Source organism: Dipodomys spectabilis, unplaced genomic scaffold, assembly GCF_019054845.1.
Source record: "Dipodomys spectabilis isolate Male_0828 unplaced genomic scaffold, ASM1905484v1 ptg000002l, whole genome shotgun sequence".
Lineage (NCBI taxonomy): Eukaryota > Metazoa > Chordata > Mammalia > Rodentia > Heteromyidae > Dipodomys > Dipodomys spectabilis.
The window spans coordinates 19,040,420-19,111,394 of NW_024870679.1; the positions used below are offsets into that span (position 1 = coordinate 19,040,420).

Below are 70,975 nucleotides of genomic sequence, written 5' to 3' on the forward strand. Positions count from 1 at the left end.
TCTGACCTACTGTCTTATTGGTTATCATGAAGAAGTGGAAGGGGCTGGGTACCAATTCCTTTGATGTCAAGAAACCAAGAGACCAAAGAAAGGTGATTTGCCTTAAGACATTTAAAAGGCAGATTGGAAATGACAGCTAGACTCAAATTTGGTTCAGCCCGGGGAATACTGTCACTTTACCCGCTGATGCCAAAATATTCGCCTGCATCTACAACAATCATTTTTCCCCCTTAGTTCAGCCTCAGAGATAACACTAACTGTTAGTGGTGATGGAAGTGAGAGCCAAGCTTAATCACCATAATTGACAATTAAGTTGGGTAACAACACAGAGACAGGTGATTTCACACAAGGCTAATGAAAATGGGCTATTAAAATCCACACACGTTTGGCAGTTATGAGCTCCTGGAGCCATTTGCTTTGAAATGTGCACATTTCACAGGCGGCTGCCTGCCAACAAGACAACTCTAAGCAGGACCAAGAAAGAAAGAAGAGAGTTGCCTGCAAATGTCATTTCTTTTCAGTGGCTTTCTGGGTCCTCATCTGCGTGACTGATAGCTTAAAGCCAAAGAAAGATGCAGCTCTAGTGAACTACATCCTGTTTTCCTCCAGAACCATGGGATGACTGAGGTCAAGGAAACAGGTACAAATACACAAATGCAAAAGAGGGAGGGAACCCCAGGACCCAGCGCTAGGCTGCACGACAGAGGGCTGGACTTCCTGTACACTTGAAGGCACTTGACAAGCTGCACAAAATATGAAATGAAAGTAGCAATGAATCCCTGCTCTCTAAGGAAGGCAGACTGGTTAAATGAGCTCAGGAGTTTTAGTGTTTGCCCTGAAGTGCTGGTGGCTCATGCATGCAAACCCAGCCACTAGGAGGCTGAGATCTGAGGATCACGGATCTTTGGAGTAGGAAAATATGTGAGACTCTATCTCCTACTGACTACCAAAAAAGCCTGAAGTGGCCCTGTGGCTCAAGGGGTAGAGTGCTAGCCTTGAACAAAAAAGCTCAGGGGCAGTACCTAGTCTACCCCCCACCTCCCAATTAGGGAAAAAAAACGAATCAAGAATTTGAAGTGTAAGAGATCTTCATTCAGCACAGATGCTAAACTGTTGAAAGGTGGGGTACCACCTTCCGTTGGGAGTCCAGCAGAACCACAAAAGCCAAGTGCTAAGGGGATCCTCTTCCCCATCAAGTCTCCTGGCCCCGGGGCAAGGCTGCTAAAGAGGCTTAGACACACTCAGAATACCGAGGACCTCCCGCACAGCTCAAGTTAGCCGAGCAGAGGGGAGTTGTTCAACTTTTGAGATTTCACATACCAAAGCGTGCACAGCTACCACTTCCCTGATTCTCCTTAAAGGCTCCAGTGGTTCTTGGCTCTTGGTCTCCTCTAGTCTCTTGTCAAAAGTTCCTTGTATGCAAGCTGAACTGGATTTGGCCAGTGGGGGGAAAAAAATCTTGCAGTTTTTCTGATGTCATACTGACCGTCCATAAGGCTCAGAGACTAGGCCTTGAAGCTAGCAGTAGGCTACTTTATCATTATTTTTAGGTGCCAATACTGGGCTTGAACTCAGGCAGACACTCTGTGTCTGGATCAAGAATCTCATTTTGGCTGGGCCCTGGTGGCTCGTACTTGTAATCCTAGCTACTCAGGAGACTGAGATGTGAAGATCATATTTGAAGCTAAGCAAGAGCAAGAAAATCATGAGACTCTGATCTCCAAAAAACAAGAAATAGATCTGTGGCTCAAGGGGTAGAGTGCCAGCCTTGAGCAAAAAAGCCAAGCAAGAGTGCCAGAACCCAAGTTCAGACCCAACTACCAGCACAAAAATAAAATAATCTTACTTTGGAAGGCATGAGTCAACTGATAGAGATCCTTCTCTGTTCCACTGCTTCTCCCCTCTCCTTAATCCATGCCACCTCTCACTGAAGAAATCAGTTCCAAACCAGGTGCTGATGGGTCACGTCTGTTTCTAACTACTCAAGGAAGCTGAGATCTGAATCATGGTTCAAAACCAGCCTCCAGGAAAGTCCGTGGGATTCTTAGTGCCAACTGACTAGAAAAAAGCTGGAAGTAGAGATGTGGCTCAAGAGGTAGAGTGCCAGCCTTGAGCAAAAAAAGCTAAAGAACAACACACAGCTCCTGAGTTCAAGTTGCTGGCACTTGAGTTCAGTTCTGGCACATCCATACACATAAAAAATTAGCCTGCTCAAGGGTAAGAAAACCAGATACAGACAGAAACTATTTGATATAGGAAATTTATTATTACACCAAGTTATGTAAACTAAGGCCAAAATAGTGCATTCCTGTATTACAGGTATAGATCAGAGTCAGCGGCCTCCCCTCCCCCCGCCTACCCCTCCCCCCAGGAGGACAAACGTCAACCCAGGAAATGGACAGTCCCAGAGGCCAACTCCATCCTTGTTCTCTCTTGGGGTCCTCCATGACAGTCACTCTGTGCGGGAGTCTCAGTGTGGAGCACCAAGTTGGCTGTTAGGGCAGTGGCTGGGTGGAGGAGGAAGTGAAGGACGGGGAATGGATGCCAGCAGCCCTACTTCTAGGAAAGTAGTATCTGATAAGGGCGGTCAAGGAAGCATGGTCTCCACTTTAAACCGCTGTTTTTGCTTTTTGACTATGCAAATAATGGCTAAAGCTATAGACAACCTCTGGATTCCCTTCCTGTGCACCATAAACACTTCCATGCTCTTAAGACTCATTGCTATTTCTGTTGTCTGCTATCCCAGAACTCTTCAGCTTCTGCCTCCATTGTATAAGCATACAAGACATGACGACATGACTGCTCTACTAAGTTCTGCAGTAATTCAAGGGTTTGTTGGGTTTACTAAGTTCTGCAGTAATTCAAGGGTTTGTTGGGTTTTTGTGTGTGTGTGTGTGTGGTCCTGAGGTTTGCACTGTGTCTCACATTTGCTAAACAGGTCCTCTACAGTTGTGCCATGCCTTCATTGTTTTCTTTAGTTTCTTTCAGATGTGGTCTCAAGTTTTTGCATTCTTGTTAAGCTTTATTTGCTCAACACTGGTGCTCTATCACTTAGCCACAACTCTACTTCTGGCTTTTTGTTAGTTCATTGGAGATAAGAGTCTCATGAACTTTCCGGCCTAGGCTGGATTTGAACCATGATCCACAGGTCTCAACTTTCTGAGGAGCTAGGATTACAGGTGTTAGGCACCAGTGCTGGCTGCATCTTAGTTTGTATATAGCAACACAGAAGGAAGGGACCAGGCCTTAGATGGAACAGCAGTCTCAGGAGACAAAGCCCACTTTCCCTCTTGGGCTGGGTGAAGAAACTATGAAGATCACTAAAGGATACATGTACGTTGGAATGCCTCTGGCAGCCAAATACTTCCGAATAAGGCGCTCGGTCCCGTACCAATTGAAACCCTTGGTGGCATGTCCGATGCGTGGAAGATGAACACTTGCTATACAAAAAAGGAGAAGAGATCATGGTGTCTTCACCCCTCAAAAGAGGATGGATGGAAAAAATAATATACATAGGAGCCGGGTGCTGGAGCTCACACCTGCAATCCTAGCTACTCAGAAAGCTGAGATCTGAGGATCACAGTTCAAAGCCAGCCCAGGCAGGAAAGTCCATGAGATCCTTATCTTCAATGACCACTCAAAAACCCAGAAGTGGAGCTGTGGCTCAATTGGTAGGGCATTAACCTTGAGCAAAAAAAGCAAAAAACAAAAAACAAAAAAACTTTGACCAGTAGGCCCTGAATTCAAGCCCAGTACTGGCACCTAAGAATAAAATCATGGTAAAATCCCCAGTGGATGGACGTGCTCCCAATATTCGTGGTACAAAGGATTCCCAAAGAACCAAGTAGACAGCAACGCACTATGGTTCTGACCTTCACACAAGTCAGGGGGTCATGGACTTGCGCCACTCCCACGAGAGGTACCGAAACACCGGAAGAGCTCACCTTTCTTTTTCTTTGCTGCTACATAGATCTTCTTCAGGCCCTCTTCTAGGGCTGCCATCCGAATGCCAGAGAGGGTGTTGGCGCGATCTCGGTGCTGAGCTACAACCAAGGCCAACTGGGAAGAACAACCATATGAGCAGCCATGGATAGGAGGCAGCCATGTTAACCTAGTGACCTGCCTATGGTGGAGAGACAGTTCTGTGGGGCCCTTGGAGTGTGAGTGTGAGTGTGTGTGTATACACACTTCTAGCCAGGTGCTAGAGGCTCATGCCCATAATCATAGCTACTCAGGAGGCTGATATCTGAATGATTACAGTTCAAAGCCAATCAAGGAAGGAAAAGAAAGCCTGCCTCACTCCATCTCCAACTAATCCCCAAAGAGCCAGGCTGAAGTCACAGCTCAAGTTGACTGAGTCAACTGTGAGCAAAAATGCCAAGTGAGAATGTGAGGCCTTGAGCTCAAGCCCTGGTAGCAGCAAGTGTGCGCGCGTGCGCACACACACACACACACACACACACACACACACACACACACACACACACACACACACACAGTATATCTAAATACTCTTAAAGGTAAGAATTCAAATATGAGCCAGGCACTGGTGGCCCATACCTATAATCCTAGCTACTCGGAGGCTAATGTCTAGAGGATCACAGTTTTAAGCTAGCCCAGGCAGAAAAGTCCTTAAGACTCCATCTCCAATTAATGAACAAAAAGCCAGGCTGGAGGTATGGCTTAAGTGGAAGTGCCAGACATGAGCAAGCAGGATAAATACAAGAGGCTCTAACTTGAAGCCCCAGTATGAGGAAAAAAAAAGAAGTAGGCATGGCAAATAAAACTTACTATAGTTATTCCAAATGACAAGTAAGCAGGAGATACTTGGGGTGCAAAAGATTTCTGATATGAGCAAAGAAAGGAGAGAAGAATGGATTGTTTCCCTCTTTCTCTGCTTAAGGCCAAACAGAAAACTCTCTTTTTCTCTCTCTCTTTCTTTGGGGAGGTTGCAATACTGAGTCTTGAACTCAGGATCTGATCCTCTTGTGCAGTTGTTGTTGTTTTTCTATTCAAGGCTGACACTCTACCACTTAAGCCACAGCTTCACTTATACCTTTTTGCTAGTTAACTGGAGATAAGTCTTGTGGACTTTCCTGTCCGGGCTGGCTCTGAACTGTGATCCTGAGTAGCTAGAATTCAGGCATGAACCTTTAAGAAGAGGAAACCTGTTCACACAGGAAGAAGCAGGGATGCTCATGTGCAGAGATGGTGTGAGCACACTGGAGGCAGCCATCCATGAGCACGGAGAGGCCGCAGGGAAGGCTGCCCGTGATCTTGTGGCCTCTAGCACTGTGGGAAACACATTCGCAAGCCCACACCACTGCAGCACGGTGACTCTGCCGCATGTCAGAGGCCAGACAGGTTTCAGAGCAAGTTGCTCTGAAAGCCTTGACTTTCCTGTGAGTGTAGTTTTTGTTTTTCTTGGTATTGGGGCCTAAACTCTGGGCCTGGGTGCTGTCCCTCAGCTCTTCAGCTCAAGGCTCTACCACTTGAGCCACAACGCCACTTCCAGCTTTTTCTGCTTATGTGGTGCTGAGGAATCAAATCCAGGGCTTCATGCATGCAAGGCAAGTGCTCTACCACTGAGCCACCCTCCCAGCCCCTAGTTTTGTTTTTTACTTACCAAATCGTGCCCCTTGTCTCTTGATACTTTATCATCAATGGGAAATAAAAGGACACCCCCCATACTCAAATCTGAGAAAGAAAACCAGAAGCAACAACAACAAAAACATTAAATCCACTAAGTTGTATGAAGCAGGGTCTATTCTGGATCTTTCTGTGCTTCCCCACTGTGTCCACTCCCCTGGACCCTACTGCAGAAAAGAGGGCCTGCTCCACCCTCCACTACGTCTACATAGCCAGCCTCTTTTTTTTTTTTTTTAATTGTAAAGATACTATACAGAGGGTTACAGTTACATGAGTGAGGTAATGAGTACACTTCCTATTGAACATTGTTACCCCCTCCATTGTTTTCCCCCTACCATCCCTTCCCTCCCTACCTTCCCCGAAGTTCTTTTTTTTTTTTTTGATTGTGATTAAGTGATTACATAATTTCTCGAATTTCACAGTATTGTGGAATAATGATGCTCATTTAAAGTCACAAGTTCATTCTAACTTTCCTGGAGCAAATTGTCTATCACTGTCTATAACATATAACGGTGTTCACATGTTATACACCGTACATGTGATCAGCAGTATGGGGATATTTAGTAGTGGTTCGACCAGATGAGTGGGAGTTCTTTGTTTCTTAAGTCCTGTTAGTTTTGTCGTATCACCTAACATTTTGGATTTAGCATCCACTTATCAGGGAGACCATGTACCATTTGTCTCTTTGCTCTTAGCTTACCTCGCTCAACATGATTCCTTCTAGCTCCATCCATTTCCCTGCAAATGCCATTATTTTGTCATTTCTAATGGCTGCATAATATTCCATTGTGTACAGATACCACAATTTTTGGATCCATTCATCTGTGGTGGGGCATCTGGGTTGTTTCCATATCCTAGCTATTGCGAACAGTGCTGCAATAAACATGGAGGTGCACGTGTCCTTGTATATTGGTTCCTGTTGTTCAGGGTAGATGCCTAGAAGTGGTATGACTGGGTCATAAGGGAGGTCAATCTTTAGCTTTCTCAGGATCCTCCAGACTGCTTTCCAAAGTGGTTGTATAAGTGTACATTCCCACCAGCAGTGTAATAGGGTTCCTCTTTCTCCACATCCCCTCCAGCATTTGTCGTTGGCTGATATTTAGATGTGGGACATTCTGACTGGGGTAAGGTGGTATCTCAGGGTTGTCTTTATTTGCATTTCCTTCACAACCAGGGATGGTGAACATTTCCTCATGTATTTCTTTGCCATTTTTATCTCTTCTTCTGAGAAGTCTCTCTTTAGTTCCCTTGACCATTTAGTAATTGGTTTGTTAGGTTTGGGAGGGATTAGTTTCTTGAGTTCCCTGTATATACAGGATGTTAACCCCTTGTCTGATATATTGCTGGTAAATATTTTTTCCCAATTAGTTGGTTGTCTTTCTAGCTTGGTTGCGATAGATTTAGCTGTGCAGAAACTTTTTATTTTAAGGTAGTCCCATTTGTTGAGTCTCTCTCCAACTTGTTGTGACCCTGGGACTCTGTTCAGGAAGTTCCTTCCTGTGCCTATTAGTTCAAGTGTCTCTCCTACTCTGTCCTGCAGTAGTTTCAGAGATTCAAGTTTAATGTTAAGGTCTTTAATCCATTTTGAGTTGATGTTGGTGCATGGTGATAGGCTGGGGTCCACTTTTAGTTTTCTGCCTGTGGCCGCCCAGTTTTCCCAGCACCAGCAGTTGAAGAAACCAGCCTCTTCTTACCTCACAGCCAACGTCTCCCAAAGTCCTGTGGCTGACCTTGGGTCAGATCCTGTTCTTACCCCCACTTCAGCATCTCCCACTAAGGACTATTTTGCTGTAATCTGTGTGTGTGTGTGTGTATACACTTGTCCTAGGGCTTGAAAGGGCCTGGAGCTGTCCCTTAGCTTTTTTACTCAAGGCTATGCTCTACCACTTAAGCCACAACTCCACTTCTGGTTCTCTCTCTCTCTCTCTCTCTCTCTCTCTCTCTCTCTGTGGATCTTGGGGCTTGAACTCAGGGCCTGGGCACTGTCCGAGCCTCTTTGTGCTCAAGGCTAGTACTCTTGAGCCACAGCGCCACTTCCAGCTTTTTCTGAGTAGTTTATTGGAGAAAAGTCTCATGGACTTTCCTGCTTGAGCTGGCTTTGAACTGCAATCCTCAGATCTCAGCTTCCTGAGTAGCTAGGATTACAGGCATGAGCCACCAGTGCCCAAGTCATTAGTGACTTTTGCATTTAAACTTGGATCTCATCTCTACACATACATCTCATTATATATGTGCAAATATTTCAACAGCCTTCTTCCTTCCAATTTGATATAGTTCTGGTCCCATGAATTTTGGAAAAAGGCTACTCAACCCTTACTTCAAACACTGTATCTTCAAGGTCATCTAGCAGCTCATTGTTGCCTTTTTTCCTTTGAGGAAGTGTTTTCTACCTTGTTCTCTGCCCTCTTGTTTCGGATGCAACTCTGGGTTAGATCTCTCTCCTGTTCTCTGCTTTTCCAGCTGCCAAATCAGCATCCAGTTCTGGGCTGACTGTCCACCTTGCTAAGCCCTGAGCATTGAGTGTTTTCCTTTCCATTTTAGACAGAAGAACCAGGAGAAAGGAGATGCAAATCAAAACAGCACTAAAACCTAATAGGAAAAATCTAGAGGGTACCATATAATCACGATGATAATGTTACCTCTTTCTATACTGCGATTTCTACATGCCAAAATGGGTAACTTTCCATTGTTCTGTGCCAAGGGATGCTATCTATTCAGTGTTACAACTTCCCCTGGCCCTAAGCAGCCTGACTTCTGTCCCAGGCTGTGGTTTTCCCATTAATACACCTTCCTGCCCCCAGGCCCCGTCTACCAATCTACCCTTAGCACTTAAATAGCGTGTGTTGTTTCTCTACATAGATTTGAGGCCTCCATGAGACTCTCTCTTAGGAAAATGGGCTGAGCTGGAAGCAATGGGGTAATCTTTGTTCTAAGACTTAAAAGCAGATGTGATGATGGACATTTTTCAGAACTCATACACATTCATGAGCCTCACTACTGTTCCATCAAGGTAGGTGGGACAAATACCACTCGCCAAACATAGACGAGGAAAGAGTCACAGAGAAGCAGGGGACCATCTCTACGTTACATCACTAATGGATGACAGAACTCAGGCCTCAAGCGGCTCTTCTGATTCCTTACCCGTCTAATAGGATGTGGTATGTCCCTTCCTGCCTTATTCCAGCCCTGACCCATGGACCCACTGTCCTGCTTTGCCTCTTTACCTTGCATTTTCCCAGCCAACTCATATCTTTTTCTTGGCTCAGCAGACCGTGCCTCCAGAGCTGTGAATAAACCACCTCGGCCCCAGCGGCCAGAGTCATCTGACAGAAGAGAAGAGAATAGTCTCATCTACACAAAGTCCAGTTGACAATTCAGATGCCCAAAAGCACACAAAATAGGCTATAGAAAAGAGAGCTGATCTACAAATGTCGTATTTGGACTTCCCAATATGTAGAAGTTTTTCTGGGAGATACAACTAGCCATCCCACTGGGAGTGTGTCAAAAATTAGTGAGCAGAATCTCTAATATGTCTGTGACTTCTGGGAGGCAAGTGAAGAAGGGCAAGAGGTGGAACCTCCCCTTTCAGTCCCTTTCTGACAATTCATACTGTAAGGATTTGTGGAGTGGATTACACATGAGGCATTACTGCATAAGCAGCAGAGATAGCAGTGGACAAAGGACATCCCGTCTCTGCCCCATGCAGCTTCTTTTCTAATGTAATGTCATAGGCAACTAAAAACGCATGTTAATATGACAGGTGGTGATCTGCAGCAACAAAGGAAGAGGAGAAAGAGGAGAAAGAACAGCACAGAGGTACAGATAGAGACTGTTTTGTAAAAGTTGATCAGAAAGATGAGAGCTGGTAGCTCAGACCTAGTAATCCTGGCTCCTCAGTAGGCTGAGATCTGAGGATTGTAATTTGAAGCCAGCCTAGGCAGGAAAGTCTATGAGACTTATCTCCAATGAGCCAGCAAAAAGCTGGAAGTGGAGGTGTGGTTCAAACTGTAGAGTACCAACCTTGGGCAAAAAATGCCAAAGAGAATGCAAGGTCCTGAGTTCAAGCCCCAGTAGCAGCATGCGCGCACGCACGCATGCGCGCGCACACACACACACACACACACGCGCGCACACACACACACACACACACACACACACACACACACACACACACACACACACTGTGCAGAAGATGAAGCAGATGTTATCTCATTATATGGCTGAGGAAATTGAGGCTCAGAGAGGTTGGGTGGAAGGAAAAAGCCAAGAGTCAAATCTGTGTCTTGATTCTGAACTCTGCTTTTCTGATTGAACAATACGACCCTGGATCACCACCATTGTCACTATGTTGCCTGTTGTCCCTGTTTCTGGGCACCGGCAGGTTCTGGGCCCTGTCACCTACCCACGCAGTGCACGATGAGGGCATCTTCTGCCCCCGCCTGAGGGTGGGTGACATCTCCACTGATGTACTTGATGGAGGTCGAGTCTGGGTCTCCATAATCCAGGTCAGAAGAATCCTCTTCCACCTCATCCTCAAGCTCCTCTGGCTCACTGTCCTCCGAGGGCAGGCAGAAGGACTGGTAACCACTGGACTCCCACCAGGTCATCCTTCAGAGACCGGAGAGAAAAAGTGAATCAGCCAGCGCCCTTAGAACATTCTGCACCGCTATTTACAAACCATAACAGCCAAGTGGAGAGGCAATTAGAAACTTGCCTGAAGTTTTTGGCTCATTTGTAAATATGTAAGTCACTGATGAGCCTAACAGCCTCCTGACTGCACTTCAATAATGAGCAGCTACCAAATGTCTCTGATTCTAAGAAAAATGACTGTTCAAATATATGACGTCTTGTTCAGCTACAATAAAACCTTTCAATATTTTTTATTTGCTGGGTGCCTGTAATCCTAGCTACTCAAGAGGCTGAGATCTGAGGGTCGCAGTTCAAAGTCATCCCAGGCAGAAAAGTCCCGGTGAAACTCTTATCTCCTATTAACTACCAGAAAACTAGAAGTAGAGCTTGGATTAAAGTGGTAGAGTGCTAGGCCTTGAGAGGAAAAGCTCAGGGACAGAGCCCAGACTCCGAGTTCAAGTCCCATGACTGATAAAAACAGAGCAAACAACAAAAATATTATTTCAACAGAATACATCATCTCTGTACTCGGGACATCGCTCTAAAGTAGAAAAAATGTTCATCTTAGGCTGAGAATGTAGCTCAGTGGTAAAGTGCTTGCCTAGAATGTATGAAGCCCTGGGTTCAATTCCTTAGTACCACATAAACAGAAAAAAGCCAGAAGTGGCATTGTGGCTCAAGTGGTAGAGTGCTAGCCTTGAGCAAAAGAAGCTTAGGGACAGTGCCCAGGCCCTGAGTTCAAGCCCCAGGACCAGCAAAAAAAAAAGTTCATCTTTTCACACATATGCTGATACGAATAGTTACAGCCAGTTCTGATGAACATTTTCTGTGGGGTGTATATATGAGTGTGCCAGTATGAAGGCTTGAACCCAGAGTTTTGAATTCTCTCTTGGCTTTTTTACTCAGAGCTGGTGCTCTACCATTTGAATCACACCTCCATTTTCCACTCTTTGTTGGTTAATTGGAGGTAAGAGTCTCATGGACCTTTCTGCCCAGGCTAGCTTCAAACCATGATTCTCAGATCTCAGCTTCATGAGCAGCTAGGATGACAAGCATGAGCCACCAACAAACGCCCTGAATTTTCTAGGTTTTTAATGTGACATTCAGCTATAGAGTTGAACTATATAATAGTGACCCCTTAACACACCGTGGTCGTCAGCTTGGCATAGGATGCAGACGTACTTTTTCTTATGCTCAGCTTCTTTCTTTGCCTTCCTCCTCTCCTCTACTTGTCTCTTTCTCTTGGCTGCTGCTTCTTCTCTTTTCTTCCGTCTCTCCTCCAGTTCTTCTGGGCTCAGAACTCGCTTCCTCTTGGAGGTCCCCTCCACAAGACCAGGGATCAGAACCTGAGGAAGAGCAAGGACCGCAGGCAGGAAGGTCAGGTGCTGTGAGTGTCACTCACCTCTGCGGCGCCCTGCACGGAGCAACATGCTGGGTGCTGTCCCTATGCCATGCCGTGTGGCAGGAATTACTGGTCCATTTCACACGCATGGTGACCACAAGGTGCCAGACAGCCAGTGCCATGGCTAGCGCAATCATTTTCACTGATTTCATTAGGAATGAGGCACTTCTAAACAGTACTGTTTTGGGGGGCCTTTTTCCTAGATGGAAAGCATATTCTGCATTGTGGTATTTTCAAATTTAGTCAAGTTTCATTCCAATCTTTTCTACAAATGTATTGTGCAATTCCTTTTAAAACAAAGAGTTCTGTTGGGCGCTAGTGGCTCGTGCCTGTAATCTGGTTTCTCAGGAGGCTCAGATCTGAGGATCACAATTCCAAAGACAGCCTCAGCAGGAAAAGTCTGAGACTCTTATCTTCAGTTAAGCAGCAAAAGGCCAGAAATACAGGTGTGACCCAACTGGTGGAGCACCAGCCTTGAAAGAAAAAGCCTGAGTAGCCCCCCAAAACACACAAAAAATGGAATAGTTCATAACCTTGATTATCTTAATGATAGGTAGAATCTAGAATATTACATGTCATTTATGAAGTAAGGTCACAATTTCCAACAGTGGGGTGTCATAAGACTTTATAGCTTAGAGGAAGGACCATGGGAGCTTTTATCAGCATTAAGTATACAATACACTCAATTTGTTGATTTTCTTTTTGTCAGTTGTGGAGCTTGAACTCAGGGCATAGGTACTGTCCCCTCAGCTCTTTTGCTCAAGGCTACTACTCTAACACTTTGAACAACAGCTCTACTTCTGGTTTTCTGGTGGTTAATTGGAAATAAGAGTCTCATGGACTTGCCTGCTTGGGTTGGCTCTGAACTGCGATCATCAGATCTCAGCCTCCTAAAGTAGCTAGGATTACAGGTGTGAGCCACCAGCACCCAGCTTGCATTCAGAGCCTCATGCTTTTCCTTAGCTTTTCTGCTCAAGCCTGAGTTCTTGATGAGCCACAACAATACTTCTGGCTTTTTGGTGGTTAATTGGGTAATAGTCTCTAATATTTGTCTGCCTGGGCTAGCTTTGAACCCTGATCCTCAGATCTGCAGCCTGAATAGCTAGGATAACCACCAGAGCACCTAACCTTGTTAACGCTTTATTATGAGAATAGTTTACATGGCTCTAGGACCCAGATAATTTTCCTCAGTCAACACTCATTTCTCAACAAATTACCATAAGAGATTAAGATGATCCTAGCTTCATTTTTTGTTCTCTTAGGATGACAGTTTGGAGAATTTATACTATTATATTAAATTAATAGTTCTTACAGTGCCTTTCTTTCGGAGTGACCGTCCCTCTTGACTCATTTTCTCCAACAGAAGAGTTTTCTGAAGAGTTACCAGTTGTTCAAATGACTTTTTGTCTTCTTTACTGGGCTCTTTAGAATAATCTTTACCTTCAAATAAGTACATATGGTTTTCTAAGAACATAAAACACAAAGAGAGAGAGAAATGTTAAGACAATGAAAAACAAGCTGGGCACTGGTATAGCCAGGTGCTGGTGACTCACACCTATAATCCTAGCTACACAGAGGCTAAGAACTGAGCATCATGATTTGAAGCCAGCCCAGGCATACAAATCTAAGAGACTATATGTCCAATTAAAGCCAAAACAATATTCAAAGCAGTAGGTAGGGCTAAAAGATAACCACCATGTTTTGAACAGGCTGAGACCAGCTTGTGACTTCCTTTCCCATCATGCTCAGGGTGTCCATGGAGATCCATACTCCTCCACAGACAGAGCTTGGTCCATTTATAATTTGTGGTGTGCTCTCTCTCTCACCCCCCTCCCCCCAGGCTATTCTTCAGCACAAATCTCAATGACCTTAGCATTCTCTTATACAATCTCTACTTTTTGGATGAAGCACACTTTCCCCTGTTCCTATATATTAAAGGGGCAAATGAGCAATCTAGAAGAAAAAAAAAAGCATCACCACAAAAACAATCCCTTGGACATACAGTTTCTTGCCTGTTTTATGTGTATGTGCTGGTCATGGAGCTGAAACTCAGGGACTGGGCACTGTCCCTTAGCTTCTTCCCTCAAAGCTGGTATCTACCAGCTGAACCATACTTCCATGTCCAGCTTTTTTGGTGGATAATTAGAGACAACAGTTTCACAGACTTTTCTGCCTGGGCTGGCTTTAACCCTCAGTCCTCAGATCTTAGTCTCCTGTGTAGCTAGGATTACAGGTGTGAGCCACCAGCTCTGAGCTTATAGTGTGATCTTAAACAGCGCATTCACCCCTATTATCCCACTTGATTTTTGCAATCAGGTAAGAAGGCAAAGCAGACATTACTAGCACCATTTTCCAGATGAGGACACAGAGGCTCCATAAAGCTGGGTAATCTGCCAAGACTGTGAATCAAGTGACAATCCGCCAAGACCAGCAACCACAGATAGGTAAGAGAATGAGTCGAAACTGAAGTGTATTTAATAACACATGTTACCAAATAATTTATTTCCCCAGCCTTATGAAATTAGCTGTAAGTATGTTTTCCCTGGAGAAAATGAAAGCAAAACATTTTCATTCTCAAGAGATCAATTGCTCCACACTTGTACCCAAATCTAACCAGCTGTAATTCTAATTGGCATTTGCTAATTAAATCAGCAGGGGGCTTGCAATGAGGCACTCTATCAACAAGTGAGAAAAAAAATAAAGAGCTGAGAAGTGTCAGATATGATCAACGTATGTAGCTGCAGACTGCATGAACTTTTCAGCTCAAAAATGTGGATTTTTTTTCCAAGATAAAGCAATCCTGCTTTTGATTTAGTTTCAGCAGAAGTTGTTTTAATTTCTAGTCTTTCATATTTATTTGTAATATCCTCTGTGCTTTCCATCTTAATTTTGTAGCCAAGAGGAGGCTGGAGCCCATAGGAGCCATCTACCACACAGGAAGCCAGACTCATCCATCACAGACAATATCCCATAATGTTCAATGTCCACATGTGAAAATGGAACCAGGTAACTTGAGGGGATGGGTGGGTTGAGACTGGAGATGACAATAGAAGGGGCAACAATGTGCAAGATGAGGTGTACTCATAAACTTGACCGATTGGTTTGAGACCCTTTTGTACAACTACCTAAAGATAATTTTTTTAAAAATATTTCAAAAGAAAACAATACAAATTTTAATTCAGCTGAGAGTTCTTTTCAAGTAATTGGTTTGTCTGAAGAAAAATATAGTCAGGCGCTGGTGGCTCACACCTGTAATCCTAGCTACTCAGGAGGCTGAGATCTGAGGATCACAGTTCAAAGGTGGCCCAGGCAGGAAAGTGTGAGACTCTTATTTCCAATTAACCACCAGAAAACTAGAAGTGGAGCTGTGGCTCTAAGTGATAAAGCATTAGCATGGAGCAAAAAGAGCTCAAGGACAGAGCCCAGACCCTGAGCCCAGACCATGACTTTAAAAAAAAAAAAAAAAGAAGAGTTGCTTGAGCCAGACACTGGCACTCTTTTGAGCCCTAAACCTCTACATCCAGCTTTTTGCTGGCTCAAAGTGGTAGAGCGCTAACCTGGAGCAAAAGAACTCAGAGACAGCACCCAGGCACTGAATTCAAGCTCCACGACTAACAAAAAAAAACACCACCAACAAAGTAAGCAGTTGGTTTGAATGGGAAATGCAATTATTCTTCTGAAAACACTAATTTTATTCGTTCTAGTAAACCTTAGAAAAAGAAGATGAGATTAATCTAGGTGTGAGTAGAAATGGATGTAAGCTTTTGGTATTTAAGGTGACCAAATGTAACATTAAAAAAAGTGAGCATATGTATCTATTTCTTCCCTCACCTGAAACCCTCAATGACAGTAAAGATTTTCTGAAACAGAAGTCAGCCACATTGGTGGTTCATGCCTGTAATTAATCCTAGCTACTCAGGAGGCTGAGATTTGAAGATTGGGGATCCATGGCCAGCCTGGGTAAAAAAGTCCATGAAACTCTTTTTTTTTTTTTTTTTTGCATCCGGTTGTGGGGCCTGAACTCTGGGCCTGGGCGCTGTCCCTCAGCTCTTCAGCTCAAGGCTAGCGCTCTACCACTTGAGCCACAGCGCCACTTCCGGCTTTTTTTTTTTTTTTTGCTTATGTGGTGCTGAGGAATCGAACCCAGGGCCTCAGGCATGCAAGGCAAGCGCTCTACCACTGAGCCACCTTCCCAGCCCCAAAAGTCCATGAAACTCTTATCTCCAATTTACCACCAAGACTGGCCTTGAGTAGAAAAGCCAAGTTAGAGCGCGCACACTTGCGCGCACGCGCACACACACACACACACATACACACACACACTGCCCGAGATGGCAAGAGGGTAGGGAGAGATAGTGGGAACAGTACGTACACACACACACACACACACACACACAATGCCCAAGATGGCAAGAGGGTAGGGATAGTGGGAACAGTACGTATGTGCGCGCGCGCACGCACACACACACACACACACACACACACACACACACACACAATGCCCGAGATGGCAAGAGGGTAGGGATAGTGGGAACAGTACGTATGTGCGCACACACACACACACACACACACACACACACACACACACACAATGCCCGAGATGGCAAGAGGGTAGGGAGAGATAGTGGGAACAGTACGTGGGGTGTTTCAGGGGTCTCCCATCCTAGCTCATGCCTAGGTTGTGCCATTTACTCTGTCTGGTTGCAACTCACTTCCTTCCTCTTGCTCTCTGGCCTCTCCTCCTTCAGCAGACAGGCCATCTGGGACCCACTGGCCATCCTTGGTTTCTCCTAGGATGGACTCCAGGTCCATGTCACTCATGGTGCTCCCCTCAGAGGACAGAAGTTTATCCAAGCCGAACTTGAGAATCTCACTTAACTTCAATGGAGAAAACAAGAGTCCAGTTAGTTCTTAAGAACAAAAAGCACCAGCTTATGAGTGATCTGCTAAGTGGCTGAAAGAACCCAGGTACGGTCCTTCTCTGGGCAGCCTGCCTTTCCCCTCCTCCAGCAAGATGGCACCAATCACTTTAATCACTCGACCATGCAGAAGCAGAGGTGATGAACGACCGGAGCTGTGGCTTTGACAAGTCTCCATAACAACACAACACTAATTTATAAGCCTCCATTTTTTTTTAATGTAAAAATAACAGCAATTAAGAATAACAACACTTCTTAATAACAATTCTTTCTCACAGGCCTCCCCAAAAGCCGCAGTTAGAGACTCTATCCTAGCTTTTTCACTGCTAAACTTCCTCAAATGAGAAGGCTGCTCCCAGTACTCTACCTCATTCCCTTTGGCATTTGCCCTTTCCTTCCTCTCTCCTCCCTTCCTTTTGTACTGATCCTGGGGCTTCCCCTCAGGGCCTGGGCATTGTCCCTGAGCTTTTTTTGCTCAAGGATGGCACTCTACCACTTAACCCACAGCTCTACTTCCAGCTTTTTGGTGGTTAATTGGACACAAGAGTTTCACAGACTTTCCTGCCTGGGCTAGCTTCAAACCATGATCCCCACTCTCAGCCTTCTGAGTAGCTATGATTACAGGGAGCACCCACAGGTGTGTGCTCCTGGTTGACTCCTACCTGGAGGTCTGCATCTGCGGAAGCTTTCTGGGTTCCTAGAGTCAAATGGCCTCCTTCTGTGACCTTGTTGGTGAGCTGCAGTTTGGAGGCTGCCTTCCTGTAGACAATTTCTTCCACAGTGTCTCGGCCAATCAGTCGAATAACTTTAACAGACCTGCACGGAAGTCAGTGACAGTGGATAAGATGAGCATCTACAAATTGGAGAAAAATGAGCCAGATAAGTATACATAAAAGGAAGCAAAACCAAACACCAGGCATATACAGGGGACAATTAAAAGGACAAGATCGTCAGGTGACAATGGCTTCCACCTGTAATCCTAGCTACCCAGGAGGCTGAATTCTGAGAATCTCACTTGAAGCCAGCCCATGCAGGAAGTCCATGAAACTCTTATCTCCAACTAACCAGCAAAAAGCCAGAAGTGGTGGTGGAGTTCAAGTGGAAAAGCACCCTGGGCTAAAAGAGCATGAGGCCCTGAGTTCAAGTCCCAGTAGTGGCACATACACAAAACGAAGAACGTAGCCGGGCGCTGGTGGCTCACACCTGTAATCCTAGCTACTCAGGAGGCTGAGATCTGAGGATCACGATTCAAAACCAGCCCGGGCAGGAGAGACTGTGAGACTCCTATCTCTAATAAACCACCAGAAAACCGGAAGTGGCGCTGTAGCTCAAATGGTAGAGCGCTCGCCTTGAGCTGAAGAGCTGAGGGACAGCGCCCAGGCCCAGAGTTCAAGCCCCACGACCAACAAAAAAAAAAAAAAAGAAGAAGAACGTGGTTGGGCTGGGGGTACAGCACAGTACACAGCAGATACAAGGCCACAGTCCATTTGCACTGAGCATGCAGAAAGGACCTGTCCTCAGGTTCTTGAGGTCAGAAGGATGAAGGGGTGGCTGGCACTGAGCTACTGCCTCTGTGGCCACAGCGATCCGGCAGGGGGATACACAGCGCCTGCACGTCACAGCCACCTTTCTGACAAGGTTTCATGACCCCTCTCCCTCCCCCACCTTCTTTTCTTTCCTTCCTTCCTCATCCCCTCCTTCCCTCCCTCCCTTCCTTTTCTTTTTGCACCTGTACTTGGGTCTAAAATTAAGGCCTTGGCTTGTTTCCTTAAGGCTGGTATTCTACCATTTGAGCCATGCCTCCACTTCCAATTTTTTGCTGTTTAATTCAAGTCTCACAGATGTCTGCCTAAGCTAGCTTCCTACCTGGATCCTCAGATCTGAGCCTCCTGAGTAATTAGGATTATAGATGTGAGCCACTGACACTTGGCTCTCAGCCCATTTTAAACCTGAGCTAGGTCCTGACTTAAAGGTTCTCTCCAATCCTGTTGTAACTGCACCTTTTTATTTTTAGGAAAGTAAGTGTGGACAGACAAGCTGGCCCCTGACTCAAGCCCAGGGGTTGGAAGCAACTCTGGGCTGAGCCTGGAGGCCTCTCATCTCCTGACACCAGGACTGTGCTCCTCACCCTCCTTCCCAGGCAAGCCACGCCAGCGGGGAAATGCCCATGCTCAGCTCACTCACTTGTCCTGGCCAATCCGGTGAGCCCTGGCAGCTGCCTGCAAGTCGTTGTGAGGGTTAAAGTCGCTGTCAACAAAAATCACGGTATCTGCTGCTGTTAAGTTCATGCCAACTCCGCCTGGAAGCAAAGGATAAAGGAGTATACTTGGGCACAGAGAGGAGGAACTGGAAGAGAGGTGTGGGCTGGGCTGGGCCACATGGATGAACTGCCATCACTCAAGCGGACTGGCTTCACGGTGGTGCCCATCCTACTCCAGAGCCCAGTGTGGTATGTGTGGCCTCACACTGTAGGACCCGGGACAATATAATTATTAAATCTAACAGAATGTGGGCATCAGGGGAAAGGAGCAAGGAGGATTTGTAAGTTAGTACCGAGAAACTCTTAAAAATCTCTTTTGCTTGAGAACTTTGGTTGAATTTTGCTAGATCAGTTTGCAAAAAAATAAAATAAAGGCCAACTGCTGGTGGCTCACACCTGTGATCCTAGCTACTCGGGAAGCTGAGATCTGAGGATCAGTATGATTTTTGAGCAAAGCTGGCAGTAAAGTCTATGAAACTCTTTTTTTTTTTTTTTGGGTCTGGTCGTGGGGCCTGAACTCTGGGCCTGGGCGCTGTCCCTCAGCTCTTCAGCTCAAGGCTAGCACTCTACCACTTGAGCCAGAGCGCCACTTCCGGCTTTTTTCTTTTTTTGCTTATGAGGAATCGAACCCAGGGCCTCAAGCATGCAAGGCAAGCACTCTACCACTGAGCCACCTTCCCAGCCCAAGTCTGTGAAACTCTTATCCCTAATTAACCAAAAAAAAAAAAGCTGGAAGTAGAAGTATGGCTCAAGTGGTAGAGCACCAGACTCAAGCAAAAAGCCAAGTGAGAGTGCAAGGTTCTGAGTTCAAGCTCCAATACTGACACAAAAATGACAAGTTCTTTCAGAAAACAGCTCCAAATGTAAGATGCCTACTGGGTCATTAGTAATACTAGAGCATTTGATCACACTTGCAAATTACAGCTAGGCAATAAAATCAAGTTATCTCCCTCAGACATACTTTCTTTTGTGCTAATACTGGGATTTGAACTCAGGGCCTCATGCTCTTGCTTGGCTTTTTTGTTTAAGGCATGAGCTCTACTGTTTGAGCCACACACACACTTCTAGATTTTGGTGGTTAACTGGAGATAGATAAAAGTCTCATGGACGTTTCTGCCGGGGCTGGCTTCAAACTGCAGTCCTTAGATTTGAGCCTCTGAGTAGCTAGGATTATAGGCCTGAGCCACCAGCACCTGGCATTGGTACTTTCATCAACAAGCTCTAGGCAGCCATTTGGGAAAGATTTATAAGCAATCACTGCCACCTAGTGGCAATAGGAGTCAATCACAGAAAAACACTTGAAAGTGGGGGAAAACCTGTTAAACAGGAAAATGTGCAAAACTATAGCAAAAAAGGAATAGCCAACAGGCCAGTTCAGCTGTGCTGGCTGTGAACAGTGATCCTCAGATCTCAGCCTCCTGAGGAGTAAGGATCAGAAGTGTGAGGGGCCTGGCTTGGTTGCTTTTAGGAAGGACACCCCTCCCTTTTGTGTTCCACATCTATTCCACAGGATTTGAGATAGAGAAACCAAGCTTATGTAACTTCTGGTCTGCCGGATCCAAGCTCCTCATCTCCCCAGACTGACTTTGGCTGACTTGCTTATACATGGCACTGTACATACATACTAAAGCACCACCAATGCCATGCGTATCATCTGTGATGCATGTTGTATGGAGACATGTGACTCTTCTACATAGCTGGTGGTTTCATTATAGTTGTTGGTAAATAAGATATTGGAAATGTAGACAACACACCTGCAAGGTATTCCTGGAGGAAGAGCAACCAAAAAATGTCCCAATTAGATTCATGGCTACTCTGAATGTGGATGAAAATGACACAAAATCCCAGGAGTCTTCCAGGATACAGCTAGGCCAGTGTCACAGCAGACCAATCTCCCTTCCAACTACTCACTCCACGCCTCAAGACCCACTTCTCAGATGAGACAAGCCTCGATGGGTTGATAAAAGAAAAGCCGCCATGCCGAATGCCAGAACCTTGACAAACTACAGCAATGACTCTCAGTCCCCTCCTTTTTGGTACTTATTTGGTTAGAAGAATCATAAATTCCCATTATCTCACCATGAGGAGGTTGACAGGAAAATACACGGACTGTTGGGAATGTTAAGGGTACTACCTGCTGTCCCACTGCCAGTAACCTACCTGCCCTCGTGCTCAGGAGGAAAGTGAAAATGGGCTGTTGTCCGAAGTTCTTAATGGCCAGGTGCCTCTCTTCTCCCCTCACTGAGCCGTCCACACGCTCATAGCTATAGCCTTTATACAAAGGGGGGGGGAGGTGTGAAAATAAGAGAGAAATCTTAACTCTTTAAGAACTCCTTGGGGAATTAAAAAGAAAACGCAGTCAAAACCAAACACCCCATTGACATGCAAGCCTCTACTTTTAATAAAGCTTATGGAAAAGATTGAGAGGGAGAGTTCATCATCTTATAAGCGAACTCAGGCACTTATGAAGAGAACACTCAGCTGCCGCTCTTCCCAGCCCTGATTGTCCATATGCTACAGCAGTTTGCATTTTTTCTTTGTGATGCTACAGAGGCTACTACTCAGGGCCTGCTGCTCTCAGTTACCTCTTTTATTCGGGGCAGGTGCTCTAACCACTTGAGCCACATTCCCCACTCCCAGCTTTTTGGTAGTTAAAAGTCTCTCAGGTTTGTCTGACTAAGCTGTCTTCAAACCACAATCCTTAGATCTCAGTCTCCTAAGTATCTAGGAGCATGAACAACCGGCAACTGGCATCGAGAGTTCTTTTTATGTGTGCTCCTGTAACAGACCTCTCATTCTCACTTGGCCTTCTTGCCCCTCGCTGATGGTCTACCACTTGAACCATGCCTCCCAGTCTGACATTTTGCTGGTTTATTGGTGATGGAGTCTTGCAGACTTTTCTGCCTAGGCAAGCTTTGAACCTTGATCCTCAGATCTCGGCCTCCAAAGTAGCTAGGATACAGGCGTAAGCCACCACCTCAGACTCCTCTTTTTAGTTTTGAACAGCGTTTGTGAGCTGCTTACTTTTGTAAAATTCCTACTCATCCCATGTTATTCTTCATAGAGCTGCCTAAAAAAAGTTTAGGAAATGAGCATCTAAGGGGAGTTACCTCTGTAATCCATATAGTCTTGGAGAATATCCAACATCTGGGTCATCTGAGAGAAAAGCAGAACCCGATGGCCCCTGGGAAGAAAAACAAAGTAGGAACTAATAACTCAGAGGCAGAAGCAAGCCACACCTTACACTACTAACTCAGAGGCGGTGGTGAGCCAAGCGTTTACACTAATAACTCAGAGGTGGAGGTGAGCCATACCTTAAACTTGGGGCTTTTCTCTGGTTGTGTTTATTGTTTCTGTTTTTAATCTGATGTATTGGAGATATGAGCCTCATGGACTTTCCTGCCGGGGCTGCCTTCAAACTGTGATCCTCAGATCTCAGCCTCTTGAGTTGCTAAGATTACAGGTGTGAGCCACCAGTGCCTGGCCAAACTCTTCAATACTTAATACTTAGGATAGTTATATAGATATATAAGACCAATAAAATACAGTCAACATGTGATCATTGAACTTGTACATCCTGAAAGTTGGAAAATGTTGCCAATTCTGAAGTTTTAGGTGTCTGAGGCCATAACTGGTAGTGAACAATCCTCGAGCGTTTTCCTAAATGCAGTTTTCCCGCTGGTGACTAGCAAGACCACATACAAGCCAGACACCCAATCACCAAACACTAAATATGGGCTTCTTTTTGGGGGGGAGGAAAGGGGGATTTGTTTTGGTGCCAGTACTGGGGCTTGAACTCAGAGCCTGAGCATTCTTGCTTGGCTTTTTCTCTCAAGGCTGGTGCTCTACCACTTGAGCCATATCTCTACTTGTATTTTTTTGTTGCTGGTTAATTGGAGATTAAAAAGTCTCATGAACTTTTCTTTCTGGGCTGGCTTTGAACCTTGGTCCTCAGATCTTAGCCCCCTGAGTAGCTAAATCACAGATGTGAGCCACCACTGCCTGGCTAAACTTGGTCTTTTGGTGCCCAACTCAAGTCTCTGGGAAAGAGACTCCCAAGTTCTACGTTTAAATCAATCCCCCGAAGGCTAACAAAAAGGCTGTTTTGTGAGCCTGTCTGCTGATTCACTGCAAGCTGCCAGCAGTTAGCCACAAAAGACACCATCCCTGTGGAGCTAAATGATAAGCTGGAGTGCTGAGGTCAACACACTCCAGTTAACCAGGTAGCCAAGAGAGGCAGGTGTTGCCAGTGCTGGATCAGAACCCCAAGTCCTGTATGAATTCAGGAAAAGAACAGGGTGATCACGGAAAGTGTGGGAGAAAAGTGGTAAAGAAGGAAGAACCTTGGTCAGGCTCTTGTAAAAAGGAAGACTCAGTCAATCCCAAGAAATCATTAAATACACCTTGTAGGTGGTTCACACCTGTAATCCGAGCTACTCAGGAGGCTAAAATCTGAAGATCCTCGCCTGAAAAATCCAAGAGACCCTTATCTCCAATTAACCAGCAAAAAGCTGGAACTTTAGGTATGGCTCAAACAGTAAAGCTCCAACCTTGATTGAAAAAAATCAAGCAAGAGTGTGAGTTCCTGAGCTCAGTACCAAAAACAACAACAACAACAACAACAATAAAAACAGAAAGAAAGAAATCATTAATTTTCTCATGATTCAAGTCTGGACAGTCACTAGCTCAGAAACCTAATGCTGACCTGGAATACAGGAATGCCAGCAGCTTGTCCAGTAGGTGAAGTTTTCCACTAACTTCAACCAGGTGTTCTCCAATTTCAAAAGGCTCTGGTTCCACACCTGGCAAAGAGAACCCAGTCTCAATAATGTACCATAGGTCAGGCCAGACTCCTCAAATAGAAAAGCCACTATTTACCAGGCTCTGGTGGCTCATGCCTGTAATCCCAGCTACTCAGGAGGCTGAGATGTGAGGAGCCAGGTTCAAAGCCAGCCCAGGCAAACAAATCTATAAGACTCTTGTCTCCTATTAACCACCAAAAAGCTAGAAGTGAAGCTGTGGCTCAAGTGGTAGAGTGGGAACCTTGGGCAAAAAAAGCTAAGGGAGAGTGCCCAGACCTGAATTCAAGTCCCAGAACCAGTGCATGCATGTACACATACACACACTCAAATTCACACACACACACACACTCACCCATGTCAATATTCAGGCTACAGTATCATCCATACCCCTTTCTGATGCATAATATGCTCCAGTCTCTTTCGTTGGAGGCATTTGATAATTGTATGCATGGTCATCTCTGTTGCTTGACACCAACCACAGAGCTTAACCAAAAGAGCCTAATAAATATTAATCTAAAGAACAAACCCAACCCAAATTCATTCTTCAGGAAACTGAGGCACAGGGAGATGCTAACAGCCAATATATTCAGAAATGAAATCTTGAGCTTCTCATTCTAAAAAAATAAATCCAAGGGGCTGAGTATGAGAGTGCACACTTGTAATTCCAGCTACTTGGAAGTTGAAGACAGGAAGCTCTTGTCTTAAGACAAAGTTTAGACAAAAGTTAGTGACACCCTATTTCAAAAAACAAAGCCAGTAGGCCAGGGAAACAGTGGCTTACACCTATAATCCTAACCACTCAGGAGGCCGAGATCAAAAGGTTGCAGTTTGAAGCCAGCGTAGGCAGGAAAATCTGTGAATCTCTTATCTCCAATGAACTACTCAGAAAAAGCTGGAAGTAGAGCTGTGGCTCAAGTGGTAGAGCACTAGCTCAGGGACAGTTCCCAGGCCCTGAGTTCAAACTCCAGCACTGACAAAAAATGAAACAAAACAAAACTGAAAGCCAGTAGTGTTGGCAGTTGCCTGTACTTCTGGTCCAAGGCCAGCCTGGGCAAAAGCCCAAAACCTTATCTGAGAAATAACTAAAGCAAAAGGGGCTGATGTATGACTCTGAAGTGGCCTAGGAAATGTGAGGCCTGAGTTTAGACCTCAATAAGGCCAACACAAAAAAAGGAACAAAAAAAGAACTGAGAAGCAGACTCAGAGATGGTGCCAGTGATTCATAACTGTAATCCTATCTACTCAGGAGGCTGAGATCTAAGGATCAGGGTTCAAAGTCAGCTGGAGCGGGAAAGTCTGTGAGATTCTTATCTCCAATTAGCTATAGCAAAAAGCTGAAAGTAGAGGTGTGGAGCTCAAAAAAGTGCCAGTTCCTGGCTCAAGCAACTCTTTTTTTTTTTTTTTTGAAGTTACAGGGCTTGAACTCGGGGTCTGAGCACTATCCCTAGTTCTTTGTGCTCAAGACTACTGCTTTACCACTTGAGCCATAGCTCCACTTCTGCTTTTCTGGTGGTTAACTGGAGAAAAGATTGGATTTTCCAGCTAAGGCTGGCTTCAAACCATGATCCTCAGATCACAACCTCCTGAGAAGCAAGGATTGCAGGTGTGAGCCACTGATGCCTGGCTCTTGCAACTTTTTTGAAGAATTGTACTACAATTCTGGCCACAGAACTTTCTCAACAAATGGTGGGGAAAAGGGCACCGCTCACCATCAAACAAGTACGGATGATCCACACACTTTCGAAGCTGGGACAAGACGTTCTGGAGTTTTTTCTTTGCCATCTCATTTTCAAATGCATCTTCCATTTTAAACAGAGAGGGAGGCAGACAGACAAAAAGATAGGTAAATCAACCTACCCATAACTGACAACCAAGTCTCAGTAATTTTTAAAATACTTTGCCACTGGTCAGAACTGGTGGTTCACCCCTGTAATCCTAGCTACTCAGGAGGCTGAGACTGGAGGATCACGTTTAGATGCCAGCCTGGACAGGAAAGTCTCTTGTGACTCTTACCTCCAATTAACCAGCAAAAACCAGAAGTGGAAGTATGGCTCAATTGGACTGCTAGCCTTTGAGTAAAAAAGCTTAGGGACAGTGCTCAGGTCCTGAGTTCAAGCCCTAGTACCAGCACATACACACAAAATTGTTTTAATAATGGCTGGTGCCAGTGGCTAATGCCTGTAATCCTAGCTACTCAGGAGGCTGAGATCTAAGGATCGTGGTTCAAAGCCACCGCAGGCAGGAAAGTCTGTGAGACTCAAATCTCCAATTAATCACCAAAAAGCCAGAAGTAGCACTCAGGGACAATGACAATGCCCTGAGTTCAAGCCCCAGCACTGCCCACCCCTACAAAAACAACAGGAAGAAGACCTTCTGATTACCCAAGTCTTTCATCAAAATGGCCTTGTAGTATTTTTTCTGCAGGGCTGACAGGCCATGGTAAATCACTACTTCTGTTTTCCTGGGAAGGTCAGCAGCGACCTCAGCTTTCACTCGTCTCAGCAGAAATGGCTGCAGGAGTCTGTGTAGTTCACTTGCTGTGTAATAAAAACACAAGCTCATGAACTACTTAGAGAACATACAGCAGTTTATTATTTAGCTAGTGTCTCATTTTCACACTCATTCTGCATGCTGGATAGTTATTTTTCATAGTACCCATGCACCTGTTAGTCATATCCCTATAAAGCTAATTCAAGTTGAAAAAGCATTAGAAGGAGAGAGGAAGGAAGGGAAGGAAGGAGGGAAGAGAAGGAGGGAGGGAAGGAGAACAGACAACTGGAGCTCTATCACCTGCCTTGTTTCAGGCAGACACCCTTGGTTACCAGTTCTATTTACTCTATCAGTAATTCTTATAAATCAGGGCAGTTTCTCTGCTGAGACCCTCTGGAGATGATTTGTAGAAAAGAAACTTGCAGCTGGGCACTGGTGGCTTATGCCTATAATCCTAGCTACTCAGGAGGCTGAGAATGAGGATCATAGTTCCAAGCCAGCCAGGGCAGGAAAGTCTGTGAGACGCTTATCTCTAATGAACCACCAAAAAACCAGAAGTGGTGCTGTGGCTCAAAGTGGTAGAGAAAGAGCTCAGGGACAGTACCCAGTTCAAGCCCCGTGACCGACAAAACAAAACAAAACAAAAAAATGAAAAAGAAACTTGCCTGATGTGGACTCTTTCTCAATATCCTGGTAACGCTGAACAAAATCTTCCACCTGCTCTCTGGAAAAGAGTTCAGGCTCCACAAAACTGAGGAGGGAGTAGAGTTCCGAGAGGCTGTTCTGGATGGGTGTTCCGGTCAATAGGATCCTGAAGACCACTGAGAACTCAATGACACAAATAAACAAAATGAGAAGTCCCTAACAGGCAAGCAAGACTGAGAGATCCAACAAAGAGCCACATGGAACAATGGAATCTGGAGGCTCAAGTTCAAGTTGCCTGATGTAATTTTATTTTTTCAATGCTGGTACTGAGGCTTGGACTCCTGGAGCTTCCCTAAGCTTTTACATTCAAGGATGGCACTTGACCATTTGAGCCTTACCTCCATTATCACTTTTTTTGCTAGTTAATTGGGAGATGTGAATCTCATGGACTTTCCCACCTGCGGTGGGAAACTATGATCCTTAGATCTCATCCTCCTGAGCAGCTAGGATTACAGGCATGAGCCACCGGTGCCCAGCAATGCTCTATTTAATGTAGAAAATATCTTCTATGGTTTCAAAGTTAAGAAGGGGAGAACAATCTGGTCAAGAAGGTGCTGCTATAAGGATGGAAGGATGTCCAATTTGTGAACCTGGGCATGTTCACATGGTATTCAATACGGTTACTACTATTCAGTCTATGTGGGGATTCAAACTGTTAACAAGCACCTAACAAGCACACAGGCATGCACACCTGGTGTTTGAGAAGCTAGCACTACAGCCTTAGAATGACAAGCAAGAGCTAGACCCTACCAACTCCCTTTTACAAAACTTTATGATACATCAGATGTAAGACATCAAGACTTCTTGAAGTTTCTGGACACTATGCCATACACAGTCAAAAAATGGATGGATTCCTTAGAATTTTGAGAAAGAAATAAGGACAGTAAGAATAAGAAGACTAGCTGGGCAAAGGTGGCTCATGTCTGTAATCTTAGCTACTCAGGAGGCTGATATCTGAACATTGCAATTCAAAGCCAGCCCAGGAGGAAAGTCCATGAGACTCTTATCTCCAATTAACCACCAGAAAACCAAAAGTGGAGTTGTGGCTCAAGTGATAGAGCGCTCGCCTTGAGCTGAAGAGCTCATGTCCAGCGCCCAGACTCAGAGTTTGAGCCCCATGACAGACCTCCCCCCCCCAAAAAAAAGAATAAAACTTTTATTAGTAAGTAATTAAATACTCATTAGTATAAAAATTTAGTCAGAATTAAAAATTTAGGAAAAACAGGAGGCTGAGATCTGAAGATCAAAGTATGAAGACACCTAGGTAGGATAGTCTGAGACTCTTATCACCAATTAAGCACCAAAAAGCCACAAGTGGAGGTGTGGCTCAAGTGGTAGAGTGCTAGCTTTGACTGAAAAATCCAAGAAAGAATATCCTACAATGTTACCTCTGTGAGTGTCTTATGCAGCTGGGAGTTTTGGTTCTTCAGTCTGTGAGCTTCATCCACAACAAGAACACTCCAAGGAAAGCTGGGAGAGAAAATCCAAGCTTTCAGTTGGAAATAAAACATTTATAATCATAACTAAAAAAATCTTTGAACATTGTACACCCTTTTTTTGGGAAAGGTTCAGTTGTGGGGCTTAAACTCTGGTCCCAGGCGCTATCCCTCAGCTCTTCAAGGCAAGTGCTCTACCACTTAAGCCACTGCGCCACTTCTGGTTTTCTGATGGTTAATTGCAGATAAGAGTCTCACGGAAGCCGGGCGCTGGTGGCTCACGCCTGTAATCCTAGCTACTCAGGAGGCTGAGATCTGAGGATCTCGGTTCAAAGCCAGCCCGGGCAGGAGAGACCGTGAGACTCCTATCTCCAATAAACCACCAGAAAACCGGAAGTGGTGCTGTAGCTCAAGTGGTAGAGTACTCGCCTTGAGCTGAAGAGCTGAGGGACAGCGCCCAGGCCCAGAGTTCAAGCCCCAGGACCGACAAAAAAAAAAAAAAAAGAGTCTCACGGACTTTCCTGCTCAGGCTGGCTTTGAACTGCAATGCTCATATCTCAGCCTCCTGAGTAGCTAGGATTACAGGCGTGAGTCACCAGCACTCGGCTTGTACATCCTTTTTTAAAAGAGGTAAAAACGGTATAAAAAAAAAATGCAGAATCCAGTGGGCACCAGTGGTTCACACCTGTAATCAGGGCAGGCAGGAAAAGTCCATGAGCCTCAACTCTCCAATTAACCACCAAAAAACGGGGCTGAAGGCATGTTGTTCAAGTGTGGTAGGGTGCCAACCCTGAGCAGAAAAAGCTAAAGTACAGCACCTAAGCCTAAAGTTCAAGCCCCAGTAAAACAAAAAAAGAAAAGAAAATCTTGTAGCTTTTTAACCACCAGCCCTTCCGTTTAATCTCAACCTCTAAGCCAGCCATTCCTAATAAGAAATTTAATAGTGGGGCTGAGAAGGTGGCTCAGTGGTAGAGCGCTTGCCTTGCATGCATGAGGCCCTGGGTTCGATTCCTCAGCACCACATAAGCCAGAAGTGGCACTGTGGCTCAAGTGCTAGCCTTGAGCTGAAGAGCTGAGGGACAGCACCCAGGCCCAGAGTTCAGGCCCCACAACCGGACCCCCCCCCCCCGCCAAAAAAAAAGAAATTTAATAGTTCCCCATTGGCTAGATAAAGCTGAAGTTTGCAGAAATCAAGTACATAACAAGGACATAAAACAAGTACATAACCACAGAGCAAAAGATAAGAATCTGGAAACTGAGACTCTGGCCTTGCCACACATGACCTCATTGACCATACAGTGGACATAGAAGACACAAAGTATCAGAGCAGGAAATAAAGATTCAAGTTTCTGAGGTAGCACAACCTACTCACGATTTCAGAAATGAGGCATCTTTCAAGCAAATCTGAAAAATTAAGGACAATTTAAGGATAATATTAATCACAGAGAAAGAGAAAGAGAGAGAGAGAAAGAGAGAGAGAGCGTGTGTGTGTGTGTGTGTGTGTGTGTGTGTGTGTGTGTTGGTCCTGAGGCTTGAATGTGAGGCTTCATTCAAGGCTGATGCTCTACCACTTGAGCCACAGCTCAATTTCTGCCTTTTTGCTGGTTAATTAGAGATGAGTCTCTCTTCCTGCCCAGGCTGGCTTCAACCCTCAGTCCTCAGATATCAGCTCCTTGAATAGCTAGGATTACAGGTGTGAGCTGCTGACACAGCGCTGATATTAATTAATTCTGGTAAGTAAGCTAGCTTCTTGTTTCCTGTCGAACTTAACTTACAGTATTCAACCAAGTCTTTCCTGTTCATAGAAAAACAAAATTTTTCATAATTTTTAAGTAGCCAAGTCTATGAATAGAACTGAGGCACAATTAAGTGAAAAGTCTTGTTTATAATGATCCAGTCTCAGCTTAAATAGCAGGATTTTAAAGCCAGGCACCAGTGCCTCCTATCTGTCATCCTAGCTCCTAAGGAGGCTGAGCTCTGAGGACTGCAGTTCCAAGCCAGCCCAGTCAGCAAAGTCTGTGAGACTCTAATTAGCCACCAAAAAGCCAAAAGTGGAGGTGTGGTACAAATAATAGATCACCACTCTTTTTTTTTTTTTTTTTTTTTGGGTCCAGTCGTGGGGCCTGAACTCTGGGCCTGGGCGCTGTCCCTCAGCTCTTCAGCTCAAGGCTAGCGCTCTACCACTTGAGTCAGCGCCACTTCCGGCTTTGTTCTTTTTGCTTATGTGGTGCTGAGGAATCAAACCCAGGGCTTCAGGCATGCAAGGCAAGCGCTCTACCACTGAGCCAACTCCCAGCCCTAGATCACCACTCTTAAGCAAAAAAAGTTAAGTGAGAGTAAGAGGTTTAAACCCCAGTACTGACACATACTCACACACAAAAAGAAAGAAAGAAAGAAAAGGATTTAAAATATGACTAGAAAAATAAAATTTAAAGAAAGGTGAGGAGAGCTAAGAGTGCCCCCATCCCATCCCTATTTGCCTGCCCTCCTCCCCCTCAGCCAAGAGGCCACTCCAGGGCCCCCACCCTGGGATGCCCGCAAGAGCCATCAGGAGAACAAGGGGAAAAAACACGAGTCTTCTCTTCCCTCTCTGAGAACAAGACTCAGACAGGTTCTATTCCCAAAGGATGTATATTATTGAAAGTCAAACTCCAAGCTTCTGAGGGCCTGGAGTAGGTACCTCGTAGGTGGTCAGCAGCACATGAAAACGCGACTCTTCTTTCAGGCCATGCTGAAGGTGGGCTCTCTCCTCCTTAGCACCTGCGTAGATGATGCAGGAAAGATCGGGAGCCAATCTAGATGCAAGAAATGGTGAGTGACTCCCAGGGCAGGGGCAGGGTACCTTTCATGGAAGTTTTGCAATGTGCCAAGCTCATGAGGTCCTGTACACAGAGTCCTGGATTCCCGACTAGAGTAAAACCTAAACCCAAGGAAAGGCCCCAGCACAGCAGGTAGGAGAATGAGGTCTGAGAGGGCCTAGTGCTGACGCTGAAAGTGAAGCTCATTTTGTCAGTTATTTCATCTGTCATTAGAAAAAAAATGTTTAACCCACCCCCCTCCAACACACCCAATTTGGAAGTACTGGAGTTGCAGCTTGAATCTAGGGCCTTGAACTCAATAGCTAAGTGCGCTACCACTCAAGCTACAGCCCCAGCCCTTTTACATTGTATGTTTTTATTTGAGCTAGTGTCTTACACACTTTTCCCAGTCCTTCTGGGGAGCTGAGATGACAAGTTTGCACCACCATGCCAGGCTCCTAGTAAAAAATGGGTACTGATCTTTAAATTGCCAAATAGTAACAGGCATGGTGGTAACAAATCTGTAATCACAACTACTCAGTAGAAAAAACAGGAGGATCATGAGTTCCAGGTCGGGCTGGGCAGTTAGCAAGACACTATCACAAAACAATATGCAAACAAAATCACTGGGCATGTAGCTCAAATGGTAGACCCTAGGTTCTGTCCTTGGAATGAATGAATGAATTGAACCAGTGACTACATGAATACATACATACAAAAACTGAATAGTAATCATAAAAGACACTGTTCCACCTCTGTCAGATCCTCAGTGTTACATATTCCAGAGCTTTCTGGCATACATAACCTCACTGATTATGGTAAGGTACTGTTTCATCATATTGTATACATCATCCAGGAAAATATCATCCATAAAGTTCCAGCTACGTCTACTCTTTACCTTTCCAACTCTTCCTTCCAGTTGTTCAAGACAGACAAGGGACAAAGAATGAGAAATGGTCCTTCATCATTTAACCTTCCTGCCAGGTACAGGAAGAGAGCAATCGTCTGGAAGAAAAGAAGACATCAAAATTCTTTTCAGCTTGATTTTCTTGGAGGTCATTGTATGGAGCACTGTCCCTTAGCTTTTTCACTCAAGGTTAACAATTCTACCACTTGAGCCACAGCTCCACTTCCAGTTTTTGATGGTTAATTAGAGATAAGAGTCACATGGACTGTCCTGCCCAACCTGACTTTCAACTATAAACCTCAGAACTCAGACTCATGGGCAGCTAAGATTACAGATGTGAACCTTCACGGCCTGGCAATGCATCCATTTTGACCACATCTTCCCAGGAGGAACAACCACAAAGTCCCCACAACCACAAGGAACACAGATTCCTACACACAACCTGCTTTGTAAGGGAGTTAAACAGTCTCCTGCACGTTAGGAGAGTAATCCATTCCTGCCTCAATAAACTTGCCAAAGCAATGCACAGTGTGCAATTACTTCAGTAGTTAGCAAGCAATGAGGCTCAATATTTATGTAATGGAACCTCTAATGCAATGAAAAGAGTCACGAAGGAATAGAACTCCAGATAGCAATGTAACTCATAGATAAAAACCAGACACATGCTCCCAATTTTGTTCTGTAATAGTGTAGCAGGAGAAAGTCTCAGTGTCTCTACCAATGTTTCCACGGCCTCAGCCTTCTCTGACTCCATTAGTATTCCGTCATGGTTTGGGTTTGAGGGGATTTTATAATCCCTTCCTCCTGGGCATCTCCTATTGCATGGGAAAAGAGCACTCATGCGCACAGCATTGACTTCGGGGTCCTTTCCTTATCACTACTGTTGAATCAACCTATGACACTTGAAGTGCTAGGACTCTTAAATAAATGAAACATCTCCCTAACTCCAGCATGGGATTTCTGAGTCATCCAGATGTGAAGCCCCTTCATTTTGAGGAAAGGAGAATCATTTTCTTGAAATCAAAAATATGCAACGTTCTGTGTGCTCGTTATTCCTCCTAAATTCCTAGCTACTCAGAAGCCTGAGACCTTAGAATTTAAGTTCAAACCCAATCCAAGCTGGAAAGTTGATGAGCCTCAGAGATGGCCAGGTGACAACCAAAAAGTTGGAAGAGGAGTTCTGGCCAAAGAGGCAGAGCACTAGCCCTGAGGCAAAAAAAAAAAAGTGTTAGGGCCAAGAAAGAAAGAAAGAAAGGAAGGAAGAAAGAAAAGAGGAAAAAAGCCATACATAGAACTATGATACAGTGATCCCACTCTTGGTTTTTAACCAAAAGATTACAAGTCAGGATACAGAAAAGACACTTGCACAACCATGTTCAATGTTGCACTATACACCACAGCCAAGTTATAGAAACAGCCCAGATGCCCTACAATGGGTAAGAAAACCAAGAAAATATGAGAGAGAGAGAGAGAGAGAGAGATACACACAATGGAATTTTATTCATCCATTAGGAAGGATAATATTATGTAAGGTGCAGGGAAATGGGAAGGACCTGGAAAAAAAAGTGTTAAATGAAGTAAGTCATGTGTATGTTTTTTCTCATATGTGGAAGTTACATCTAAATTATAAATATGTAAAGCCAACAGATGCCAAGACATTTTGGAAAACATAGGGCAAATTCTTTACCACAATAGAGAAATGGGAAGCAGCTCACCTCCTATTGAGGAAGAAGATTCATATTAGAAGTAATCCAGTTAAGAAAATATAGCATTGCTAGGAGCCAGTGGCTCACACTCAGTTACTCAGCATGCTGAGATCTGAGGATGTGGTTCAAAGACAGACAGGGCAGAAAAAGTCTATGAGACTCTTATCTCTGATTAACCACCAAAAAGCTGGAAGTGGAGGTATGGCTCAAATGGTAGAGTACCAGCCTTAAGCAAAAGAGCCAAGCAAAAAGCAAAAGTACCCTTATGCACCAGACACTATGTTGAAAATGAACTATAAAACTTGTGGGTGGGGACGGGAGGGAGAAACAGAGGGAAGGGGTGACATTGTTCAAAAAGAAATGTATTCTTTACCTGACTTATGTAACAATAACACCTCTGTACATCACCTTTATAAATACAATAAAAAATTTTAAGAAAGTACAAAGCCCTGAGTTCAAGCATATACACACACACACCAAAACAAAAACCCCATAGCATCACTAAGGAGATCAAAGTCAATTTGATCTTTGTGCAGATATATTTTACTTTTCTTTTTATATACTTTATATATATATTTAGTATTTTCTTTTTATATATTTTATTGTCAAGAGACAGAAAAATCCTGGGCCAGGCTATACTTCCACTCTTCTACTATGCTTCTAACTAGGCACATCTTCTGCAGGTTAGATATACAACTCCAAAACACCCCCAAACTAAAGCTTGGCATCAGTGGCCATGCTACTCAGGAGGTTGAGACCTAGAAGGCAGCCCAGGCAGAAAATCCCATAATACTCTTATCTCTAACCATCAAAACAGCAAGAACTGCAGTTGTGGTTCAAGTAGTAGAATGCTATCCTTGAGCAAAAAAGCTAATGGACAATACCCAGGCAGAGTTCAAGCCCTAGGACCAGCACACACACATATGAGAGAGAGAGAGGCAAGGGGGGGGGAAGGAAATGAAGGTGGGAATCCCTTTTTTCCTTTTTCTCACTGACACAAATTTTGCTAAGAAGAAGAAGCAGTCTGAAAAAAGAAGGAAGCAGCCTGGGTAGAACAAGAAGAGATACTTAAAAATTTCATTCCCAAAGGTTTGATCTTTCAAAAACTTATAGGCATAGTGGTGCTGTGGCTCAAAGTGGTAGAGCACTAGCCTTAAGCTGAAGAGCTCAGGAACAGTGCTCAGGCCCAGAGTTCAAACCCCATGACCAACCTCTCCTCCCCTCCCCCCAAAAAAGGATGTGGCTAATAAAAAACCTATAGGCATTTCACATATGTTATTCTCTATAGCAAATATAATTGTTTTCTATTAAAAACAAAACAGGTGTCGCAGATAGTAGCTACAGACAGTAAGGAGTTGGCCAGAAGGTATTTCAGTGGAAACCAAGCGTGCCCATTCTGCAGTGCCGTACCTGGCAGGTCTTACCCAGACCCATCTCATCCCCCAGGATGCAGCCATTCTGACAGTGGAAGCACTGGGCCAGCCAGTTGACCCCCTCCAGTTGGTAAGGTCGGAGATGAATCCCTAGAAATAAAAGACACAGCTTGTCAAGGTGCAAGGTGGAGCCAGATTCACAAACTAGGTTGGTTGTAAGGCTGGACGAGAACCAGGCCTCAGTGTCCCCAAAACTCTCAATCTCACTGACCACATGGATGTTTTGTTGGAAAGTTCGAGGTATGTAAACATTTACTGAATGCCGCCCGTGATCACAGCCCTGCAGCTTTGCTTTTCTTATAATGGTGGGTGTGCGCGCGCGCGTGCGTGTGCGCACGCGCGCGCCCCCCTGCGCCCGGCGCCTGACTTCAGCCCTCTTCCGGCTTTCTCACTCATGGCTGGCGCTCCACCACTAGAGCCACAGCGCCCCTCCCGGCCTTTCGGGGGTCCCTGCGCGTGCTCGGCCCTCGGGGACGCGCCAAAAAGTGGGAGAGGAGTTGGGGAAGTTTCACCCGCGCAGCCAGGAGGCCGAGGGGGGCCCGCAGCGAACGCCCTCCCCACGCGGGATCCCCGCCGTCCCCTCTCCCGGGAGGCCCCTTCCCGCCGGCAGCCGCGGGCACTCCCGGGCCTCTCGTCCCGGGGTCCTGCCACACTTCTCCACGCCTGCCCCAGCCGGGACGGGCAACTCACCGGCCAGGCCCCACTGCTCCAAGTCCGGCGTCCGCACCCGCGTTCGCACCGTCACCGACCGGCCCTCAGCCGGCAGAGCCCGTAGGAAGCCCGGCTGCTCGCCCGCCATCCGGTTGCGAGAGGCTACGCGCCGGGCCACGCCCCTCGCGGCTCCCGCTTCGTCCTGCCACGCCCCCTCCTGCTCAGGCCACGCCCCCTCCCTCTCCCCCTCGCCCCCCCCCTCTCTCTCTCTCTCTCTCTCCCCCCCCCCCGCCCTCCCCCCCCCCCCCCCCCCCGCCCTTTCCCTGGGCCGCTGCCAGTGGAGTTTCTCTGCCCTGAATGGGCGGCAGGCGCGTTCAGGACTTCCTGGAGGGCAAATGCTGGGAGGGGTTCTTTTTCTGCTCTAACGAGCACTTAAACGGATGTTTTCCCTAAATGCACTGATGGTTTTGTGGATGCACAGGGATCCGCACGGACGTTCAGGCTGCAGTTTTCCTAGTAGGTGTTTTCTGGTAGATAGGAACACTTGATGCCATTTTTCAAGGCCCCTGGCCTGGCCTGGGACCTCCTGTGAGTGTACTGGGTTTCTGGTCTCCAGTGTGACCTATTTCTTATGCTCCAGATGCTAATCTGCTGAACAGACCTGCTAAAGCAACAGTGTCAGCAACCTGCTACTGAAATATAGGAGTTCTTTTATATTTCTTAACTTCACATATATATCCGAGATAGAATCTTAGCTACAAGGTTAGTAGGCGGTTGATTTATTGTCATTATTATTATTATTATCTGGAATCTAAAATATAGCTAAGAATTATGGTATACCCAGGGAGGAGTCCAACAGTGTATCTCCATTGAGCAACTAACTTACAGTTTCACAAAGTTCCAGGAAGCTGAGACTTAAGGGGTGACTCCGAAGGAACCAGACAAATGGGACAAATAAATGAATGCAGACATAATATTCAATATACGTACGTGAAAATGGACCCAGGCAACTTTAGGGGGTGGGTGAGACTGGGAGAGATGGGAGAGTGATGGAACAGGTGCCATTGATAAAGATGCTTTGGCACATTGGATTAAAACCCCTTCGTGCCGCACTGGTGGCTCACGCCTGTCATCCTAGCTACTCAGGAGACTGAGATCTGAGGATCGTGATTCAAAGCCAGCCTGGACAGGAAAGGCCCTGAAACTCTTATCTCCAATAAACCACCAGAAAACCAGAAGTGGTGCTGTGGCTCAAGTGGTAGAGTGCTTACCTTGAGATGAAGGGCTGAGGGACAGCGCTCAGGCCGAGTTCAAGCCCCATGACCGACCAAAAAAAAAATCTTTGTATAACTGTATACAGATAATTTTTATTTACTTAGTATTTATTCCTCTACCACTTGAGCTACGGAGTCACTTCTGGCTTTTTCTGTAGTTTATTGGAGATAAGAGTCTCATGAAAGAGTCCCTGGAGTGGCTTCAAACCACCATCCTCAGCTCTCAGCCTCCTGAGTGGCTAGAATTACAGAGATGAGCCACCAGCACCCAGCTCAGTTAATTTTTTTAAAATAAAAAATAAAGCTAAGAAAAGTAGCTGAGAGACTTCAAGTATGCAAATAAAGTAACATAAAACTTTTACTTGAAGCAGGGCATTAGTAGCTCATGTCTTAATCCTAGCCACTTAGGAGGTTGAGAGCTGAGGTTTGAGGTTTAAAGCTAGCCAGGCAAAAAGGTCTGTGAGACTCTGGAATACCTAATCTAGCCCCAATGAAATGCCTAGCCTTCCCCTAACCCCAGTTTTATAGCAAAGGGCCATGCAGAGTTGCATGATAAGGGAAAATCTGGAGTTAGAGAGTAAATACATCTCAAGAGTAAACTGTTAAATTGTGATGTCCTGTTTTGCACCCTACCTAGGTCACAAACCCCTTAACTGTCATTTTTGTTTAAATTAAGAGATACATGCTGCCATCTCCTTGTAGACTGAGCCTTACCTAGTCAGTACCTAATCTCCCTGGTACTAACTAAACATATGTAAATTTTGCAGTTTCTGCCTTTAAAAATCCCACTTAATTTCCCCTCAGAGCCAGGAGATCTGTGTTGGATGGTAGCCACTCTTGACCACTGGCTTCAATAAAGGACCTTCAGAATTTTCAGTATGTGACCCTTCTCTGTTACTCTTATCTCCAATTATCTACCAAAAAGCCAGAAGTAGAGGTGTGGCTCAAGTGGTAAAGTGCCAGCCTTAAGCAGAAAAAGCCAAGTGAGCATTTGAGGCTCTGAGTTCAACTCTTAGTACTCGCACACACGCACGTGCACATGTGCGCACACACACACATACACACAGGATTTTAAATGTATAGAGATAAGGAAAGTAGTACAGTTATTACAGAAAACAAAACGGTACAGGGATGGTAAGGGGAAACAAAGGAAGAGGCAACAATGCTTGATAAGAAATGTACTCATGGCTGGAAAGGTGGCTCAGTGGTAAGAATGCTTGCCTTGCATGCATGAGGCTCTGGGTTCAATTTCTCAGCACCACATAAGCAGAAAAAGCCAGAAGTGTCACTGTGTCTCAAGTGGTAGAACATTAACCTTGAGCTGAAAAGCTCAGGGATAGTGCCCAGACCCAGAGTTCAGGCCCCACGACCAACAAAAAAAAGAAAGAAAGAATAAAAAAAAAGAAATGTACTCATTACCTTGCTCATGTAATTGTAACCCCTCTGCACTGTATTTTCACAATAAAAAATTAATTAAAAAATGGTGGTTCTTCCAAACTAGAAATAAATCTATCAGCAATTTCAGCACTCTGTATATATCCAAAAAGAAGGAGATCAATATATCAAAGAGACACCTGTACTATCATGCACTTTGCAGTACTGTTTACAATATCTAAAACATGGAATCTGTGTAGATCTCTTATCAGTGGACAACTAGATAAGGAAAATGTGGCAGAGGTAAAGAAAGAAAAGAAGGAAGGAAAGGAAGGAAGGAAGGAAAAAAAAATAATATAGATGGATATAGATGTATGTATGTCTGTGTTTTATTTTGTGGCTTTTTGGTTTTGTTTGCTTGTTTGTTTTATTGCTGGTACTCAGGCTTGAACTTGAGCCCTTGCTTTCTTGCTTAGCTTTCTCTGGCATTCTACACTTGAGCCACAGCTCCACTTTCCAGCATTTTACTGGTTAACTGGAGATAAGAGTCCACAACTTTTCTTCTTGGACTGGCTTCAAGTCACAGTCATCAGATCTCAGCCTCCTGACTAGCTAGCCACTGGTGTGTGTGTGTGTGTGTGTGTGTGTGTGTGTGTGTGTGTGTGTGTGTGTGTGAAGTGATCTTACTGTATAGTCCAGCCTGGCCATGGGTCTATGGGCCTATGAGTAACCCTGATGATATAAAATGACTGGGAGACGCACTTCGCAAGAATGGGCGAAGCAAGTGAGTGGAAATTTCATAGCATGGCTGTGCCTGTCAGGCAGCAGGGCTGAGAGGAGAATTTAATGAATTGTGGAAACAAGGACAACAGTGATTGGAATCTGAAACCTCACAATGTGGAAACCCTCCCTTCCATCCAACCCAGGCAACTAGGGGATGAATGCCCTGAAGCCAACCACATCTGACTGAAACCTGGCCTGCTCAGTGGGTTTGCAAAACAGGTTCCCAGAACCAGGACTGCATAAATTACTTCAGGCCAAGCAATACCTGGGTAACAGAAGAAATTAGAGAAGAAATTAAAAACTTCCTATAATTCAATGAAAATGAGGACACATCACAAAGAAACTTGTGGAACACAGCAAAAGCAGTCCTGAGCGGCAAATTTATCGCCCTCAGTGCCCACATCAAGAAAATAGAGACAGACCAAGTAAATAATCTCATGTTGCAATTAAAACAGCTAGAAAAACATGAAAAAATGGAACCTAAAGTCACTAGATGGAGCCAGATAATCAAATTAAGAGTGGAAATTAATGAGATAGAGAATAAGAAAATTATAAATAAAATTAATAAAACAAAAAGCTGGTTCTTTGAATAAATAAATAAAATCGATAGACCTTTGGCAAGATTAATTAAGAAAAGAAGAGAGGAAACCCAAAGTAACAAGATCAGGGATGCCACCCAAGATATCCAAACAATTGTAAAGGACTATTTTCAAAAGTTATACTCTCTAAAGAAAGAAAACCTAGCAGAAATGGATGCATGTTTAGAAAAATACATGTTGGTCGGGCACCGGTGGCTCACGCCTATAATCCTAGCTACTCAAGAGGCTGAGATCTGAGGATCGAGTTCAAGCCAGCCCAGGCAGGAAAGTCCATGAGACTCTTATCTCCAATAAACCACTAGAAAGCCGAAAGTGGCTCTGTGGCTCAAGCGGTAGAGTGCTCGCTGAAGAGTGCAGGGACAGCGTCCAAGACCAGAGATCAAGCCCCACGACCAACCAAAAAGAAAAGAAAAAGAAATACAAGTTGCCCAAACTGAGCAAAGAAGTAAATCAATTAAATAAGCCAATATCTTACAACGAGATACAGGAAGCAATCAGAAGTCATCCAACATGGAAAAGCCCAGGACCAGATGGAGTCACAACAGAATTCTATAAGACCTTTAAAGAAGAACTAATACCCATACTCCTCAAGCTCCTCAGAGAAGTAAAGGAGAGAGGTATCCCAAACTCATTCTACGATGCCAATATCACACTCATCCCCAAACCAGGCAAAGATCCAACCAAAAAAGAAAACTACAGACCAATCTCCTTGATGAACACAGATGCAAAGATCCTTAACAAAGTTCTAGCTAACAGAATCCAGAAACACATTAAAAAAAATCATACACTATGACCAGGTAGGCTTCATCCCAGAGATGTAGGGATAGTTTAACATACGGAAATCAATAAATGTAATCCAACACATCAACAGAGCCAAGGTCAAGAATCACATGATTATCACCACAGATGCAGAAAAGGCTTTTGATAAAATACAACATTCATTCATGTTAAAACCTCTGGAGAAAATAGGAATAGAAGGAACATTCCTTAAAACAATAAAAGCCATATATGACAGACCAATAGCCAATATTATACTTAATGGGGGAAAACTACAACCAATTCTCCTAAAATCAGGAACAAGGCAAGGATGCCCACTGTCTCCACTACTCTTCAATATAGTCCTGGAACTCTTAGCCAGGGCAATAAGGCAAGAAAAAGACATTAAAGGGATCCGCATAGGGAAAGAAGAAGTTAAACTATCCCTTTTTGCAGATGTCATGATACTATATCTTCATGATCCCAAAAACTCCATCCCCAAATTCTTAGAAATTATAAATCACTTCGGCAAAGTAGCAGGATACAAAACCAACCCACAGTCACCTTCTTGTACACTGACAATGTACAAGCAGAAAGGGAAATAAAGGAAGCAACCCCATTCACAATAACCCCCCCAAAATAAAATATTTAGGAATTAATCTAACCAAAGATGTAAAAGAACTATTTAATGGAAAATATAGAACCTTAAAGAAAGAAATTACAGAAGAGACTAAGAAATGGAAAGACCTTCCATGCTCTTGGATAGGCAGACAATATAGTGAAAATGGCAATACTGCCAAAATTAATGTACAAATTCAATGCAATTCCTATTAAAATCCCAATGACATACATTTCTGAAATATAGACAACAGTCTAAAAATTCATATGGAACAACAAAAGACCTAGACTAGCCAAAACAATTCTAGGCAAAAAAAGACAACATGGGAGGGATCTTGATGCTGGACTTCAAACTCTACTATAGAGCCATAATAACAAAGACAGCATGGTACTGGCACAAAAACAGACCCAAAGACCAATGGAATAGAATAGAAAATCCAGAAATAAAACCATATGCCTACAGTCAGTTAATATTTGACAAAGGAGCCAAAGACATACAATGGAAGAAACACAGCCTTTTCAACTACTGGTGCTGGGAAAACTGGGCGGCTACATGCAGAAAACTAAAAGTGGACCCCAACCTATCACCATACACCAACATCAACTCAAAATGGATTAAAGACCTTAACATCAAACCTGAATCCCTGAAACTACTGCAGGATAGAGTAGGAGAGACACTTGAACTTATAGGCACAGGCAGGAACTTCCTGAACAGAGTCCCAGGGTCACAACAAATTGGAGAGAGGCTTGACAAATGGGACTACCTTAAAATAAAAAGTTTCTGCACAGCTAAAGCTATAGCAACCAAGCTAGAAAGACAACCAACTAGCTAGGAAAAAAATATTTACCAACAATATTTCAGACAAGGGGTTAATATCCTATATATACAGGGAACTCAAGAAACTAATCCCTCCCAAACCTAACAAACCAATTACTAAATGGTCAAGGGAACTAAAGAGAGACTTCTTAGAAGAAGAGATAAAAATGGCAAAGAAACACATGAGGAAATGTTCACCATCCCTGGTTGTGAAGGAAATGCAAATAAAGACAACCCTGAGATACCACCTTACACCAGTCAGAATGGCCCACATCCTAAAGTCAGCCAACGACAAATGCTAGAGAAGATATGAGGAAGAGGAATCCTATTACACTGCTGGTGGGAATGTACACTTATACAACCACTTTGGAAAGCAGTCTGGAGGGTCATCAGAAAGCTAAATATTGACCTCCCTTATGACCCAGTCATACCACTTCTAGGCATCTATCCTGAACAACAGGAACCAGTATACAAGGACACATGCACCTCCATGTTTATTGCACCACTGTTCACAATAGCCAGGATATGGAAACAACCCATATGTCCCACCATAGATGAATGGATCCAAAAATTGTGGTATCTATACACAGTGGAATATTATTCAACCATTAGAAAGGACAAAATAATGGCATTTTCAGGGAAATGGATGGAGCTAGAAGAAATCATGTTGAGCAAGGTAAGCCAAGAGCAAAAAGACAAATGGCACATGGTCTCCCTGATAAGTGGATGCTAAATCCAAAATGTAAGGTGATACAACAAAATTAACAAGACTTAAGAAACAAAGGACTTCCATTCATCTGGCCGAATCACTACTAAATAACCCCACGATGCTGATCACATATATGGTATATATGTGCACACCAGAGGGAAACCAGGAGAACAACACAGAATTAGAAGGAATCAGGGGAAAACATACAACAGCAGGACCCATCAGCTGCACTGGACATTGATCAAAATGAACTAAGCAACTCAATGGCAGCGATGGGAGGGAGGGAACAAGTGGGAAAGAGGGAACAGCTGACACTATGCAAAACAAAAGAAATGTACATATCACCCAATGTGTATTGCAAATGTATGTGTATTGCAATGTGTATTGCAAAGCTCATAGAACTCATAATTGTTATAGACCATGATAGACAATTTGCTGCATGAAAGTTAGAATGTTTGTGACTTTAACTAAGCATCACTATCCCACAATACTGTGCAATTGGGGAAATTATGCAACCACTTAATCACAATAAAAAAATTGAAAAAAAAATTACTTCAGGCTAAAACCACAAACCTGCAAAGCCCATCCAAAATTTGTTGTGCCCTCCATCCACCTTCACCCAGGACCCAACATAAATCCCTCCTCCTGCCTCCCAGCATGCATTGTGTCTCCTGACTCTCAGTCACCATGGCATCCCTCTTAACTCCCCCATTAAAGTTGATCTGGTTTGTTCGGGTCATTTCCTCCTCTTTCTTTACACAAATACCCTCATGACTCAGTTTCCTAATGAACAGTCACTACATGTCCCCCTTGGTGAAAGGATGGACACATGGGTCATGGCTGGATATCCTCACCCTAAGTGAAAGGAACCAAAATGAGGCCTAACTCCGTAGAAAGCCAATGATGCCAGGGCTTCCATTCTCTACCCTGGATGATTTGAGATGTCCTTTGGAAACCTGGCCTTGGGAAGCAAGACCATATCTCATTGTTAGCTTGGGTTGGGACGTAGGGCCACATCATGGGGCTAAAGCATCCCACATGCAGGGGATAGCGCTGAATACTCCTTGGGGGAAGAGCTTAGATATAGATCAAGCACTGGGGCTCACACCTACGGTCCTAGCTACTCGTGTCCAGTTAGCTAGCTAAAAATGCAAGAGGTAGAGCAGCAACCAAGCTAAGCAAGAACCCAAGGCCTTGAGCTCAAGCTCAAGTTATAGTAAAACAAGAGGGTGAGGCAGGGGAAGGGAGGAAGGAAGAAAGAATTAAAAAAAAAGAAAGAGGAAAGGAGGGAAGAAAAGGGAGGAGGGGGGAAGAGGGAGAGGGACTGTCCCCAAGGGGCCGGCAGGTGCAGCGGCTCCCTGGACAGTGATCCGAGCTTGCTGGAGTTCATTCTGGCATCACACACACAGGCAGTCACGGGGAAGGTGGGAGAGTCTCTGCGAGCGCGGGATGTACTGCAGGGAGGGCAGGGTTTATTTTATTACCTCATTTTCCCCAGAGCAGATTCAGCCAACACAGAAATGGGAAGGGTGCCGAGAAGTGGGCGGGTGTTTCTTTATAGGAGCGACCGGACCTGCATACAGATGCAAGGTGCAGATCCCCTGGATGAGAACCTGTGCCTCACTAACCCTGCTCCTGCCCCTGCCCCTGCCTGCCCTGTGCTCTCTCTCTCCTCTGCCCAGCCCAGCCACGGAGACCTGGACCAGGTTACCCCCAGAATTCTTCTCTCCGGGGCTGCCAGGGCCAACGTCTGCCTTGAGAAGTGTCCATCCATCCGTGTGTGCACTGTGTGTCTTCTTCCAGGGAGACTGACCGTGCCTGGCCACAGAGACCCGGGCACCATGGCCCAGAAAAGAATTGCGGTGATCGGTGCAGGTGCCAGCGGGCTTGCCTCCATCAAGAGCTGCCTGGAGTCAGGACTGGACCCTGTCTGCTTTGAGAGGACAGACGACCTCGGGGGACTCTGGAGGTTCCAGGTAAGGGGCATCCAATCCTGCCTGCGCCTGGCCAAGGGCCTGGGGGAAACAGGTCATCTCTTCTGGTCCGGGATTCACAACTGGAGCTGTTAGAATTCAGCCTGGGGGTCAGGATCAGCCACCCTCAACTCCCTATTTCTCTCTCTTCTCCCTCTCCCCTCCCCCCTTTCTCTCTGTCCTTTTCTTGAAGTGTTTCTTACTACTTGAGCCCTGTGATACTAAAATAAACCCTATTCTTTTTTTTTTAATATGCAAGGATTGTTTTCTATTTGTTCAAACATTTCTTCCAGGAATCCCTCTCTTTCAATCTTGGATATTATTGTTTTTCCCATTAAATGTTACAGTTAACTTTAGATGATTCCATGACAGACCTCATCTTGACAGTTTGGAGGATCATCAGAGAATATAAAATCCAATTGCTTTGTTTGCTCTGAACTTTCATTCTCTCCAGAAATCCAAAGTTCTTTGTCTTTGGAAGATGGCAGAGTGCACCTGATATCCTTTCATGGTTTTATTCATTCTGTACATGTGGGGTGTGTGTGTGTGTGTGTGTGTGTGTGTGTGTGTGTGTGTGTGTGTGTTACTTGTTTGCTGGGCATTTTATTTAGGAAGCTTTTCCAAATGTTTACTCATTATGCATAAATCATGACCTCTCAAGTTGGCCTGTTTGCTTCTTGTTTAACGCAGGAAAACCCTGAGCAAGGCAGGGCCAGTATTTACCAGTCAGTGGTTATCAACACCTCTAAGGAGATGATGTGCTTCAGTGACTTCCCCATTCCAGACCACTTCCCCAACTTCATGCACAACTCCCAAGTCCTGGAGTACTTCCGGATGTATGCCAAAGAATTCGACCTTCTCAAGTATATCCGGTTCAAGGTCAGCTAGGGAATTTTGGGGGGCATCTCAAGTTATTTCTCAAATGAAAACTGTGACTCCATTGGTCAGGGCTTTTGTGTAGATATTGGTTGGAAACCCACCTGGATCTCTCATGTCCAGGCCAAGGCTCTATTCTTTGTCATCTCTGTGTCTGAACAATAATCAGGAAGGTCTTCCATATATTTTGTGTGCAGGCATAGAAAGCCAGCTGCTAGAGTGTTTCTGTTGCATTCTATTTTGATGTTAGTGAAATGCATGAGTGGAATCAATAGAACAGGAACTTTAAGATCTCCTGGTTGTCCAGCTTGGCCACGATCGCTCACCACTGGGTAAGAAGACGTCAGTGGGTATGGAGATGGCATGGAATGTGGCCAAAGTTTCCCTCAAGTGCTCAGTGCCTTTAGGTGTAGACAAGAGACCTAGCAACTTGCCCATTTCCTGGCAGCTAATGTACTTAGTCAGCCTCATGGAGGTTTTCTTACTATCAGCCCCGAATCAGTTCCCTTGCAGATTGTCAAATCAAATGTCTGCACATGGGCCTGTGGTGTCATGGTGGCTGTGACAGCAGCCTTCTGCAGGTGTGAGAGGGAGTGAGTGGCAGGGGTTGTAAGGGTGTGGGAACTGCTGTACAGTGAGGGCAGCAGTCCCCCATGACTGTCACTTTGCAGACGGCCGTGTGCAGCATGAAGAGGCAGCCTGACTTCTGTACGTCGGGCCAATGGGAGGTGGTCACCGAGTGTGAGGGGACAGAGCAGGTGGAGGTCTTCGATGGAGTGATGGTTTGCACAGGCCACCACACTGATGCTCACCTGCCCCTGGACAGCTTTCCTGGTGAGTAACCTGATGGGGAGGGGAGGCTCGAAACCACCCCGGACCTGAATACAGAGGAGCTGAGGAGTTGTGTTCATTCCTGTCCTTGGGGGTAAGGGTCTTAAACTTAATGCAACCTGTGATGTTTCTTCTATTGATGTATGTGTGCTGGTACTGGGATGTGAACTTAGGGCCTTAAGGGCTTTCTTGGTGTTCTTGTTCAAGGTTAATGGTCTGCTACTTGAGCCACAGCTCCACTTCTGGCTTTTTGGTTAATTGGAGATAATAGTTTCTTAGCTTTGTCTTCCCAGTCTGAGTTCCAACTATGATCTTCAGATCTCAGCCTCCTGAGTAGCTAGCTAGGAGTTCAGGCATGAGCCACCAGTATCTGACATTGGCTTTAGGTTAAAAAAAAAAATCCATTGAGCAATATTAGTTTCAATTAAGAATTTTTCAGTGGTACAAGAAAAAAACAACAACTATTGAGTTTCTAGTTGGAATCAGAGCTTGAGGCATTGAATTATTATAGTTTTTGGCTTGGATTCTCATTTTTAATACATATTGTATGTGCAGTCAGAGTGTGCAATATAGAGTAGCCATCTGAATTGAGATGAGTCCAGGACTGGGCGCTGGGGGCTCACAGCTGTCATCCTAGTCTCTCAGGAGGCTGGGATCTGAGGATCACAGTTCAGAGCCAGCCCAGGCAGACCAATCTGTGAGACTCTTCTCTCCAGTTAACCTGCAAAATAATAGAAACACAGTTGTGGCTCAAGTAGTAGAGTAACAGCCTTAAGCCACAAAGGAAGCAAGAAAGCAATGAAACAAGAGAAATGGGAACAGACATGTCAGGGAATGAAAAGACCAGAGAGTGGGGATTTCTGAGGCTGTGTGGCTTGTGGACCTCAAAAGCCAAAATACAAACTACTGGCAATAAGAAAATCCCTTCCTCTGAGAGCAGAAAATCATAATAAAAAAATCTAAAAGGAGAGCAGAAAATACTTTAAAAGATATTCAGAAAGAGCCGGGCGCCAGTGGCTCACACCTAGCTACTCAGGAGGCTGAGATCTGAGAATCATGGTTCAAAGCCAGCCTGGGCAAGAAAGGCCGGGAGACTCTTATCTCCAATAAACCACTCAGAAAACCAGAAGTGGCGCTGTGTTTGTAGTGGTAGAGTGCTAGTCTTGAGCTGAAGAGGGACAGCGCCCAGGCCCAGAGTTCAAGCCCCATGACTGACAAAAAAAAAAAAAAAAAATCAGAAAGGCAAGAGAGTAGCCAAAGAAAGAAGAACATGGAAAACCCAAGCTTGAAGCTTCCTGAGATGACACACGACATCCATCCTATAGGATGTCTCCCAATAATGCTTCTCCCTTGTCTGGCAGGAATTGAGAGATTCCAGGGACAATACTTCCACAGTCGAGACTACAAGAACCCTGCAGGGTTCAAGGGGAAGAGAGTCATCATCATTGGCATTGGAAATTCCGGAGGGGATCTGGCTGTGGAGATCAGCCACACCGCCAAGCAGGTTGGAATTAGGAAATGTGTGACTTAACTTTGCTTTACCCTCATCAAGGAAGGGAAGCATACCCCACAAAGGGCACCCCACAAAGGGCAGGGAGAGTTGCACGCAGCCCTTCCCTACCACCCCAGTGCCAGTAGAACAGGCAGAGTATGGCTTCTCTGACTCTGACATTGGTATTGTGTCTGATGGTGGAGCCCTAACTACCAGGGAGGTCTCGCTCTATCATTCAGCTAGCCTTATGCTGAAGGATTCTGTGATGTCTGCAGAGGGCTTTCATGGTCCCCTCAGCCTTAGCTCTGTGGAGGTCTATGCCCTGGCTGGGAGAAATAGCTGGTGTCATTTTCACAGTTCAGCTAAATAGCCCCGGAAGTGCCTCACTGTTCTGTAAATGACAGCACACAGGTCTCAGTGAGAACTTTCCACTTCTAGGTCAGGGGGAATTTTCCTCTGGTTCTCCAAATGGGAAAAGGGAAGCAATCTGATATTTCCAAGAACATGATGAGCATTCACATTGTAGTCAATCATTGTGCTGGCTTTGCATATAGTTAGGTAACACAGTGTGACGTTCATTCTAGAACTATTTCTATCACCTTGGGTTTCTTTTTGTTCATTTTGGCTTGGCTTTGGTATCATAGATTTTTTTCATCTGGAAAGAGAATCTCATCACACTAAATTGCTAGGCAAAGACACACTATGATTTTATTTTGGTTTGTGTTCACTGAATTCTAACTTAATTAACAATAATAGATAAATGTTGATTGTTCTTACATGAATTATGCTGTACATCTCTACAAGATAAATTCTTCAAACTATTTCTTTTTTAAATAGAAGCACAAGCAAAGCAATGATACTTATACTGGTAACTCCAGCTACTCAGGAGGCTGAGATCTGAGGATAGTGGTTTGAAGCCAACCCTGGTAGAATAGAAAAGTCTACAAGACTCTTGTCTCCAACTTAACTAGTCAAAAACAGAAGAGGAGAAATGACTCCAGTGATAAAGCATGAGACTCAAGCCAGGAGAGAGCACGAGGCCTTGTGCTGAAGCCCCACTACTCCCTTTTCTCCAAATAGAAGCAAATGCTCTAATCTTTTTAAATGACACAGACACAGCAACTGTGCACCAAAAACAACTGCTCATCAATAATGGCATCTATTTTCATAAAAGCGATTACCTGTTACCTCATGAATTAACTCCAGACACATTTGATAGGAAAGAATTATATAAACGAGAACGAATAAAAATGTGGTTGTTCTGCTAGATGGTGTGCATTGTGTATGGGAACCTATGTAAGAGCCTTCTTTAATATCACTGGCACGTCTGGTTTGTTAGTGATCAGTGCTAAAGGAACAGCAACTGAGCACCAAGTACTGTAGATTGTCAAGAAAGAAAGCATCCAAAGAGAATGGAGGTCAGGCAGCCTTGTCTGTGAGAGGCCCAGGAAAATGCATGGCAGAGCTGTCCCCAGGTAGCAGGAACAGCACTATCAATGCCCACGCAGGCCAGAGAGGCTTGGTTGCTGGGGTCCCACTTTTGTGTCATATGAGAAGTTGTTTATAAATTTCAGTGGATCTATACATCTCAGCGTATCAGGGGACTCTAGTATAATTCTTGGGGAATAATAGTTTGGGAAGAGAAAATATCCCTCTTTTCAGATGCATTTCATCCAAGATTATATTGATTATATTGATTTTTACAACATCCCAGGTATTCCTTGCTTTAAATAAGACATAGATGGGAACTGAAATAAGAATGACAGCCAGTTAGCATTGAGCCAGTACTTCCCATATAACACACTTTTTTTTTTTTGGGGGGGGGTCCGGTCGTAGGGCCTGAACTCTGGGCCTGGGCGCTGTCCCTCAGCTCTTCAGCTCAAGGCTAACACTCTACCAGTTGACCCACAGCACCACTTCCGGCTTTTTTCTTTTTGCTTATGTGGTGCTGAGGAATCGAACTCAGAGCCTCAGGCATGCAAGGCAAGCACTCTACCACTGAGCCACCTTCCCAGCCCCACACTTATTTTTTTTAGCACCACATTAATTGTCACAGCAGTCTTGTGATGTATTATTTTATGTCACTATTTTATACATTTTAAAAAATATTTTTTAAACAATGTCTCATGCTGGTCCTGGGGATTGAACTCATGGATTTGCACTCTTACTTGGCTTTTTTACTCCAGCCTGAGGCTCTACCACTTGAGCCATACCTCTACTTCTAAAATTTTGCTGGTTAATTGGTATAAGAGTCCTCATGGACTTTGCTTTCTGGGCTAGCTTCAAACTAGATCTCAGATCTCAGATCATAGGCTCCTGCATAGCGAGGATTACAGATGTGATCAGCCAGGACCCAGAGGGTTCCATGATTTTTAATGAGTTCCATCAGCAGTGAGTGCTAGGGAGTTTCAGACAATATAGAGACATTTGTTAGCCTGGAAAGATCATTGGTGCCCTGGTGGAGAAGGTTTGATCTGGATCACAAAAGAATGAGGAAGCAAGAGGAAATGTTGAGTAAGAGGCAAATTTGCAGATCTTTTGAAGACATATTCATTGTCAGGTACCAGTGGTTCAGGTCTGTAATCTGAGCCACTCAGGAGGCTGAGATCTTGAGGATCTCAGCTTCAAGCCAGGGCAGGAAAGTCCACGAGACTCTTATCTCCAATTAACCACTAGAAAACCGGAAGTAGTGGTATGACTTACAGTGGTAAATCGCTAGCCTTGAGCAGAAGAGCTCAAGGAGAGTGCCAAAATTCTGAGTTCAAAGCTCTTAACAGACAAAACAACAACATATTTGTGAACAGTCAAGCCACCATTCTAACTGTAAGGTTCGTGCTTAAAAAGGAAAATACCAAAATAATTTTTCAAAGATTATGGAAGCCAGATAAGTGAGTTTGAATTTAATCTTCAATAAATCCAGAGTGCGTTAGGTAGACTATGAGCCTGAATAGCAGAACAAATCTTGCTCCCATGTCGCAGGTGTTCCTCAGCACCAGGAGAGGAGCTTGGATCTTCAGCCGTGTGGGCAAAAATGGATATCCTTTTGACATGCAACTGAACTCTCGATTTTACATGTTTTTGTTAAAGATCTTGGGTCTATCAGTAGCAAATTCATTTTTGGAAAGACGCATGAACCAACAATTTGACCACGAAATGTTTGGCTTGAAACCTAAACATAGGTAAGCTCTCAGAACAAGAGGAGGGAGACATGGTGATGGCCTGGGCAGACAGGACGATCAATTGAACTACAATGTCCATATTTAAAAGAAAAACAGAAAAACTACAGATCCAGGTATGGGAGTTTATGCATATAATCCCAGCTACTCAAGAGTGTGAGATCAGGAGGATCACATTTCAAGACCAACCCAAGCAAAATGTTAGCAAAACCCCATCTCAACATGTAGCTTGGTTTAGTGGCATGAGCCTGTCATCCCAACTACAGGGAGGAGTAAATAGGTGGATCACAGTCCATGGCTGCCCCATGCAAAAGCACCCTGTCTAAAGCAAAAAGGGCTGGGAAATGGCTCAAGCAGTAGAGCACTTGCCTAGCCAGCATGAGGCCCTGAGTTCAAAACCCTAGTGCCACCAAAAAAAGGAAAAAGAACCCCCCAGAACCTGAACTCAGATTTCTACCATGTCAAACACAGAAAGCTAAGATGTGCGCCTCTAGAGGTTGTGCTTTCAATCTGCCATCCTCCTTGGCATCCATCATTTCCTCTCGTATCAGTTCCTCTGTGATGTCCAACAACAACTGAAAAAGTGATAGTGGGCATTCCATCATTCATTCACTATCATGCTGCGAACAAGGCATGGTACTATGCCTAAACGAGAGAAGAGACACGAGACAGAAACTGGAAATGGGACTGTATAGAAGGTTGATCACCTAGCTCTGCCAGACTTGTTGATATGCAGGTGAAAGCTACTGGTGTATGGCCTTTTCAAATGGCCACTCCTCAAATAAAACTCTTCCTTCACTCCTCTACTGCCCTCCCTTTCCATGTCTCCATACTCCAGCTTTGGCCTTGAGATTCTGATCTGTGCCAAGTTGGTATAAAGTCAATGTTTCCCAAATTCCATGACAGATTGAGGGGAACCAGTGGTGTTTAATCACCTTCACCAACCAGAATTGAGTTGACATGGTACTCATTTTGTGTGTGTGTGTGTGTGTGTGCGCGCGCACACACACACATCAATACTGGAGCTTAAACACAAGGTCTCAAGCTCTTACTTGACCTTTTTGCTCAAAAATAGTGCTCAGGAACTTGAGCTAAACCTTTGCTTCTGGCTATTTTTGTGTGTATGTGTGCTGGGTCTAGGGCTTGAACTCAGGACCTGAGCACTGTTCCTGAGCTTTTATACTCAATGTTAATGTTAGCACTGTACCATGTGCTGCTTTTCAAGAGTTAATTGCAGAGAAGAGTCTCATGGATTTTCTTGCTGGCTTTGAATTGCAGTGCTCAGATCTCAGCCTCCTGAGTAGTTAGGATTCCAGGCATATGCCATCTGCACCAGGCTTGCTTCTGGATTTTTGCTGGTTAATTGGACATAACAGTCTCACAGACATATCTGCTGGGCTGGCTTCAAACTATGATCCTCAGATCTTAGCCTTTTGACAAGCTAGGATTACAGGCATGAGTCAATGGCACCAGCCATGGTACTGATTTCTGTTTTCCTCTCCCCTTTTCTGTGTCCCTCATTTCTCTCTCTTGGTCACTCATTTCTCCTTCCCTTTATCCTTCTTACCACTCACAGAGCTCTGAGTCAGCATCCAACAGTAAATGATGAGCTGCCAAGTCGTATCATTTCTGGCCTGGTGAAAGTGAAAGGAAATGTGAAGGAATTCACAGAGACAGCAGCCATATTTGAGGATGGCTCCAGGGAGGAGGACATTGACTTTGTCATCTTTGCCACGGGTTATAGTTTTGCCTTTCCTTTTCTTAAAGATGATTCTGTCAAAGTGGTCAAAAATAAGGTCTTCCTGTATAAGAAAGTTTTTCCTCCTCACCTGGAAAAACCAACACTTGCAATCATAGGCTTGATCCAGCCCTGGGGAGCCATCATGCCCATTGCAGAACTCCAAGCGCGCTGGGCCGCCCAAGTGTTCAAAGGTAAGTGGAGACACAAACTGACTACTTTGTTATTTGGTGATGTGTTTAGTTATGTTGGTGTACTTCCTTTTAAATGGCTAGAGGCAGTCTATATGACTTTAAGACTGGACACAAAATTAGTACTGAAAATTTATGTTTAAAATTTGTTTAAAATTTAGTAAACAATTAGATTCATAGGTAATATTAGCAATTTATAGGAATAATTTATTAACACAAGCATTAACCGTTTAAATTGTTAATGTCTCATTAACCAACAACCTATATTAATATAGAGTAGCAATTTATATCAATCATTTGTACATATCCCAACATCAGCTGGGAAATTTTTCCCAAGGAGGCATGATTTGATCCCATCCCTGGCAATGTGCATTTCCTAAGTCTGAGGTACCCGGATCACTCCAATGTACATTACAGATTGGAGAAAATTGGTATCATTTATGAAGCAAAAAAAAAACCCAGTCTTTTAATATAGATAACATCAAATACTAAAACATGATGTGAACTAATTTCAGCCAAAAATTAAAGACCTGGGTATAGACTATTCCAGAATGTGGACTCTTCATCTCTCAATTCCTTACTTCTCTGCCTTCTATGGTCCTTCCTTCAGCTAGGAATATACAAGAAAACTGGTTTAAGATAGTGGACTCTGTGCATCAGCAGAATGATTGGGCTTCTAAAAGTTCCAAATAAATCTAGCTTTTCACATTTATTTCACTTTATGATAATACTGGAGTTGAACTCAAGGCCATGCACATTTGTTCTCATTTGGCTTTTTATGCTCATGGTAGAGGGCTATCTTCCACTTGAGTTGTGCCTTCATTTCCAGCTTTTTGCTGGTTAATTGGAGATTAGTCTTGTGTATTTTTCTGACCAGGCTGGCTTTGAACTACAGTGCTGGGATCTCAGTCTCCTGAGTTGCTAGGATTACGGATATGAGCCTCCAGTGCCAAGTAGGTTTTTAAATGAATTATCTGCCTCTGACCACTAGAAGATGGACCACTTCTTCCATAATGTAATGGCTTATGGTTGTGGCTTGAGAAGTAATTTGGAAATCAAATCTCAAAGTGGGTTTCTTGAGCATTCTCAGTGATGAATCTCAATCTAATTTCCCTATTTCCTCCCTGATTTATAAATGTAAGTAATATTTTCCTTGGCTAAAATGATAAGGAGAAATGAACAGGCATTTGTTGATTGATTGATTGATTGATTTACTTTTTTGCTGGGCTTGAATTCAGTGCTTTTCATTTGAGCCATATCTCTACTGGCTTTTTTTTTAATTTGCCAGTCCTGGGGCTTGAACTCAGGGCAGGGCTCTGTCACTGAGCTTCTCTGTGTTCATCAAGGCTAGCGCTCTGCCACTAGAGCCACAGTGCCATTTCCAGCTTTTTTTTTTTTTTTTGTAGTTTATTAGAGATAACAGTCTCATAGATTTTCCTGTCTAGGCTGGCTTCGAACCATGACCCTCAGCTCTCAGCATCCTGAGTAGCTAGGGTTAATAATAGGTGTGAGCCACTGTTACTGGGCTTTTAATTGGTCAAGTTGAGAGAAGTGTCTCTCAGATTTATCCACCTGAGCTAGCTTTGAAACTCAGGTCTCATACCCTGAGGATTATAGCCATGAGCCACCAGAACCCACCTCAAAAGGCTCTGTCTGAGAGTTGAGTTTGGAGTCCTGTGGTTTAGGAGAGGCACACCAGCATGGTGGTTGGGTGTGTCTAAGAAAGGGCAACCAGCAAAGCAGAGAACAATAATGCTCCAAAACCTAAAGCAGCCGGGCTGGGAAGGTGGCTCAGTGGCAGAGTGCTTGCCTTGCATGCATGAGGCCCTGGGTTCGATTCCTCAGCACCACATAAGCAGAAAAAGCCAGAAGTGGCGCTGTGGCTCAAGTGGTAGCGTGCTTGCCTTGAGCTGAAGAGCTGAGGGACAGCGCCCAGACCTAGAGTTCAAGCCTAGGACTGGCAAAAAAAAAAAAAAAAAAAAAAAAAAAAAACTAAAGCAGCCAATTCTATCACCTCCTTCAAAGGTAATGAGATCTCAATGACCAGAGATGTTTAGGGAGGAAAGACATAACCACTTGGTATTAGTGGTATTGTTAGGTAAGATGTACTCCCATTCAGAAACTCAAGGATCCAGAGTTCTATGGAATGCTACTTAAGAATCAGATGTGTCTTAGGGCTGGAAAGGTGACTCAGTGGTAGAGCGCTTGCCTTGCATGCCTGAGGCCATGGGTTCGATTCCTCAGCACCACATAAGCAAAAAGATAAAAGCCAGAAGTGGTGCTGTGGCTAAAGTGGTAGAGTGCTAGCCTTGAGCTGAAGAGCTGAGGGACAGTGCCCAGGCCCAGAGTTCAAGCCCCACGACTGTACCCAAAAAATAAAAAAAAGAATCAGATGTGTCTAAAGGTTTCTGCGTGACATGGAGTGTACATATGTGGGTATAAGGCTAACTGTAAGGTAGTTATTGTTTTATTTTTACTGAAATACAATTGGCTGTCTAGTTGTGTCTTTGGCATGAAATTCCTACATTTGTATGTCAGTGCTAGAATTTATCTGGGAAGATTGTCAATAAGAGTTGTTCTTAATCTTACTTTACAACTTTTATCAAGTAAAAAGGTTTAGAGGAGGAGGATTATCTTCCATTGACCTTAGTACTAACGTGATTGATAAATTCATTTTCTTTCTCAATGGTTAAAATCAACAACACTTGTTGTTGGGCCTGTAGCTCAGGCTAGTCACGATGTGAAGATCTGAGGATCTAAGTTTGAAACAAGTGCAGCCAGAAAGATCTGAGGATCTAAGTTTGAAACAAGTGCAGCCAGAAAAGTACACAAAGTTCTTATCTCCATTTAGTCAGCAAAAAGCTGGAAGTGGAGCTCTGGTTCAAATGGTAGGCCTAGAGTGAAAAATCTAAGTGAGAGTTTAAGGCCATGAGTTCAAACTACAGTACTGACATATGTGTGCACATGTGCACGAGAGCGAGCGCCCACACGCGTGCGCACACACACACATACAGAAAGAAAGAAATTTAGATTTGGGGTCAATGCTCAACTTATCTCATATTTCAGTCGTGATAGGATAAGGTGATCAAGTAAACTATAATCTCTTTGATTACAGAAAAGTATCCTGTTATTTTTAGAATTCTCTACAGTGTACTAATTGTTTAAAGGGTCATTGTTCCTCCCCAGGAAATTGTATATGTCAGAATTTCGTTTTTTCTCTTTAGGGCTAAAGAAATTGCCCCCCAAAAGTGAAATGATGGCAGAAATAATTAAGACTCAAGTGGAAATGGCAAAAAGGTAAAGAAACTTCTGAGGAAAATGTAGGATTACAGGTTAAGTACTGGTGGCTCATGTCTGTAATTCTAGCTACTCAGGAGACTGAAATCTGAGGATCACAGTTCAAAGCCTGGGCAGAAAAGTCCATGAGAAACAGAGAAGCCACCACTTAAATGGCCGAACTATGAGTCTTTATTGGAGAGCCGGAGGACTACTGGTAGATTCCTGTCTCAAAAACATTTTGCTGTTGCAATTTTATAAAAGATTGTATCATTTTCCAAATTGAAGTAGGTCTGATTTTTTAGAATGTATTTTTCTAGTGCCATTAAAAAAAAGTGCTCAAAGGCTGCACTGAAGAATGTATGTCTGGGGCTGGGAAGGTGGCTCAGCGGTAGAGCGCTTGCCTTGCATGCCTGAGGCCCTGGGTTCGATTCCTCAGCACCACATAAGCAAAAAGAAAAAAGCCGAAGTGGCGCTGTGGCTCAAGTGGTAGAGCTCTAGCCTTGAGCTGAAGAGCTGAGGGACAGCGCCCAGGCCCAGAGTTCAGGCCCCACGACCGGACACACACACACAAAAAAAAACAGCAGCCATAAATGCAGCTAGCCCAAAACTTATATAGGCTAAAACCACACAAGGCGTATGGAATCAAACCTAACAAAAGTGTTAGACATAAGCAAAGCAAACCAGATGAGGACATTTAAACCTAATAGAAAAGCAAATCATCAAGTAAAACAATTGGGGAATCAAGAGCCAATAATCTAGGGGAAACCTAGTCCTAGTCTCCTTACTTTTTGATAAATAATGAGGAAAATGCAAAAAAGAGATGTGACACAAATGGCAAAGTGCCAGTCTTGATAGAAAAAGCTAACTGAGAGCATAAGGCCCTGAGTTCAGACCCCAGTACTATATGAGAGAGAGAGACAGACAGACAGACAGAGAGACAGAGAGAGACAGAGAGAGAGAGAAGGGAAGGAAGGAAGGAAGGGAGGAAGGAAAGAAGGAAAGAAGGAAGGGAACAAGGGAGGGAGGGAAGGAGGTCTCTGATTATCTCCCAAATCACATTCCTTCCCTGTTAAGCACATTTCCTCCTATAAAATGTCCTCTTAGCTCTGCAAATCTGCACTTGATATTATATATGCTTGTAGAATAAGTCATCCCCCACTTCCTTTCAGGCTTCCAAGTCTACCTTGGCCTTGGAGGGCCTGCTCTGTGGACACTCCCACCTCTGTCACTGACTCATAAAACAATTCAAGATCTCATGCCAGAAAACCTTTGGCCCAGCTTTCTGCATCTGCATGTGCTGGGCTGGCTCTTCTGTGTTTGATTTTGCCCTCCAGTGCGTAGTCAACACCTACAAATGTTCTACGCTCATATTCTATGTCCATGTTGCCCACCCTTCACTTTGCAGCTCCTCTGACTTTTAGTTGATGGGGGTCAGGAGTGGGGCTTGAACTCAGGGACTAGGCTCTCACTTGGTCTTTTCTGCTGAAAGCTGGGACTCTACACTTGAGCTCTACACTTGTGGCTGTTTTGTGGTCAATTGGAGATAGGATTCTCACCAACTTTCCTGCCCAGTCTGGCTTTGAACTTCAATCCTCAGATCTCAGCCTTCCAAGTTGCTAGTATTATAGGCATGAGACAGCTCTCCTGGCTTTGTTCACCTGACTTTGAATACTCTTCTTTGTTTTTGTCTTATCTTTGTAGGACCTAAATGGCAGCTCTCTTTTAACTATACTCTCTTTATCATTTCTACATAGCATTCAAAACCCATAGAATGGACCAAAAGCCTTGTTTCCTCCTCTGTTTCATCTGTCTCTCTTATCTCCTCTTGTCCATCATAAGATCCTTAAAAGTGGTGACAACTGGCTTCTGTAGTTTCCACAGTTCCTTGTCCAAAATCAAGTCAACCAGCAGATACTCAAAGAGCACGGATTGGTTGGTTGGTGGGTTGGTTGGTTGAATTGTTGATAGTTCAAGGCTTCTGTCTTCTCTCCTTCAGGTATGTGGACAGCCAGCGCCACACCATTCAGGGAGACTACATAGATACCATGGAAGAGATGGCTGAGTGTGTGGGTGTCAGGCCCGACCTTTGGTCTCTGGCCTGCACTGACCCCAGGCTAGCACTAAAGGTCCTATTTGGACCCTGCACTCCTGTCCAGTACCGTCTCCAGGGTCCTGGAAAGTGGGACCGAGCTCGAGAAACGATCTTAACCACAGACGATCGAGTACGAAAGCCTCTGATGACCAGAGCAGTGGAAAGGAGTCACTCTTCATCTTCAGTGATAACCATGAGCAGATTCATTCTAGCGGTGCTTCTCTTTGCTGTCATTATGGCTTATTTTTAGATGGACTGTGGTCAAAGCTCTAGCTTCACCAGAGATGCCTTCAGGTCCCCTGACAAGACTGAACGTCCAGCTTCATATTGCCCAAACACCAACCTTCATTTCTCCTCCACAAGCATTAATCCTCTTCCTTTTCCCATACAGTGAAGTCTATCTTTCATTTCTACCAGCTCATCTCCCTTCTCCTTTTCATCTATCACTTTTTCCTGTGGCAGGTTCTAGACTGTGAGATCAGGTTTTCTCTCTTTTTCTTTTGTCTTTTCTTTTCTGTCTTCTTTTTTTTGTTTGTTTGGTTGGTCATGGGCTTGAACTCTTGGCCTGAGCACTGTCCTGGAACTCTACTACAGCTCAAGGCAAGCGTTCTTCCATTTGAACCACAGTGCCACTTCTGGTCTTCTGGTTGTTAATTGGAGGTAAGAGTCTCACGGACTTTCCTGCCTGGGCTGGCTTTGAACTGTGATCCTAAGATCTCAGCCTCCTGATGTCTTTCTTTTTTATCTTATCCTTCCTTTCCTTGCCCTCCTTCCCTTCTTCCTTCCTTCCCTCCTTCCTTCCTTCTTTCCTTTTTTCCTCTCTCTATCTTCCTTCTTTTCTTTCCTGTATTTCTTACTTTTTCCCTTCCTTTCTTTCCCTTCCCTCCCTCCCTCCCTTCCTCCCTTCCATTCCCTCCATTCCCTCCCCCCACTTTCTATTTTGTGCTGGTACTTGGGCTTGACTCAGGGCCTGAGTGCTGTCCCTTAGCTTTTGCACTCAAGGCTGACCAATTCTACTACTTGAGATATATTTCTGCTTCTGGCTTTGCTGGATAATTGGTGATAGAGACTCTAGGATTTGTCTGCATGGGCTGTCTTTGAACTGAAATCTTTAGACTAACCTCCTGAATAGCTTTGATTACAGATGTGAGCCACCAGTATCCAGCTCTCAGGTTCTCTTTGAGTCTTCTTTTACATATCTAGCATGTTTGACATGTGATTTGTGCTGAATAAATAATGATGATAGTTCATCATTTTATAGTCACTGACTTACAGTCAGTGACTATAAAATGACTGACTTTGGGGTGACTTTGCATGAGGCCCTGGGTTCGATTCCTCAGCACCACATAAGCAAAAAGAAAAAAAAGCCAGAAGTAGCGCTGTGGCTCAAGTGGTAGAGCACTAGCCTTGAGCTGAAGAGCTGAGGGACAGCGCCCAGGCCCAGAGTTCAGGACCCACAACCGGACCCCCCCCCCAAAAAAAATGACTGACTTTATGTCACTCTGCCTCTGATAGAGTTTGGTTTTCTATGAGAAGTGCTATCTTAATAGTTTTTAATATTGTAATTAAATGTGCATATTCTGGGAGATAAGAGAACCAATCACCTTATAATAATTGTATATAACTTAAGATAGGACATATAGATATTTAAGACATTTAACTTGTTCACTGGTATATCCAAGAACTTGTGAGTTTTACTCCTTTTTTCCTAAGTAATTGTTTTCATTTTTTTAATTAAGAAAATTCAGCATTCTAGGCTAATGAGTCATATGGATAATCTACCACCTACTACTGTATTCTACTTTTTGTGTATGCTGGTAGTAGGGTTTGAACTCAAGGCCTTGTCCTGTCATTTGCCTTTTTGCTCAAGGCCAGTGCTTTACCACTGAGCCACACTTCCACTTTTGGCCTTTTGGTGGTTCATTAGAAAGAAGAGTCTCACTGGCATTTCTGCTTGGGCTGAGTTTGAATCTTGATCTTCAGATCTCAGCTTCCTGTGTAGTCAGGATTACAAGTAGTTGGCTCTCTACTTGACTTTTTTTTTTCTTTTTCTTTTTTTTAGTCAGTCATGGGGCTTGAACTCTGGGCCTGATCACTGTCCCTCAGCTCTTCAGCTCAAGGCTAGTTCCCTACCACTTGAGCCACAGTGCCACTTCTGGTTTTCTGGTGGTTTATTGGAGATAAGAGTCTCACAGACTTTCCTGCCTGGGATGGCTTTGAACCACGATTCTCAGATCTCAATCTCCTAAGTAGCTAGGATAACAGGCTTAAGCCACCGGCACCTGGCTTTGATTTTTTTTTTTAATTAGCCAATTTTATTGTAATCTCTTAGTCCTCACAGGAGTATTCCCCAAGACATAAGCTCAGGAATCAGCTGTTGTAGTAAGGTCTACACTGTGATTTCTCTTCCATTCTTCCTGAAGTAAAGTCCATGTGACAAGAATCTTTTTAGAATTGACATTAATGAACTGCAGGGTGTTCAGCTTGTACCGGATTTTCATGAATGTCTATAAAACACATGAAAGAGACATCAGGGTCTTGCCTTTAGGTCCAGTGTGATTCTGTTCTCTCGTCCAATGAAGTTTCACTCTGCTCTTACTTCATGGAGAAGTTAAAGAAGCATGGATGCCAGGTGTACTGAGTCCCAGGAGGAAATGCACTACCATGGCAAATTGCTTTGATGCAGTGTTTGTGCATTTGGGGATGACTGTGAATTACGTAGCTACAAATTAGATCTGAACAAACTGAAGACAGCATTCCATTAGTACAAATACACTGACAAACAGTAGGTTCTTTACTCACCCTTTAGCCGCTCCAGCTCTGTGCCTGTTCCCCACATGTGGGGCTCCATAAATCTGCTGCTCACAGGCATGCTTCCTGGGACAGTTGGCCCTGAAGTGATGTCCAGGAGCCAAGACATGGTGCCTAATAGCCCTATGGGTGACTGCTCAAGGCCATGGTGAGGGATGAAGAACCTCTGTCCAAGGGGATTTTGCCCTCACTGCCAGTGAGGGTCTTTGTCTGCTCTCAATGCTCTGGTTCTTGTATAGAGTGTAACACACACACACACACACACACACACACACACATCTTTATTAAGATACATAGTTTAGTGTTTAAGTTCAGCTCTTTTATTCTACTTATAACATGTCAGGCTACAAAAATCATCATTTGTTGGTTCTAAACCACCTGAAAGTAAGCTGTGAATAGGGTTTTCTGTGTGTGTGTGTGTGTGTGTGTGTGTGTGCGCGCGCGCGCATGTGTGCACTCACGCGCGCGATGGAACTCAGGGCCTTTCACTTGCCAGGCAGGTGCTCTTCCTTGGAGCTACATCCCTAACCCATGTTAACAGGATATTAAACTCAAAATCACTCAAGGGACAAAGCCAAAGGTATAGATGAGAATACACGAACACTATCTTTTGACACATTATGCTGTTGCAATTATATCACTTTCCGGTTAAGCTATGTCTGAATCTTTAAAATGTGTTTTTCTAGTGCCATAAAGAAGCGCTCAAGGGGCTGGGAAGGTGCCTTGCATGCATGAGGCCCTGGGTTCGATTTCTCAGCACCACATAAGCAAAAAGAAAAAAGCCTCAAGTGGCGCTGTGGCTCAAGTGGTAGAGCGCTAGCCTTGAGCTGAGGAGCTGAGGGACAGCGCCCAGGCCCAGAGTTCAGGCCCCACGACCGGACCCCCCCCCCAAAAAAAAAAGTGCTCAAAAGGTTGCACTGAAGAATGGATGTCCAAGGGACATAGGCACCAGGGGCTGGTGCACACAGCTGTAACTCCAGCTGCTCAGCTGAAGCCCAAGTACGCATGCACGCACGCGCACGCGCACAGTACTCGTCCGGATCTACTCCTTAACAGCTGTCAGAGCAGAACTTGTTACAGATCAATGTGAATTGGTTACTGGAGTTCCACGCCTGGGGATCCCGCTTGGCTCAGCAGCCCTCCGGTGATACGAACCGCTGATCAGAATGTGAACTGGGTGACAGACCTACAGGCTGCACATCAGAAATCACACGAATCGACATAAACGCCTGCCGACCCCTCCCCCCCCTCGGCCCGCCCCAACCCTACAGCCGTCTTCGCCCATTTTGCACCTTCTGGGGACCCGGAAGCAAGGAGCTAGCGCGCGCAGGAGATGCGGGAAGGAGAATGAGCAGACCCGCAAAAAAGAGGGGGCGAGAGCCGGGAATAAACGCACAGAGGCAGGCCACACCCGCAGGCAGCCAGGCCCCGCCCTCGCCACGCCCAGGCACACTGCAGGCAGCCAGGCCCCGCCCCCGCCCCAGCTCGCAGCAGGCACCTAGGCCACGCCTCCGCCCATCCCAGCACGTTGCAGGCACCTAGGCCCCGCCCTCCTCCCGCCTCCTCCAAGCCAACACTCAGCTCCACCCCGCGTCCCGCCCCCTCTGCACAGCCGGCACCCAGGTTCCCACCCCCATTCGCGGCTCCGCCCAACGCTTGCAGACCGCGCCCAGGCCCCGCCCTTGCGCACCCGATTCGCTAGCCCCGCCCTGGTCCCGCCTTCCCCCTCCCCCCCCCCACACTGTGTTCTGCAGTCCTTTCTTTTTTTTTTAAATTTTATTTTATTTTATTTGAGAACATACTGTACAGAAGGGTTACAATTACATGGGCAGGATAATGCATACATTTCTTACCAAGCATTGCAGCCGCCTCCTTTGTTTACCCTTCACCTCCCTTCCCACCCTCCCCCCTCCCCCCCCACCCAATCAAAACCCCACTCCCCCCCTCCGACATTGTAAAGCTGGTTTTGACATGACATTTTGTACTTCTCATTGTTGCAACAGGTCCACCTGAATCCTTAAACGACTTGTTTGTCCCTGTCTCCTCCACATGTTATACTGTCATCAAATATAGTGAAAGCGGGGGTTACACTGTGGGGGAGGGACATACAAAGCAACAAAGAAATAATCTTATAAATTCGTTAGAAACGCATGCATGAAAGAAACAAAAACATTAAAATACATATTTGAGGGTTCGTTTTCCTAACATCACATTATCTGACTTTTTCCGCTTGACTCATACCTATACTAGATATTGCAAATAAGGGAAACCATGGGACCTATGTTTCTTTGGGCCTGGCTTCACTTAATATAATTTTTCCCAAGCCTTTCCATTTCCTAACAAATGGGGCAATGTCATTCTTTCTGATGGAGGCATAGAATTCCATTGTGTATATATACCACATTTTCTTGATCCATTCATCTACTGAGGGGCATCTGGCTTGGTTCCATATCTTAGCTATGGTAAATAATGCTGCAATAAACATAGTTGTGCTGGTAGCTTTAGTGTGGTCTTTTTTGTAAACATTAGGGTAAATGCCCAAAAGTGGGATTGCTGGGTCATAGGGGAGTTCTATGTGAAGTCTTTTGAGGAACCTCCATACTGCTTTCTAAAGTGGTTGAACAAGTTTACATTCCCACCAACAATGAAGTAAGGTTCCTTTCTGTCCACATCCCCTCCAGCATCTGTTGTTAGAGTTCTTGATTTTTGCTGTTCTAACTGGAGTGAGGTGATATCTCAATGTTGTTTTGATTTGCATTTCTTTTATGGCTAGGGATGTTGAACATTTCTTCATGTGTCTATTGGCCATCCTTCTTTCTTCTTCAGAGAAGCTTCTCTTTAAGTCTTTCGCCCACTTACTTATTGGGCAGTTGTTTCTTTGAGGATTTGTTGTTGGGTGGTTTTAATTTTTTGAGTTCCAAGTATATTTTAGATATGAGACCCTTGTCGGTTGTATGGCTAGTAAAGATCTTCTCCCAATCCGTGGGCTTTCTATTGATCTTGCTAGCTATGTCATTTGCCCTTCTGCAGTCCTTTCTATGCTTGGAGGAAGTTGTCAGAAATGGCTGAGTGCTGTTGCTCTGATTTCTGTGTCTGTGTGTTTGTGTGTCTGTGTGTCTGTGTGTATGCGCGTGCTTGGGCACGCCGGCGTCTGTATTGGGACTTGAACTCAGGGCCTGAGCAGTGTTCCTTAGCATTTTCTGCTCACAACTGGCACTCTACCCCTCGAGCCACACCTCGATTTCTGGCTTTTTACTAGGTAATTGGAGATAAGAATCTCAGACTTTCCTGCCCTGGTTAACTTCAAATCAGAATGCTCAGACCTCAGCCTCCTAAGCAGCTAGAACGACAGCCGTGAGCCACCTGGCTGATTTCTGCACTTCTGCCTTTACACATGGTGAAGTTCTTTTAATGTCTTGCAAAACAATAATGAGTTATGTAACTGGTAGTTAGATAATAGGTCACAGGACAGACGAGGCTCACCCTTCTGTAGTAGCTTATGGTACCTATGTTCATTTATGCGTTGATTTTGTGGTAGTGGGAGTTGAACCCAGGGCCTCACACTTGCCAGGCAGCTCTGCCACTGCAGCTATCCCCTTCCCTGTGACTCCACCTGCCATCTGATTAGCACCTGTGAGAAATCTACTGGAACAAAAGAGTTGTGCCAAGGAATCGCAGGCTGGTTAAGTCAAGTTTTGGGGAGAGGTTGGCGAATACATGTTGAAGGTGATGCAGAAGGAGCCCGGGTCTCTATGCTGTTTTGTACACAAGGGCTGCAGTGGTTTAGGAGTGGGGCAGGCGGTTGGCACTGCACTGTGATCACCATGTGTGTTTTCTGTCTGTTTTCTAAAAGGAACCTGGCCTGCTGACATTCTTCTTTTTCCTGTAGCCATAATGACTTTGTTGCCATCCTGGACCTCCCCGAGGGGGAGCACCAGTACAAGTTCTTTGTGGATGGACAGTGGGTTCATGATCCAGCAGAGGTAAGGTCTTGATCTCCTGGGAGCCACTGATGCAGCAGCCTCCTTTCAGATGCTCTCACTGTGGAGATGGATGGGTAACAGCTCTTCTGTGCTGAGGATCTCCCCCACCCCCACCCTCCTCTCTCTCACCAGGGTTTGAACTCAGGGCTTTTGGCTTACTAGGCTTGCTTACTTGGTTGGCACTCTACCACTTGAGCCACATCTTCAGTCTGGCTTTTTGCTAGTTAATTGGATAGAACTTCTCTGTCTGGGTTGTTCTGGAACCTTAATCCTCTGGATCTCAGCCTTCTGAGAAGAGTAGGATTATAGGTAGGTACCACTGGTATCTGGCTTCCAGGATTTCCCTCTGGATTAAAAGATGGAGCTGTTGATTATGATCATTTTTACCTTTTAGTAGAAACAGGGGAGATGGATTTTAAAACCTATAATTCAATACTTTTTTAATTTCCTGTTTCTGCCTGTGATTTATTTACCAGTTATCTCAGCACAATTAATAATTTGATACATGTGAAAAATATGATTTTGAAATTTTTGATGCTTAAAGCTAGATTCTATGGAAAGCTCTGAGACTACTTGTGGAGGTACTTTTGTGGGATTTGATTTCGTACTGTGTCTTTTTTTTTTTTTTTTAACCAGTCCTGGGTTTGAACTCAGGGCCTGGGCACTGCCCCTGAGCCTTTTTGTGCTCAAGGCTAGCACCCTACCACTTGAGCCACACCACCACTTCTGGCTCTTTTTTTTTAGTAGCTTATTGGAGATAAGAGTCTCACTGGGACTTTAATGCCCAGGCTGGCTTCTAACCTCAATCCTTAGATTGCAGTCTCCTGAGTAGCTAGATTACAGGTATGAGCCACCAACACCCAGCTGTTGCTGGGTGTCTTTGTAAAGAAATATGTTTCTTTCCCAAAAGATTTTTTTTTTGGCTTTATATTTCCATTTCTTTTCGGGAAACTTCTGAATATATACACACCGAGAGAGAAATGTCACACGGGTCTCAGCCATTGTATGCCCCTCCCCTTTATTACTTTCTATTTTGTCTTTTAGAGCCCACAGGTATATATATAACCAGTAGTTTGCAAACTAATTCTAGTAATGTCTCAGGTTTTCGATTAGCATTTGTCCTGATTACCACCTTGGTGATGTCACCCAGCAGATGCCAGGTCTGCCTGGCTGTCTACTAAGTGGCCAGAAATTTGTGTTGTTGATTGGAGAAGTCAGTTTTATATGTTAATGACTCTCCTTGGTAGTAAGTTGAAAAACTAACCACAATTCTGAATGTAATTGAAAATTTTGTGTTTGACTTAAAACCCATTAGAACCCATTTTATTAGAGGGGCTATAAATAATGTGTTTTCTTTGAGAAAACCACTTAGCCAATTGGTGGGGCTTTAAATTTGTGTGTGTGTGTGTGTGTGTGTGTGTGTGTGTTTGTGCACGCGCGCGCGCACACGCCAGTACTGCAGCTTGAACTCCTGAGCTGGAACTTGCTCAGTGGGTTTGCACAACAGGTTCCCAGAACAAGACTGGCATAAATTTCTTCAGGCCAAAACCACAAATCTACAAAGCCAATCTCGAAACTTTTTGTGCCCTCCATCCACCTTCACCCAGGACCCTATGTAAGTCCTTCCCCCTGTCTTCCAGCATGCATCGTGTCTCCTGACTCTCCTCAGTCACCATGGTGTCCCTCTTCAACTCCCCATTAAAGTTGATCTGGTCTGTTCAGGTTTCCTGCTCTTTCTTTACTCGAATACCCTCATGACTCAGTTTCTTAACCAACAGTCACTGCATGTCCCCCTTGGTGAAAGGATGGACACATGGGTCATGGCTAGATATCCTCATCCTAAGGGAAAAGAACCAAAATGGAGGCCAAACTCCTGTTGAAAGCCGACGATGCCAATGATACCAGGCTGCAGCTCCCATTCTCTGCCAGGAATGACTGGAGATGTCCTTTGGAAACCTGGTTTTGGGAAGCAAGGCTGTGTCTTATTGCCAGCTTGGGTTGGGACATCTTGTAGGCCCACATCATGAGGCTAAAGTGTTATATGGGAATTCCATTAGTGGGATACAGAGAAGCCACATTTGACAGGCTGAATCGAGAATCTTTATTAGAAAGCTGACAACCACAAGTGGCCTCTTATTCCAAAAATTCAGCTAGCACATGATTGGTGTGAAGAACTAAAACTAACAAAAGTGTATTCTACAAAGGCAAAGTAAACTACCTGGGGGGGACAATCAAGCACAACTAAGGGCAATTCTCTGAAGAAGCCCATGATACACCTGCAATTCAAAGAATGACCTATATCTCCCCGAGAGTCCTCAGAAAGTCCCTGTCATCTACTAAGATGCCAAGATGTCGGCGAGAACAAGATGGTGTTACTTAGGCCCAGTATCTATATTTCAAAAGCAGCCTACATGCAGTGCATGGCACTGAATCCTCCTTGGGGGTATAAACTTACAGGCCAAGCACTGGGGCTCACACCTGCAATTCTAGCTATTCAGGACACTGAAACCTAAATTCAAAACTAACCCAGGAAGAAAAGCCCATGAGGTTCGTGTGTTCAATTAACCAGCAAAAACTCAAGGGGTAGAATACCAGATGAGCAAAAAAGCCAAGCAAGACCTCAAGGCCTTGAGTTCAAGCTCCAGTACTGACACAGAGAGAAAGAAAAGTAGGAAAGAAGGAGAGGAAGGAAGGAAGGAAGAAGGGAAGGAAGGAAGGAAGAAAAGAAAAGAGGGAAGGGAGAGAGGGAGGGGAGGAAGGAGGAAGGAAAGGAGGAGAAGGGAAGGAAGGAAAGGAAGGACAAAAGGAGAAGAGGGATGGAAGGAAGGAAGAAAAAGAAAAAAGAAAGGAAGGATGGAAAGAAAAAAGGAAGGAAGGAAAACAAGGATGAATAAAGGAAAGAAGGAAAAGGGAGAAAGAAAGGAAGGAAAAAAGGAAGGAAGGAGGGAAAGAGTTAGTTACAGATTACCCCCTGGGAGACCAGGACTTGGCTTCCCGCTATGACAAGTTATCTTCCCAGGATGGGGGTCTCTGGAAAGGAACTTTGGTCCTAGTGGAAGGGCTGCCTCCAGGTTGTTGTGCCTTGGCCTGGTGGGAGATGTGGATCTAGGTCAGCTCTGCTCACCAAGGAACCTCATGAAGATAAATACAAGGCAGGTAAAGTGGAGCTCGGGCTCTCGTGGATGAGCAGCAGCCTCAGACAAAGCCAAGCAAGAGGGAGAGGCCCTGAGTTCAAGCCCCAGTACCAGTATAAAATAATAATGAGTAGATTGTATAAGAAACTTTGAAGTGGTGGAGTGAAAGGTAAATAAAGTTGGGCAGGCTCCCGCCCTCCCTGCCCCTGGGTGTGGTTTCCAGAGGGCTTGTACATTCAGTTCCAGGAACTTCAGCAAGATCCACATAACCTCTGGTCACATGCGTTATATAACGTGCATGCAACCTTAAGGCTTGATGCACATAGGGTCATAAAATGGTACAATGGATTGATTGTTGCTTGGCCTTATGCAACTATCGTTGTCCAGATGCCACTTTGATCTAGACAGCATCTAAAGAGGCACTCCTGCAGGTCAGGGTGTGGAGGTGAGCTGGCCCTGGATACAACAGGGACCTAGGAGCAGGGCTCTGGGAAGCTCCTCGCTGCTGCTACTCGTGAATCTGTATGCAGAGGACTTTGAATTGAACTGACAGTGCATCCCTACCTTCTTTTGCCTGCCCGAATCAGAAAATCCAGCAACACACCAACCATCTCAAGTAATGAAAAGCTGGATGAGAGGGTGCAGTGTGTGTTGGGAGCATTAGATAGGCAGAACTGGCAAGGAACCCAGGATTGTATATAGACTGAGATATGCAAATACACCAGCACTAAGGTACTTATCAGCATTGGAAGACACCTTAAAAATGATTGGACAAAGGCAAAGAAATTAGCTTAGCTCTAGAAGGCTAGCATGCATGAGGCCTTAATTCAATTCCTTGGTACCAAGTAAACATAAAATAATTAATAAAGCCAGGCGCTGGTGGCTCACGCCTGTAATCCTAGCTACTCAGGAGGCTGAGATCTGAGGATCGCAGTTCAAAGCCAGCCCGGGCAGGAGAGACTGTGAGACTCCTATCTCCAATAAACCACCAGAAAACCGGAAGTGGCACTGTAGCTCAAGTGGTAGAGTACTCGCCTTGAGCTGAAGAGCTGAGGGACAGTGCCCAGGCCCAGAGTTCAAGCCCCACGTCCGACAAAAAAAAAAATTAATAAAGCTAGGTGCCGGTGGCTTGCACCTATAATCCTAGCTACTCAGGAGGCTGAGATCTGAGCATCGCAGTTCAAAGCCAGCCAGGGCAAGAAAGTCCGTGAAACTCTTACCTCCAATTAACCACCAGAAAACCGGAAGTGGTGCGGTGGCTCAAGTGGTAGAGCACTAGCCTTGAGCTGAAGAGCTGAGGGACAGTGCCCAGGCCCAGAGTTCAAGCCCCATGACTGACAAAGAAAAAATAATAATAATAAAAGGAAAAATAACCATTAGAAATAATTTTTTTAAATCCTTAAAAAAAATGATTGGATGACAGGCCATGACTAGCAGTATAAAAACAGAGCAAACGAAATCCAATACACCACTCTACACTAGGTGCAGGGTTAGAACTCTGTCTTCGGACATTACTCCCGGGCCCAGTATGGAAGCCTGCCACGGAACCACCAGGCAGCCCGAGATTGTCCCTGTGCTGACTGGATCAGATGACGTGCTAACCTGAATACCACCCAACCTTGGACCAAGCGAGGTAGCAGGTGAGCAGTCCTGGGACAGCCAGATAGGGTGCCCTCCGGTAGGGTTTTAGTAAGTGGGTCATCATGGAGGGATGTAATCTTGGAACTAATGTTCAAGTACATAAATGCCTCTCTGCATCTCAACTCATCTATGTCATTACTGTAGGCACATGCTCGCTAGTATCTTCTGTCTGGAAGCTGTTTTGAGGGAAAAAAAGATAAAAAGTTCACCTTTGTTAGGAAAATGGAGGAGAAAGGTAAAAGGCTGGACTCAGTTCTCAACAGGCTAGGACTGTTTATTGAGGTATAGCAAGGCACAACCACCTCCCCATGGCCCACGGGAGTGGGGGCTGTGTAGGGAGGTGGGGTTGGAGTTAGACTGTTATGAGGTCTGAGCCAGAAGGTAGAGGTTACTTGAGTTCAGTAGAGGGTGACTGCAGGTGTGGGCAGAGAATAGGGCAAGTGCAGTGATAACTGACTCCCTGATAGAAGGTCTCATGCTTTTCATGGTCAAACAGCTCTGCCTCTGTCTGGCCTTGAGGGTGTGACCTTCTCAGGATCCAGTTCTCAGCCTTCCAGCCTCTTAACCCTTGCCTGGTCTCACAGCTTGGCCTCAGACTTCCCTCCACGCTAGGCCCCCAATGGGCTGCTGCTGGCCAGGTTTCAGTGGGATCGCCCTGCCTGTGTGAAACACATCTGTGCATTCATGAAGGTTTGCCTGATGTCCTTGTGCACCTGGGATAATAGGGTAGGAGTCAATCCTTAAACACTGGCTGGTAGCATCTGTTACACCTGTACCTAGAACAATGAAGAATTTCATGCAATGAGCAGTGTCCAAGGCCCGAGTTCAAGCCTCTTGACAGCAAAACAAAACAAAACCAAAGCCACACGTTCCTAAGTACAAGCCCCAGGACTGGCACCCAAAAGAAAACACCTGCTCAATAGATTCTGTTGAGTCACCACTGTCCAATGGCAGAAATAAAGGGGAGCCTTAACTTTATTCATTCTTTACTCAGCTTATGTCATCATGATGTTGATATGAACGCTGTGTTATTCCTCCACT

At 44.8% G+C, this 70,975-nt stretch overlaps 2 protein-coding genes across 2 annotated transcripts; one reads left to right on the forward strand and one right to left on the reverse strand.

Moving 5' to 3' along the window:
- Nucleotides 1-2,366: 2,366 nt before the first annotated feature.
- Nucleotides 2,367-35,934, reverse strand: Chd1l (chromodomain helicase DNA binding protein 1 like). Its single transcript, XM_042683945.1, has 23 exons — nt 35,827-35,934; nt 35,114-35,226; nt 31,989-32,095; nt 30,973-31,087; nt 29,665-29,696; nt 28,245-28,326; nt 26,817-26,979; nt 26,043-26,198; nt 25,371-25,460; nt 23,565-23,661; nt 21,970-22,043; nt 21,020-21,130; nt 18,784-18,898; nt 17,262-17,415; nt 16,393-16,558; nt 12,993-13,144; nt 11,461-11,624; nt 10,052-10,257; nt 8,874-8,972; nt 5,627-5,697; nt 3,945-4,059; nt 3,332-3,440; nt 2,367-2,574 (listed from the first exon to the last, which is right to left on the reverse strand). The coding sequence occupies exons 2-23, from the start codon at nt 35,135-35,137 to the stop codon at nt 2,496-2,498; spliced, it is 2,481 nt and encodes an 826-aa protein (XP_042539879.1). The 5' UTR covers nt 35,138-35,226; nt 35,827-35,934; the 3' UTR covers nt 2,367-2,495.
- Nucleotides 35,935-44,539: 8,605 nt separating this feature from the next.
- Nucleotides 44,540-58,797, forward strand: LOC122107431 (flavin-containing monooxygenase 5-like). The gene is made up of 8 exons (XM_042679152.1): nt 44,540-44,693; nt 45,381-45,569; nt 46,238-46,400; nt 47,759-47,901; nt 50,869-51,068; nt 52,642-52,997; nt 56,219-56,291; nt 58,270-58,797. Exons 1-8 carry the CDS (start codon nt 44,559-44,561, stop codon nt 58,613-58,615), a joined length of 1,605 nt encoding a protein of 534 aa, XP_042535086.1. The 5' UTR covers nt 44,540-44,558; the 3' UTR covers nt 58,616-58,797.
- Nucleotides 58,798-70,975: the final 12,178 nt, after the last annotated feature.

Bases quoted from the DNA above. Each gene is read 5' to 3' on its own strand.
- LOC122107431 (XM_042679152.1), top strand. From the start codon at position 44,559: ATGGCCCAGAAAAGAATTGCGGTGATCGGTGCAGGTGCCAGCGGGCTT. The intron at 45,570-46,237 runs GTCAGCTAGGGA...GTCACTTTGCAG, and splicing joins TCAAGTATATCCGGTTCAAG to ACGGCCGTGTGCAGCATGAA. The intron at 51,069-52,641 runs GTAAGCTCTCAG...TACCACTCACAG, and splicing joins GGCTTGAAACCTAAACATAG to AGCTCTGAGTCAGCATCCAA.
- Chd1l (XM_042683945.1), bottom strand. From the start codon at position 35,137: ATGGGTCTGGGTAAGACCTGCCAG. The intron at 26,199-26,816 runs GCAAGTTTCTTT...TTTATTACACAG, and splicing joins TGAGAAAGAGTCCACATCAG to CAAGTGAACTACACAGACTC. The intron at 25,461-26,042 runs GTAATCAGAAGG...TTAAAATGGAAG, and splicing joins CATTTTGATGAAAGACTTGG to ATGCATTTGAAAATGAGATG.